Source organism: Mirounga angustirostris, unplaced genomic scaffold (genome assembly GCF_029215605.1).
Source record: "Mirounga angustirostris isolate CCGP_5_RB_7025 unplaced genomic scaffold, mMirAng1.0.hap1 SCAF_2, whole genome shotgun sequence".
Taxonomy (NCBI): Eukaryota; Metazoa; Chordata; class Mammalia; order Carnivora; family Phocidae; genus Mirounga; species Mirounga angustirostris.
The window spans coordinates 65,701,889-65,771,849 of record NW_026991710.1 but is presented as its reverse complement, the minus strand read 5'-3'; the positions used below and the strand labels follow the sequence as shown (position 1 = coordinate 65,771,849).

General features: G+C 42.1%; 2 protein-coding genes and 1 pseudogene across 6 annotated transcripts; 2 read left to right on the top strand and 1 right to left on the bottom strand.

Annotated features, from left to right (window-relative positions):
• Positions 1-11,552: 11,552 nt before the first annotated feature.
• Positions 11,553-51,587, bottom strand: ENOPH1 (enolase-phosphatase 1). 4 transcript variants are annotated; one of them, XM_045880900.3, is made up of 7 exons: positions 50,824-51,587; positions 37,458-37,525; positions 24,661-24,762; positions 22,870-23,072; positions 20,159-20,291; positions 18,247-18,370; positions 11,553-12,661 (listed from the first exon to the last, which is right to left on the bottom strand). In XM_045880900.3, exons 1-7 carry the CDS (start codon positions 50,876-50,878, stop codon positions 12,522-12,524), a joined length of 825 nt encoding a protein of 274 aa, XP_045736856.2. In that variant the 5' UTR covers positions 50,879-51,587; the 3' UTR covers positions 11,553-12,521. The 4 variants fall into 4 exon arrangements, with proteins under 4 accessions (XP_045736856.2, XP_054364848.1, XP_045736857.1 ...); XM_054508873.2 differs by having other exon boundaries at positions 50,795-51,582; XM_045880901.2 differs by lacking the exon at positions 37,458-37,525 and having other exon boundaries at positions 50,795-51,584.
• A 95-nt stretch (positions 51,588-51,682) lies between these two features.
• HNRNPDL (heterogeneous nuclear ribonucleoprotein D like) lies at positions 51,683-57,168 on the top strand. 2 transcript variants are annotated; one of them, XR_008506572.1, is made up of 9 exons: positions 51,683-52,505; positions 53,304-53,472; positions 53,572-53,733; positions 54,213-54,344; positions 54,476-54,590; positions 55,138-55,308; positions 55,662-55,754; positions 56,126-56,230; positions 56,912-57,168. XR_008506572.1 is itself a non-coding variant. In XM_045880898.2 (8 exons), exons 1-7 carry the CDS (start codon positions 52,063-52,065, stop codon positions 55,730-55,732), a joined length of 1,263 nt encoding a protein of 420 aa, XP_045736854.1. In that variant the 5' UTR covers positions 51,683-52,062; the 3' UTR covers positions 55,733-55,754; positions 56,912-57,168. The 2 variants fall into 2 exon arrangements, 1 of the variants encoding a protein (XP_045736854.1); XM_045880898.2 differs by lacking the exon at positions 56,126-56,230.
• A 6,396-nt stretch (positions 57,169-63,564) lies between these two features.
• LOC135362962 (mediator of RNA polymerase II transcription subunit 20-like) lies at positions 63,565-66,002 on the top strand (annotated as a pseudogene).
• Positions 66,003-69,961: the final 3,959 nt, after the last annotated feature.

Here is a 69,961-nt window from a genome sequence, read left to right as displayed (position 1 = left end):
TATCTGGGAGCCCCCTCCCTAAGTGACCTCATTAGCATAAAATTGGGCTTATTATGAATAACACAAGTCAATTCTACCACTAGGGAAATTTGAAGAGTTTTAGCAGCTCTGTGGCAGGAACCTAGGAGAAAGACCAAATATATTTTTGTTCTGGCCACATATATAAATCAAGATCAAGATTATAGTACTTCCTAGGAGTTAAGAACCACAGGATTCTTCTCAGAGGCCAAAACCAGGGACTCTGTGTTTGGAATGAGTATGCCTGGAGGATCTAATGCAGACGGCCCAGAGAACAAAGTTTGAAATGAACTAAACTTCGTTTTGGTAGTCCAACTAGGTCTCTTGAAGAAAAGTTCTCCTCCTAGTTAGGAGAGCAGTATCTCTAAAACAACGTTAACATTTTAAAGGTTCCATCGTTTTCTACTGAATGGAGAACTGACTGTGGGTGAAGTTTGACCACCTGTTACTGGGTCTTCTTTGCCCTGGTGTGGGAAAGTGAAACTTTCATATCCTAGACTTGGTCATCTGCTGGTTATACTGGAGACTGGAACATCAGTTCATTTTTGCTTAGGCATTGTGTCATTTGGGATACGTTGGGTTTTGCTGTCCCAAAATAAAAGGAATAAAACTTAAGTTCACTTCTCATACGAGAGGTCTATCCAGGGTTGGTAAGGGGACCGTGCTCGGTGCTATGACTCAGACCCTGGCTGACAGAGGCTTCATGCCCACATATGCTTCGCCGCCGTTGCCGACAGAGCACTGGTTCTCGACGATTCTACTAGAAGTGACAAACATCACGTAGCTTACATTTCATTGGTTAGGACACATTGCACAGTCTTATCTGAGAGCCACGCTCCTACCATGCAGCCAGATGGGAGGAACATTTTTGTGAACAGCCTATGACTGCCACAGGGTTCACATTAAGTTTTTAAGACTTCTTTGGTCACTGTCATTCCTTTGAAGCAGGAGTAATGAAGAATCAGTGAAGAACCATCATCCTAAAGAAACTGGGGAAAGGTGTGATCTATGGAGTTGAGATAGAGCACCAAATCACCATATGAAGAACCATGCAAATAATAAATGAGAGAAATGCAATTCCACGGAACATCTTGACCACATCTACATTGTTTCCCCAGAGCAATGGGGATCAACAGTTTGGGGGAAGAGAAGCATTCTGCATATGAAAGAAGCTGGATTTCACAATCCTCAGCTTCCCATCAGTTCAGATTCCCTATTATGAGGGCTCCAACAAACAGCAAATACCCAAATATGAAGTCCAAAGAAGGGAGCGTGCGTGACAAGGCTAGGTCCCTCACTGGAAAAGCAAAGGTCTTTTCATCAGCGTAAAATATGCTTTTATTTCTCCTATCTTAGAAAAAAAAGTCCCCAGGCACCTCGCTGGCTCAGTCAGTAGCATGAGACTCTTGATCTCAGGGTCATGAGTTCAAGCCCCATGGTGGATGTAGAGATTACTTTGAAAAGATTTTTTAAAAGTCCCTATTTGCTGTCTCCAGTCCCTCTCTAATTCTCTCTTGAACCCAGCCTAATCAATGGAGCTCTCACTTCTGCCACTTCGTGGAACTGCTTTACTCATTCTCCAGAGACATCGTGATAATATATACGATGGTTAGTTCTTTTACAACCTTATCTAGACCCATAAGCACTACTTAGCAATTTGATCAATCCCTCCCCCTTCTCTGCTTAAAACGTTTTCTTCACTTTCCAGAGATCATTCCCTCTTAATTCATTTCCTGCTTCACTGTCCATGCTTCTGCATCCTTTGCTGGGTCTTCTCCCTGACATCTTCACATTGGAGTGTCCCATGCCTTCGTCCTTGGAACTCTTCCTTTCCTATCTACATCCACTCTGCTGGTGACTTCATCCAGTCTTCTTCTTTTAAATGCTGCCACATGCAGACCTCTCCCAATTCACCAGCTCAGACTTTTCTCCTGGATATTCAACTAACTTGTGACCTCTCCACTTGTCATGTCAAGTACAGTAAGTCCTAATCTTTAGACTCAATCCTCCCAGAGTCTTCCCATCTAAGTTAAGGACAACTCATCTTTCAGTTGCTCAGACTGAAACCTTAAAGTAATCTTAAAGTATCTCCTCTTCCTCTCACACCCCACATCTGCCAGCAAATCCAGTCTGCCCTATCTTCAAATTATTCTAGAATCCATCCACTGCTACCCCCTGGTCCAGGTAACTTCCATCTCTCATGGACTTATGTAATAGCCTACAAAAACTGGTCTCTCGCTTCCATCATTCGCTCCCTTCAGACTGTCCTCAACACAGCAAAATGCTCTTGTTAAAAGCTAAATGAGATCATCAACACTCCCCTACTTAAAACCCTCCAATGGCTTCTCTTGTACTTAGGCTAAAAACCCCAAGCACTAAAATGCCCTGCAAAGGCCAAGAAGACCTGTCTCTCCACCTTTCATTCTCTTTATTCCATTGTCTCTGCCCCTTTAGGTTCCTCCAGTAGCCAGCATGCTCTGACCTCAGGACTTTTGCACTTGCTGAAACCTCCACCCTAGACGATCTTCCCCCAGACATTTACATCTCACCTTCTTTACCTCCTCCAAAGTTACCTTCTTACCGAGGCCTACCTGACCTCTAAAACTCAACCCCCTCAAGCGGAACGCAGCACGACTGCTCTTTCCAGCTTTATTTTGCTCAACAGCATTTTGTAAACATGGTCCTGTGATTAGTTAAAATTCTAACATGCATAACACTGTCTTACACGTTTTACTTAGTTCATTATCTCATTCTCTCTACCCCAAAAATGCAAGCTCCATGAGGGCAGGGATTTTTTTCTTTTTTTAGGGCAGAGATTTTTGCCTGCTCTGTACCTGAGGCAGAGGAAGGCTTGGACTGGGTTCCCATCAACCCTAACCACCCAAACCCAGCATTCCCACAGAGCTCTGCCCTTTGAGTAGTACATCTTCTACCATAGCTAAAACTCTCTGCCCCTTGAATAGTATTATCTTGCAGGAATGCGAAGGGAGGATGCTCACTGAAAGGAGGGACTACAAAGACTGATGAAGACTGGACCAAACCAGTCTGTGCCAAGATGGACCCCAGTGCTGAACTTCCTCCACCTACTTCCTCATTATAAATACTAAAAATCATGCCCAGAGTGGAGAGGTGACATGTTAAGAGAGACGGGCGATACATGTAGAAGCATGTTCTGTCCACTGTGCCCGCACGGCCAACCTCCTGTCTCTCCCTACCCCAACATGCTTAGATGTCCCCCCTCTCCCACCTCAACCCCCCTGAAAACTCTCCCTGGCCTTTGGTCTGAGAGTCAGCCTGCAGGACACTTCCCCATTATGCTGTATCCCTTGTGCATAAGCCCTCACAAAAGCCTTGCCTGGAATTCCCTTTTGGCCTCCTGTCAATTTCCATTGCTTAGAGAGCCCAAGGACCCACGTCTGTCACATACCTGGCAACTAAACAGTGCCCGGCACAGAGTTTAGTGGTTCATAAATACTTTCACAGTAAAGGACTGGTAGCTGCCCGCTTTTCCTTTTTTCTCTCTTTTTTAAAGATTTAATCTCTTATATATGAGCTGCTTGGGGCACCTGGGTGGCTCAGCTGGTTAAGCATCTAACTCTTGATTTCGAATCAGGTCATGATTGCAGGGCTGGGAGATGGAGCCCCGCATCGGCTCTGCACTGGGCATAGTGCCTGAGGATTCTCTCCCTCTCCCTCTGCCACCCCCTGCTCGCACAGTCTCTCTCTCTCTCTCAAAAAAAATGTGAGCTGCTCAACATTCAAGTTATTTAGGAAACAATGGTAATATAGTGAGATTTCAGAGGATGCAATCGTTCTCCTGCTTCCCATAGCAAACAGCTTTGTGTCTTGAAGTTCTACATTATAAAAAGGGTCATTTCTTATAATGTCTGCTGTAACTAGTACATGTTAAAGACCCACGTTCTAAATAGGGCCTGAAATAATCCTCTACAAACTCTGTCAGTACCAGACTTCCTCTCGTGTAGCTTCAAAAATAAAATAGTAGGGATGACTGGGACCTTACCTCATGAAAACTGCATTTTTTCATGTTTTTATGGTAAGAAGCTGAGCTGACCCTGTAGGCTATATTCAGATTTTTAAATTTAACTCATCAAAAACTCTCCCTACAAATGCTGTTTGGGTCAGGACAAAGAAAAAGCTGTAAGCTGTTGCATGAGTATTTCCAGAGAAAGCAGCACGAAGGGATTTATTTAACAGTCAGTATTAGAATAATATCTAATACCACTAGACTTCTGTAAGCCAAATTTAGCTTCGTAGCCAGGGACAGTTAAGAGGAGCTGGAGGAAAAGGGCTTGGACCCAACACAGGAACAAAGTCGGGTGAGGGAGTAACAGTACCCCAGAGACAGACTGGGTGACTCACCTTTTGCATTGCCCTGGTAGTAGACAGTGGTCTCAAATTACAGGGGACTTCCAGATCATATCTCTAATTCTGTTAGGGATGGGAAGGAAGGAACAAACTGGTGGAGGCACGAGGAAAAAGATAATGGGCATCACTTGTTGCTTCTGTCAGGAGGGTGAAGGGAAAGGAAAAATCAGACACTCTGTGGTTCCAGGCCTGGGCATTTGGGAAGATGGGGACACTTGCAACGTCGAGCAGAACAAGAGATGCCGCTGTCTGGAGGGAGGGAGGGAGGGGTGAAGAATGCCATAATCTTGACGCTCCTAACTGCTGCTTTGGCATAGCCCTTTCACAGCCCAGCTATACTGGAAGGGGGGAAGAAGTGTGTCCGCTGCTCAGCACCATTTAACCCACCAGTGACTGTTCCAATTACTGTGGCTGCCCAACCAATCACCGGAAAACGCAGCGGCATAAAATCACCATTACTATGCTCGCAGAGGCTGGGGGTCAGAAATTCAGACAAGGCATGGCAGAGACAGCCGTTTCTGCTCCTCGAGGTCTGGGTCTCAGCGGGCAGACTTGAGGGCTGGCTGTCAGTTGGGGGCCCTAGTTCCTCTCGTCCTGGTCTCTCCACCTGAGTGAATTTGGGCTCCTTCACAGCATGGAAGCTGGCTTCCCCAGAGCAAGTACCCCGACCCCAGCTCCTGCAGAAAGGATATGGATGCTGTAGCCTTTTTATAACCTAGCCTGGAGAGTCAAAGTCCTAGTGTGAAAAGAGCAGGTGGGAGGACAGCAGTGAAAACGGAGGAGTAAGGAACACCAAAGTCCTTCCCTCCAAAACACCAACATACACACTGGCAAAACCTGCCAAAATCAACTCTTTCAGCATTCTGGAAACTAAGTAAAAGCTCGCAGCAACCAGGGGGATGCTTAATCAAGAAAATCTAGCTGACTCTCAGTAAAAACAGAGAGCTTTGTGGTGTTTTAGCTCATACTGGTCCCACGCCAGGCCCCCAGCTCAGTGGTGGCCTTGAAAGTAACAGCCTGTATTTCTGGTGCAGGAAAGAGTATCAGAAGGACAACAATGGGCCTCTTTCACTAGGAATTATGCTTTTGAACTATGTATCAATCAGCCTGGGCTGCTATAACAAAATACCACAGACAAGGGGTTTTAAACAACAGAAGTTTGTTTTCTCACCCTTCTGGAAGGCTGAGAAGTCCAGGAGTTCTGGCTGATTTGATTTTTGGTGAGGGCTCCCTGGTGTGTCTCTTTTTCCTCTTATACAGGTATCAGTCTGATTGGATTAGGACCCCACCCTTATATAACCTCACTTAACTTTACCTCCTAAAAGCCCAAATCTCCAAATAGTTACACGGGAGGTGAGGGCTTCCCAACATACAAATTTGAGAGAGGTGGCAGTGGGGGGCACGAGAAACCCAATTCAGCCCATAGCAACCTGTTCGGTGGCTCCTTGGAGGACTGGCTCAAAGGGTTCACCTTTATCTTAGGTAACTAAGAATTCTGCCAGTGCCAAGGGAGCTACCGACGGGCATGTGTCGAAACCATTTAAAGGCAAACGTGTTAGTCACAGCTACCTAGAGCAATGGGTTACAGTTGGGGCAACAATCGAGGAACGGAAAAGCTTGAGAGGAAAGAGGAGAGAATGAGATCCTCTGGCAAGTAAGGGCTTTGGAAAGCTCTGACATTTCCCGGGTGTTATGCGTTGAACTGTCACCCCCCAAAAATATATTGAAGTCCTAATCCCCAATACTTCTGAATGTGACCTTAACTGGAAATAGGCTCACTGCAGATGTAATTAGTTAAGATGAGGTCGAGCTGGAGTAGGGTGGGCCCCTAATCCAACAGTACCCCAGTGCTTGTGAGCCAGCCACGTGAAGATGGAGAGGAAGAGGGCGAATGGCTCACGAAGACGGGAGGTGGAGCTACAGCAATGTGTCTATGAGCCAAGTAACGCTAAGGCTTGTCGGCTGTCATGAGGAGCTCAGAGGCAGGGCAGGCTCTCCTTCAGTGCTTCCAGAAGGAACCGACCCTGCCAACACCCTGATTTCAGACTTCCGGCATCCAGAACTGAGATAATAGATTTGTTTCTTTAAGCCACCCTATTAATTGTTCTTTGAAGCCCTAGGAAACTAATACAAATAGGTCAGTTTTAAAAGAAGGTATATTTGTTTGTAACTCCTTTTTTTCCTCCTGATTTAAAAGACACGACACAGGGCGCCTGGATGGCTCAGTTGGTTAAGCGACTGCCTTCGGCTCAGGTCACGATCCTGGAGTCCCAGAATGAAGTCCCGCATCCGGCTCCTGCTTCTCCCTCTGACCCTCGGCCCTCTCCTGTGCTCTCTCTCTCAAATAAATAAATCTTAAAAAAAAAAAAAAAAAAAGACACAACACAGAGCAGTAATTCTAAATCTGGTGATGGGCGCACAATGTACAAAGATGTCACTTGGACCACGACATAAGCAGGGGGAGAGGAAAGCTGGCTGGGAGTAAGCTGGATGTGTATCTTATTACCAGACAAAACTGAAGGGACAAATGGTTCAACAATAATAGATGGAGCACTCAGTATTCTGCACCTCAATAATGGACTAAACAACTAGAGAGAAGATGAATGAGGCAACAGAAGACTGAAGCAACACTATCCACCAACCAGACCTTAACAAACACCTCCAGACCTCTACCCGACAGCAGCCAAATATGCATTTTTCTTCAGTGCACAAAGAACATTCTCCAGTACAGACCATATGCCAGGCCACAAAACAAATCTTGATACATTTTAAAAGATCATACAAAGTATGTTCACGAAGTAAATGGCATGAAATGAGAAATCAATGAACAGAAGGAAATTTAGAAAGTTGACAAATATGTGGCACCTAAACAACACCCTCTTAAACAACCAATGGTCTAAAAAGAAATCACAAGGGAAATTAGAAAATACTTTGAGACGATGCAAACAAAACGCAACATACCAAACCTACAGGATGCCGTGAGAGCAGGGCTGGGAGGTAAATTTAAAGCTATGACTACATTGAAAAAGAAGAAAGATCTCAAGGCAATAACCTAACTTTCCCCCTGAAGGAACTAGATGAACAAACTAAATGCAAAACAAGCAGAAGGAAAGAGAGAAGAGAGTGGAGATAAATAAAAATACAGAATCCATGAAACTACAAGTTGGTTCTTTGAAAACAAAATGGATACAAACAAAACTGATAAACCTTTCGCCGCACCTTCCCTCCTCAACTTTTGTTCCTAGCACTGAAGACACTGCACTTGTCTCATCCAAGGGCCACGGCCATTCACAACTTACTTGAATTCCTGGCGGCATCAGACACACCCAAGCACCCCCTTCTTTACTGGGCTCTCCTGCCCACTCTCTTGGTTTTCGTCCCTTGGTGCCAAACCATTTCTAGCTCCTTTGCTGGCTCTCTCCTTCTGTTCTCTACTGTCGGAAACTAAGAGCTCTGTCCAGGTTCTCTATCAACAAACTTTTCTTATTTGGCCACAGCTCATGGCTTTGTTGTTGTTGTTCACTGTTTATTGACTGCCTCCCCCAAGAACGTATATGCACCTGGAGAGTAGGATAGGACTTTGACCCCTTACAGCAAATTCATTACAGATGCCCTTAAATAGAACAAATGTTAACAGTTTGTACATTTTGCCCCCAGGATTTCTCCCAGCTGCCCCGATTTCTTTTATGCATGTGCACACACAGACACACAAGACATGTTACATGGTTTGTTTGGTTTTTTTAAAAACACATACCTCAACATCGATATTTGAATGAATGACTTGGGCTAAATCTAAATGACTTGGGCAAAGAAGGTGAATTCTACTCCTGCTGGTTACTCCAATGTGTTAGCAAAAACTGAAAATGATTCTTAAATATTAGGTTAAAGATAATAACGTGCCATCTGGGGCTCAAGTAGTGGGATAATAAATTTGGCACATATTATATTCAACTCTGTACTCTGATGGGAATTTTTTTTTTTAAGATTTTATTTATTTATTTGACAGAGACACAGCGAGAGAGGGAACGCAAGCTGGGAGAGTGGGAGAGGGAGAAGCAGGCTTCCCGCTGAGCAGGGAGCCCGACGCGGGGCTTGATCCCAGGATCCTGGGATCATGATCTGAGCCGAAGGCAGATGCTTAACGACTGAGCCACCCAGGCGTCCCCTGATGGGAATTTTAAACCTGAAAACAAGTCCTTTTTCATACTGCAGTTGGAAAAACTGGCTATCCAAAAATGGGTTTTTGTTATTTTTATGTGACTTAGGGAATAAAGGGGAAGAGGAATATTAATGGGTGGATTTTATTCAGGATTATTGCCATTTTTTCCAAACCGCTCTGACTCTTGCAACATCATGCTACAGGCTTTTAAGGATAATGAACTTTACTCATTTTTCTCTCCTAAGGCCACCTCTTAGCTACATCTGCTGTATCTGGTGGCCTCACACTTGGTAAGGTCTCTGGAGAAACAGCACCATCTGCTGGGCAAAGACTGCTGTGCACCCATCTCAGCAAATCGCCAGCTGCTCTCAATCTTTACCTTTCCTTGTGCAACTCCAAACTGGACATCAGTTCAGGTTAGCAACTAAGGCTTGTCTTCCAGAAGGCCAAACAGGAAGCCCTCCTACTCCAGAAATGCTGATAAGATCAGAGAAACTCCTTTGTCTGAGGCTCCCCTTCTAAGAAATCAATTTGGGTTTTGGGGGCGCTTGGTTGGTTCAGTTGGTAGGGCTCACGACTCTTGATGTTGGGGGTTGTGAGTTTGAGCCCCATATTGACTGCAGAAATTACTTAAAAATAAAACCTTTAAGGCACCTGGGTGGCTCATTTGGTTAAGCATCTGCCTTCGCTCAGGTCATGATCCCAGGGTCAGGCTCCCTGCTCAGCGGGGAACCTGCTTGTCCTTCTCCCTCTCCCTCTGCCCCTCCCCACCCCCACCCCCCGTGTGTCTGTTGTGTGTTGCGTGTGTGTGTGTGCGCACGCAGCTCTCTCTCATAAAAAAAAAAAAAAAAAAAAAAAATCTTTCAAAAAAAAGAAAAACTTTAAGAAATCAACTTGGGTTTTGATCCAAGATTGGAAATCAGTGCCATTGTAAGAAAGCACAACTGAGGTAGATTAACAAACAGGAATAAAAAAGGCCACAGTTTTAAGAAGCCTTTCTTCCCTATATTCTCTGCAAACAAAATGCTGAGAAAATTTAATGCCTTTGATCTCTTTTTGGAAATTCCAGAGGGTGAGATTTTTTTCCTCCTTCCCTTACTAAGAACCATGCATTTTTCTCCATTTACCACCTAGCTCACTACTTGCTTTCTAGGCATTTTTCCTTCCTCTTGACCAATCTATACCTCAAGTTCTTCCTAAGATCCTTTTCTATAACATTTAATTGTGAATGAGTTTCTTAGGGTCTAAGAAATATTCAACTTCTTTTTCCCTTCCTTTCACCTCCCACTTTGACAAACTGAAATTTGATATTGGAACGTTTTCTTTATTCCTGAATCTATTCTCAATTACTTAAAATAAATTAGTCTTGGGATGCCCGGTCTGTCTCTTGATTTTGGCTCAGGTCTGATCTCAGGATCGTGAGATCGAGCCCCCATTGGGCTCGGAGCTCAGGGGATAGATTCTCTCTCTCCCTCTCCCCCTCCCCCCCTTCTCTCTCTTTCCCTCTCAATAAGTAAATAAATGTTTTTCTGTTACCCTTTTCATCATGGACAGGAAATGCCTCTTGCTGTAGACTGAATTTCTGTGTCCCCCTCGAAATCCATATGTCGAAATCTAACCCCCAAGGTGATGGTATTTGGAGGTGGGGCCTTTGGTGGAACCCTCATAAATGGGATTAGTGCTATATATATGTATATGTGTGTGTGTATACACACACACACACACACACATACATATATATTTTTTAAATGTGATCTCTATGCCCAACATGGGGCTCAAACCCAGGACCCCAAGATCAAGAGTCGCATGCTCTACCAACTGAGCCAGTCAAGCACCCCGGATTAGTGCCCTTATAAAAGTAGCCCAAAGAACGCTCCTTCGCCCCTTCCACTATGTGAGGTTATAGAAAGAAGACTTTGGTCTGTGAGGAAATGGGCTCTCACCAGACAGTGAATTTGCCAGCACCATGATCTCAGACTTCCCAGCCTCCAGAACCATGAGAAATAAAATTTTGTTGTTTATAAGCCACCCAGGTCTCTGGGATTTTGTGAGAGCGGCCCAAACAGACTATAACAACACCTCTACCTCAATTCTCTTTGGGCCACATACTGAGCACCCTCCTTTTTCTTTAATTCCTTCCTCCCTTTTCTTTTTTCTTTTTTTTTAGGTAGGCTCCAGCGTGGAGCCCAATGTGGGGCTCAATCTCACAACCTTGAGTGAGATCATGGCGTGAGCCGAAACCAAGAGTCGGAAGCTTAGTTGACTGAGCCACCCAGGCACCCCTAATTCCTTTCTAATCTAGGCTCTGGCGCATAATTTTCTCTCATTTATTCCTTACTTTTCCTATTACTCCTTTGTTGGCATTAAGAGACACCTTTCCTATCATCTTCTCATTAGCTTTTTCGAAAATCGTAAGAAGTTCATCACTTTATTGCCATTTATGGCTTTATCATTTACAAATCACCACCATTTCCAAGATTTACTTAAACTCATTTCCCTTTTACTATCCTTCTACATTTTCATAGTCCTCAGACTTCTTAATTAGTTACTAGGAGATAAGAATTATCAACATAAAGTCTTTTATATTCCTTGTCCTCTCAAATTTGCAAAACTTTTTTGTATTCAAGGCATCCCCGAAATTATTCCTCCAGGATTCATTACAGCTTTTCTTGATTAAGGAAACATGCCTCCTTCAAACGTTATTTTATGTATCTCAAATGTAAGATTCTCAAAAATCGAAGAAACCCCACTCATAACAGGAATGCTTACTATCCATATGAAATAATAACCAATGAGATCATATATGTATATATAACTCAAATAATAGTCAATAATTTTCCACTGGCATTGCATTAAAACACACACACACACACATACACAAGATTAAGGCAAAAACTAAAATTAAGTTCTTATCTCCTCAGTCTCTCTTCAGTTTGTCTTTTGCTTATGGCAATAGGTGGTATGGCTCAGGAACCTACATAAAACTGAGTGGAGAAGAAAATGTTTTTATTAATCACAACATGAAACTGACATGACATCCCATTAGGACTGAACCAGGATAAATAATGCTGTTATAAAATTTACACTCTTCACATCCATTTCAGAGGCAAATATTACATTATTGGGGCTCTTCTAGAAGGGTCTTATGGAATGATTTCAGTAAACCTTTTGTTTTTAGTAAATAGCAACCTATATTCTCAAACTGCTAAAAAGTAGTTAGAAAGGCAACTATAAAATCCATAATGATACCAACTGGCAGGATTAGGACTACTCTGTTAGACAGTAAGTTTTAGCTGTTGTATCAATGCACCGTTTTCACTGGTAAGGCAACCGCTTGCTGGGGGTGCCACAGTGATTAGCTCAAGTTTCTTCAGTAAGAGATGCTTGCTTCATCAAGATTCAAATGAGTTTCCTCTCCCCATTTTGCTCTTTTGGAGCAGAAACAAATGGCTCTGTCTTTTGTACGAGGGAGGCTAATATTTTGAAACTCAGCTGTCACAATCTTCTAACTCATAATTTAAAAGGGGAATGAATTATTATTGGGAATAAGTCTGTGAAATACTTCCAGTTTTTAAAATAACAAGGCTTCTGAATAACTTCTCGGACCTACCTTCCCATGTCGGTAACATGACTTGATGAACATAACACGTGTAATCTGCACTGTGGTAATTCTTCTATCAGCTACATTGCGCCCCCCGTAAGGGTTAGAGCTGTGGTTTCAAACAATTTCTACATCGAAAGCATCTTTAAATAAGTTTCCTTTTCACTGAACGGAGATTTTTTTTTTTTTCCACTTATGTGCCCGTGGAAGGCAATTTAAACATACACATATATACACCTGCATACCTATGTGTGTGTATATATGGCTTTTGAAGTCAGTTACTTTCACCATCAGAATAAAACTAGACTACAGGGAGAAGTCTGCGAGGCCAGGCTGGTGCTCCTTACACCTCCTGCTCTACGCTGAGGAGGGCAGGTACAGTTCGCTGAAGGACGTGATGAGGCTGTAGTAAGTCTTCTCATCGTCTGTCAGCCCCGCGTTGCCAGGTCTCACCACCACAGCGACGTGCACATCCGCTTCCTCGGCAGCGCTGGCCTCTATGAGAATCAAAGTACATGTCAGAACCATCAACAGGTGACATCTGAGATTTGCTTCAAAGTAATCAGGGGCATGTGGGGGAGGAAGAAACAAGTCGGGCTCCTATTTGATCATTGTTGAAACTAGAAGATGGGCATACTGGGGGGGGGGGGGGCGGTCTGAGCCCATTACTCTTTCTTTTATGTAACTGTAATACTTCCATAATAAAAAATATTTAAAAATACATGACTGTACCTGGCAGACTAGAATGGGCTAGACGTCCCTGTCCTGGTGTATAGTGAAGAACGTATCCTAGACGTCTGCACTTTTATTAAGTAGTTATGAATGCAGAAGCAAAGAGCCATGTTCTGGCCATGACTTTCCTCCATTCCCTCTCATCAGTCCCACAGAAAACTGAGTGTTTCCCAAAAGTCAGGCTGTCAGTAATAATACCAGTCAGGGAGAGATGGGACAAATGGAAGCCCAAGATCCAATCAGGCCAAAATTCTGGCTGTCACATCAGGAGCCCAAATATGTCCTACTCCCTGGCCAGCCTGCCCATCGTTTTTGCCTGGCAAATTTCTACTCTTCAAAATTCAGCTCAAATATCTTACCTTCCAGAATGACTGCCATGTGGATTAGAGCATCCCATGTGCTCCTTTAGCGCTTTGTGTTTAGCTCTATCACCACTCTATGAACGGACACGTTATTACCTGTTGTCTCTCTTCTCATTAGACTGTGAGTGCCTTAAGATCAGTGACTGCATGGGGCGCCTGGGTGGCTCAGTTGGTTAAGCGACTGCCTTCGGCTCAGGTCATGATCCTAGAGTCCCAGGATCAAGTCCCGCATCAGGCTCCCTGCTCAGCGGGGAGTCTGCTTCTCCCGTCACCCTCCCCCTTCTCATGCTCTCTCTCTATCTCATTCTCTCTCTCAAATAAATAAAATCTTTAAAAAAAATAAATAAATTAAAAAAAAAAAAAAAGATCAGTGACTGCATGGTGGGTAAAAGAAAAATAGGACTAGTACAGTAAAACTAGGTAAGCCAGGTAGAGCAGGGGATATCTCTACTATGCCTTGGGCTACATTCCTCTCTCCACTCTGCGTCCATGTGAAAGGTAACAGCTAATGCCTTATATTAGTTTAGCACATACAATGTACCAGGTACTCTTCTAGGAACAGACATATATGAACAAAACAAAGCTCCTGCCTTCGTGGAGCTCCCATTCTCATCTAAATCTTCACAACAAGGTACTACTGAGGTAGTTAGTATTACCATCCCCATTTTAGAGACATGGAAAGTGAGAGCTAGTGAGCGATAGAGCTAAAGTTTGGGAAAGTGTGAGCCCGACTCTCTGGTCTGTGCTCTAGAACAAGGGCGAGCAAATGATGACCTGACACGTGCTTTTGTAAATAAAGTTTTATGAGAACACAGTCATGCCCATTCATCTGTGTATTGTCTATGGCTGCTTTTCCACTACCAGGACAGAGTTTAAGAGTTGTGACAGAGACTGTAGGGCCTGCAGAGCCTAAAATACACTACCTGGCCCTCTGCAGAACGAGCTTGCCAACCCTGCTCTAGAGCAATACTATTCCAAATGTGACCTGTGGACCTGTAGCAGGGGAAGCACCTGCAAGCTTATTAGAAATGCAGAATCTCTGGGGCGCCTGGGTGGCTCAGTCCGTTAAGCATCCGACTCTTGATTTCGGCTCGGGTCATGATCTCAGGGTCGTAGGATCAAGCCCTGCATCAGGCTCCGCACTCAGCGGGGAGTCAGCTGGAGATTCTCTTTCTCCCTCTGCCCCTCCCCCGACTCGCTCACTCTCTAAATGAATAAAATCTTTTTAAAAAATAAAAAAAAAGAAAAGAAAAGAAAAGAAATGCAGAATCTCAACTCCCGAACATGGAACTACTGAATTAGGATCTGCAATTTAACACATGACTTCTCAGCACAGAAGGTAAGTTTTGATCAGAAGTTTCGAGGAAAAAAAACTGCCAAGAGAGGAGGCATCCTGGGCAGACATAAAATACACGTATAAATATCGGAAGAATGGAGCGAAGGTGTGGGAGACAGGACATGGGTCAGGTGGGGCATATTTGAACAGACGGAGCAAAACTGGCAAAGAATCTGAACCATGTTCCATGCAGTTTATATCTGGTGTAATAAGAAACCTCAGTGGTTTCCTAACCTTTGGAAAACAGTCACACCATCCGAACGGGTTAAAGGGCAGTAGTGCTGAAAGAGATGAGAAGTTCCCAGAGAGAGTAAGTGGGGCAGAGCTCTCTCTTCCGTCGACCCACCTCAAGTGTCTAGCTTCTCTTCCTGTGAAAGGGCTGTCAGCTTCCCAGAGCAAACAAAGTGCTAAACCATCCCCTCTTCATGTGGAAATCCCTTCCTCCAGGTAAACTCTGCAGGGGTCATTCTACTCATCCCTAGTCCTCAGCCTGACTGCCTCAAGCACAGCTCTCCTCTTGGCTAGCAACCCACGATCCCAACTGAGTTTAGCCATCATGATGCACGTGGGACCTGATACTAGCTAGTGGCTGTTGCACATTCACCCTCTTACCCAGACCACCACCAGGCAAGTGTTGTCCCTAAGCATCTATTTGCCTTGCTGGCATAAAACTGACTTAAAACCCTGGACCGCCCTCTTTTCCTCCAAGAGGAGAAGTCTTTTGGGTCTCTCTTTCATACTTGGATGTTATCTGGGATATCAACTTAGTCTTCCATTCTGCCTTGGCAATGGAGTCTGGGCATGTGGTACCAAAAACACAGGATCAGAAATAATAGAAAAGAACAAGGCAAGCAGCCAGCTGCCTGGCCCCATCCCAGCTACACATGAGCCCAGTTCTGGCCCCACTGCCTAAATGGGTGTGGAATTGGCAAATGATGAGGGACAAGAACAAAACCTCTGTGCAGAGACCTTGGAGAAAGCCAATTTTGTTTTGAGGCCAATTTGGGGATTATCTCTATTCGCTAAAGTTAAGAATAGTTTCTGGGACTGCAGCCCAAGGAAATGGCTTAAAAGAGAAAGACATAAAATTACAGATGTACTATGATAACAACTAGAAAAGAAAATGTGGCTAAAGACAAGAATATGAAGAACCTGTAGGTGATTTTACTAGAGCAGGGATTATAATTATTAATGGTAGCCAAAAAGTGAGGAATGGGGAGAAGATCTGGGGATCACAACACATTCAATCCCAGAATACTCGGGACAGGTTGACTACATGGGGAGCTCCAGCCACAAAGCAGTTCTCTAATTCTAAGCCTGCAGAAACTTACCATCCGAAGTGCTAGGAGATTAAACAGAGGGCAAACCATGGATCTGCCTCTCCAACAGCCCCTTTCATATGAATGATGACAGAAAAGCAATTCACAGATTAAAGCAGCTAACCTCAGGAGAGCAAGGCCTATCTCCTTTCCATAAGGAACAAAACAAAGTAAAAGGTCTTCAAATTATCCTTCCACACAGGGACTGCTGTGTTTCACACCCTAAACCTATGGAGACAGTAAAGCAACCTCCTCACCCCACTACTCTAAGCCCCCAAAAGCCATTCACAAGGGAGGGTATATCATAGCTTTGAATTGGCTAAAGTTTCTACAGAGAAATAAGATAGGCAAATATTTACAGTCCAGGGTAGAGGCCAGGTGAAATGGCTTTGTCAAGGCTGATGCTCACTGATGGTACATTTATGGCCTGGCTACCTAGTTACACAGGGAACCCTGAAGCAGTGTGTCTGTGCCGTCTGTCTGTCTGTTCCTCTCCTTCAGTGTGGTCCGAAAGTAAATGTAAAGTTCTCCAGGATGCAGAAAACCGAGACAACAGTTTTGTAGAAACCCTTGGACTCTGAAGCTGACCCAAGCCAGGACATCTAAGACATGCAATCTGCTGAGTTTTCAAAACTCAAGATAACAAATGGCTATGATCTGGTACCATGTACCTGGATCAAAGCTTTCAGTCTAAATTCACCAAAGCCTGAAATTTAACAATTACTGAATGTCTACTGTATGTCAGGTAAAATTAAGTCTTTCTTTCTCTAGAAAACATGGTAACTTTTTGAAGGCATTACATGATCTATGCTGCTTAAGATTTTTTTTTTTTAAACCACTTATCAAATCAGTACTTGCTTATATACCCCTAACTCTTGCCTGACACAATAGACCAAAAGCTCAAAGGTCAGCAGCAGAGAAAAAATACAGTTCATACACACTACCTCTGGTAAGATAGCTTTTGTCAGCAGCTTGGATTTGCCTGTGGGCCCTATCTCTAAGTCCCAGGGGGTAGGGGTGATTCTAGTTCCATGACAAGATAGGAAAGACCAGAGAGAGGGAGACGGCCTACAGACTCCAAGGGGCCCAGGAGTCACAAGGAGCCAACCAGGCAAGAGAGCACCCAGCCCTTGGCCTCTTTCCCTAAATGCTCTTCCCCATCCTGCTGACCCAGACAGAATGTCAGGGCGGCTGCACGGTACACAAAGTCCTGCCCTGGGGTAGATGGGAGGTGAAACTTACAATCCAAGGTGAGCAGAAGGAACACAAATATAAAGAACTGCCCTCAAATACAGGTGCAATTATAAACACACCAAAAGTAGGCACCCTGGGAGATGCACAAACTCTAAGGACAATGAGCACGCAATCCAAAGCTGGAGCCAGGTGGGGGAGTGTGGGAAAGCCTTACCCAGCAAAGGCTTCCAGAGGAGAACCAGAGCCCAACCTTCGGCCGGCACCCACTACCGCTTCACCTGCTGCTGCTTGTTTTCTCATTCACTACAGCTTCCTGCTGTAATTCTCTAGAGATTCTCCATTCTCACACAGGAGCTGGAGTGTGAGTTTTACATTTGGTCAGAAGTACTCTTGAACTCACTTAAATTACCAATACAGTACAGTATATACTGTTGCCTGCATTCACTCCTTAAAGTAATAACATACCATATATAATAAAGAGGGCCATGGTGGGTAAAAAAAGATGCCTGTCTTTAAACAGGTGAATCATGAGCAACAAGGTCAGAGGTTCAGAGCATGAGGGGACCTGAGATCACCTGAGGGAAGGTAGAGAGGAGGCTCCTACTCACTGTGGGGCAGTGCTCATCAACTGGAACAACAAAGAGGCAAAAGTGAGTTCTCCTTCCCTATAGCTTTTTGTTTCTTTTTTTGTTTTTAGCTCATGTCACTGCTGTTAAATTCACATGATCAGGTCCATTATGTGTACAACATACACTTTATGTCCCTAACTAACCATGTACCTACCCTCATACCCTTGCCTGCATGCTCCTTCCCACAATGACACCCCTTAAACTGTCCTTTGTTATTTACCATTTCGTGTGTGTGTGTGTGTGTGTGTGTGTACGTACAGAAGGATGGGTGGGGAACCATGGATAAAAGTTACAGTGAGAAGATCTAGTCTTTCCAGTGCCACTTGCCCACACACAACCCCCAAGGATGGGGAAATGGAGAGAAACATGGATCAGTTGGTTCATGGCTTCTTTTTATAAACCTGTTTCATTTATAAACCACACAAATTTTCTTTACAGAGGCCATGTGTTTACAAGGCCAGGCTCAGCACCTGCCCTGGAGTTTACAATGTAAGGAGTCACATTACTCACCTAGTGTAACGTCTGTTAGAAACAAGATGTTGTTGGTTGAGCACCCAATGCTGCTTGCAATCTTTCGGTAACTCTCACTCTCCACTTTGTGTCCAATCTTGGTATCAAAGTGCCCATCAACAAGCTGCACACAGGGAAAGAAAAGACTAATGTTATAAATACACTTGCAACCCGACCCTTTGTCTCTCCTCCATTTGCTCTGAAATACGTTAACAATCATAATGATTTCGTCCCCTCAATAAATAATCCCTGAAAGTCTACTTAATAGAGAACTTTATGCAGGCTACAGAAAATAAAGTAGATTTTATAGAAATAAACATTTGGAAGAAAACTACCAATTCAATGTATATAAAATCATGTTACAATTTACTTGGTTTTCTTTGATTAGCATTAATTTTATATCCAAAATTTTTTAAAATATACATGCCCATGTTCCTTTGAAGAACTATTTGATAGATATTTGGGAAAGTACTTGAATGAAATAATATCAAAACTGTTAAAAAAAAATATACATGCCCGACTTTCTATCCTTAAAGCCCTACTTGCACTCAAATTACTTATTGGACTGGGTTTCACTCGTGATGACAGGTCCTAAACATTGTCCTTTTGATCCCAGAATGAACAGATTTCTCTAGCCTGCCTCATTATTAAGCTGCTACTTAACTTTCTCTGCTGCTGACCTTTGAGCTTTTGGTCTATTGTGTTAGGCAAGAGTTAAGAGGTATATAAGCAAGTACATTTTTATCCTTGAATTCAGTAAGTAACTATTGTGTATTATCTACTATCACCTTACTGTCTGTTCCATCAGAGAGAATAAAAGAGTAGCTTACATCTGTATTCAGAGGAGATACACGTATTAAAGGGTTTTATTCCTGATTTAATATTTGATTTAAACTAAGATAAAACACATGGAAGTACTAAAATGAGAATACAACATCTCCAAAGCCAAAGTGTTCTCTGTGCACAGTAGAGGCTCAATAAATATTTATTTAAAAGATAGCTGGCTGAGTGACCTACTGCATATCACTAAGTTCAGCCTGTATTCGGTGAGTTGGCATTTCTTTTTAAAGTCCTAAATGCGGGGCGCCTGGGTGGCTCAGTCGTTGGGCGTCTGCCTTCCACTCAGGTCATGGTCCCAGGGTCCTGGGATCGAGCCCCGCATCGGGCTCCCTGCTCGGCGGGAAGCCTGCTTCTCCCTCTCCCCCTCCCCCTGCTTGTGTCGTCTCTCTGTCAAATAAATAAATAAAATCTTAAGGAATTTTCTCTTCTACAAGAAAGGTAACAGGTGGCCTTAACATATCACCATTTAATAACACACCCAGTTCTCTTACAGAAGAATGAGGTTTCTGCTAAAACAAAATCTGCTCTCTCTCCAAAGTGCCAGAAACAAATGAATGTACCTTGCACTCTGTTGCGCTAAAGAAGTGTACGTGTGCATGTGTTTGGAGGGGGCACGGGCCACTATTGTACTGTTGCTCACCAGCTACTCGAAACAACCAAAAGAAGTGGGCCATTGGTTTTGTCGGAGTGGACATGAGCATGACAGCATGAGCATGTACATATATGTATATACATACATATATATATTCCTGCCCCCCCCCCATCCCGGACCTGCCAATGCAGCTGTGCTAGGAAGCACGGCCCAGGGAACTACACTTTGAACAAACTCCCCTGGTGATCGTTACTCACAACAGCTTAAGAACCTCCGATGCCAAGACTGGTACGACAGAAACATTTCACCCTTCCCTCGAATGCATTCCCTAGTTTATCCACTTCTCTTTACCACCTGCTTAGCATATATACATGTGGTGCTCTGAATGTTGACTTAGCTTACACCTATAGGATATTCCTTTAAGATTCATTCTTTCATGCTTTCACAGCATCAGAAAAACAGAGTAATCGGGTAACCTACCTCAAGAATATCTCCCTCTGTAGAATGCCCAAATAATAGCTTCTGGGCCTCTACACTCCCTGAAGAATAGATATACACCTTCATTCCAGCCTCTCTCCATTTCCGGACTGCTGGAACTACATCTTCGAAGAACCTAGAGGAAAGACCATCAAGTTCAAATGCAGGAATATGGTATCTAGCCTGATGAAAACCAGTCAAAATAGCTGTAACAAGTTTCTTTTATTTGAGCCCAAAGGGTCACCATGAGAAACACCTCCAAGAGACTGCAAACTCCTGCTGACCTAACAAGCTTGTCACTGGGACTCCAGAACCACAGCAGATTAGAAGCAGCAATGTAGGTGGAGAGAGCAGTTTTGGACAGGCAGCCACACTAGCGACAGTAAAAAGTGATTACAAATAAGGGATGAAATAAAGTGCTTTTTTAAATTCCCAAGGAACTCAAAAAAAGTAACAATTATGTAATCTTCGATGTAATTATGACAAGAAGAGGTTACATGATGTCCAGTGTGCCTTCAGAAAGCATGGAAATGCCTTTAAAAAGATTTGCTCCCAAACAATTACAAGAAAAACATCTGAGGGTTCAAAGCCACTCATACGTGACTAGCTAGAAAATGGAACTCCATTTCTTAAGAACTAAGAAAACCTAAAGTTTTAAAATATAGAAAAAAATTACCTAATAAAACAGTTAAGAGACTCGTACCATCTCACATCAGCTAATCGGCCAACAGTGTCTAGCTTTTCTGATTCCTGACATGAAGTCCTGCTTCCCAGTTCTACACCGCCTTCCATATTCGGTGGTGGAATTATCGCAGAAATAGGTGAAAAGCGAAGCACAAGGAACTTGGAATGTGGAACCAGTCATCTTTAAAAGATTAACTGGAAAATGTCAGGGAAGTCTCCTACTGGATAAAACAGCTTAATGGATTACGCTAATTGAAGGAAAGAGATCAACTAATTTGAAACCAGCACACATAATTGTGGGTTACTTTGTGCGTTATTTGCAATCATAGAAACAGGATTTTTCCACATTGAATCTGCAGATTGTTACCGTTCCAATTCAGGGCTTAGAAGTCTAAGGTAACTTATTTCAAGTCCCTGGTTTTATAATTACGGAAACCAGTCCAAGACAAGGAAGGACTAACTATAACTAGTTTGAGCGTCCTCTCTCGGCTCCACTCTTTAGTGTTTTATATAGTGAACTAGCGGATATTCCCAGATGATTGGCCTATCCTGATATTCTAATGCATCCTTTAAAAAGTGGAAGCCCGGGCGCCTGGGTGGCTCAGTTGGTTAAACGACTGCCTTCGGCTCAGGTCATGATCCTGGAGTCCCGGGATCGAGTCCCGCGTCGGGCTCCCTGCTCGGCAGGGAGTCTGCTTCTCCCTCTGACCCTCCCCCCTCTCATGTGCTCTCTCTCTCAGTCTCTCTCTCTCAAATAAATAAATAAAATCTTTAAAAAAAAAAAAAAAAAAGTGGAACCCCCCTGGGGTGCCTGGGTGGCTCAGTCAGTTAAGCATCTGACTTCAGCTCAGGTGATGATCTTAGGGTCCTGGGATTGAGCCCAGCAGTCAGGCTCCTCGCTCAGCGGGGAGTCGGCTTCTCCTCCCCCTTTGCCCTGCACGCGCTCTCTCTCTCTCTAAGAAATAAATAAAATCTTAAAAAAATATATGAAAAAGTGGAAGCCCCTTGTAAAGTACAAAAATAAAGGAATGGCATTTCATTCGACAGAAGAACAAAAGAAATACAGCAACTAGAAGTAGTCTTGGATCTTAGGGTGTACGTCAGGCAATGACTCAAAATCCTTAGTGGCAGGGTCTTATTAAGAATTTCTTAGCAGGGCGCCTGGCTGGCTCAGTCAGTAGAGCATGCGACACTTGATCTCAGGGTTGTAAATTTGAGCCCCACATTGGGTGTAGATTACTTAAAAATAGAATCTTTAAAAAAAAAAAAAAAATTCCTCAGCAATGCAAGACTCACGAGTCTTCCTTCGGCAGGAAGGCTCTCAGGAACACCACAGCCCAGACTCAGATGGTCTGTGGAAGTTGTTGTATCAGCACAGGACAGAGCAGTACTGCTGACACTCTGAGTAACCCCAAAATATGTAACTAATCTCAAAGCATTCTTCCTTCTCTAGCAGAGCAGAAAGCAGGTAACCTAACAGCTCTGAGAAGCAGCCCAACAGGACTGTCTGCTAAAGATCAAGTATGACTGAGCTCAAAGAAGTCACCATTTTCTGGGAAGCTGTTTTAAACTGGGATAAAAGTCCTCAACCATCCCACAAAGCCAGGCATGCTGCTCTGGGGAACTTAGCTGGGTGGAATGCTTTATCCCGGCTTTGAAAAAACAAAACAAACACTTGCTCGTTAAGATAAAAAGAATTGGGGCACCTGAGTGGCTCAGTTGGTTTAAGTGTCTGCCTTCGGCTCAGGTCATGATTCTGGAGTCCTGGGATCGAGCCTCACATCGGGCTCCCTGCTCAGCGGGGAGCCTGCTTCTCCCTCTCCCCCTGCCTACCCCTCGTTCTCTCTCATGCTCTCTCTCAAATAGATAAATAAATTCTTTAAAAATATAAAATAAAATAAAAAGAATGTTGATTTTATCTATTTGACTAATCACACAACTAACACTAATCACACAGAGAGAGGACCAGTGGAAAATGTACTGGGTTTCGGGGCTGGTGAAATGTTTGAGCTCCTTGAGCAGCTACATACTCGGCTTTCATGCGCCCAGCTGCGAATGCCGCCCTCCACATGTGGCCCTGCAGCTGTTTCAGCGCCGTGGTCTTCCGGTCCAGAGACATCTGCCAGCACACGTTATCCACCACGGCCTGGATCATCTGCTGCAGGTCATCTCCTCCATTCCCAGATGAGGCAGGGATGGGAACAGCCCCATCCAGGTGGGCATCCTCTTCAGCCTTTAAGTCATAAACAACATGAAGTTTGTTTCTTATTTTAATTTTTAAAAAGATCACTTAAAATGAGACATAAAAACCCAGCGGACCAACTTTCTCCAACTATCATTGGCACCCAGCACTGTTACAAATTCAAGTATCTTACACTCTGGGGCTGATATGAATGATTCCTAAAGGAAAGTGGATTATAATTAATAAATTCGCATCACCTTTCCTATATTGCTAAAGCTGAAATTTAAATGGAGAGACACGGTGTACATGAGGAGAGAGACAGCATATAATGATAAAATGATATAGTGGGACCAGTGTGTCGATTCACTTACAGGGATCAACAAACCAGGACTTCAGTTAAATCTGATCATTTTCTCGGCACTATAATGAACCGAGGAAGAAACAAAGAAAATGTCAACAAAATCTGTTTATGCCTGGAATTCAACAAAAACAAGCTAGCAAAACAATGCCTGGGGTTGGTTCTTTTTCAGTATCTTGCAGTTTTCCTCATCTTGCCCCCAAAACCTAACAGCTACTTAAAACAATGACTCTGTGATGAAGCATATGTCCAATTTCTAAAGACCAATGATATACATACTATAGAGGGGGAATATATAATTTCAACAAGAGTTGAGACAACAGAAAGCTGAGGGAGGGGAGTGTTTCAGACTAACCCGGAGTTATCTAGAACATTTAACAAACCCAAATACCCCATGGCCCAAAGGCTTTATTTCCGATCCCAACTCCCAACCATTAAAACATTTCTAGAGCGTTCCACATCGTCCGATGTAGAAAACAAACTAGAAAATAACTGTCAGAGTTCGCCCTGCACAGTGTGAAAGATCTTTGCCACTGAAGCAATGTGAAGAAGAAAACGAATAGGAGTTCTACAGCACAGAATGCGGAAGGAAAAACGGACTGTAAACCAGGCAGAGAACAGAGTAGAATAGCACAGGAGACAAAGATGGGCCTAGTTGTGAGCGGGGTGCGAGGTCTACGGGGCTGTGTGGAGGTGAGGCCCCAGGAGCGCTGTGCAGGGGGCAGAAGAGATTAGAGAATCACTGGGAGACATTAATGAAAAATGTGGTAAGATGGCACCAAAATCTCTTGCACACTACCCAGAAAAAGCTTAGTTTTAAAAATACATGACGGGGCACCTGTGTAGCTCAGTCGTTAAGCGTCTGCCTTCGGCTCAGGTCATGACCCCAGTGTGCTGGGATCGAGCGGGCATCGGGCTCCCTGCTCAGTGGGGATCTGCTTCTCCCTCCCCAACTCCCCGTGTGTGTTCCCTCTCTCGCTGTCTCAATGTCAAATAAATAAATAAAATCTTAAAAAAATAATATAATAAACTTAAAAAAATACATGACATTTTTATGCGATAAAAACAACTCCAGTGAGAGGCAACTATAGAGACAATAAACTGCCATGATCTGGCCATTTAATTATGTTCTGTGAATTCCTAAGCAAGTCACTGCAAAGTCCAAGCACCGTGAATCCAGAGCGCTTATTTTGCAGTACGTTCAGAGCACATCTGTCTCTGGGCATCCTCAATTCTCAGATACTTGGGAATGTGGAAGCAATGGAAGAGCAATGTCCCAACCTGTTTCCTCAAAAGATTGACATCCTGCTGGCACTCCTCTTCTTCCCAATGTGTCTGAAGATACTCTTTAACATTTTCTCTGATGTAAGGAAATAAAATGTCCTGGATAAACAAGTTAAAAAACAAACAAGAATTAGCTTGTCATTGGCATGAGATCAAGTTCTTCAACAATCTCACCTCTGCTAACTGTAGCAAGTAAGCCACTGAAACCTACATGGAAAATATGAAAATTTCTATTGTGGCTATAGAAACAAAGACCAAGAAACAAATGAACTAGGTCAAGAGTCAGCCAACTATGGCCCACGGGCCAAAGCCAGACTGACATCTCCTGTTTTTGTAAATGAAGATTTTTTGTTTTTGTTTTTTAAGTAAGCTCTACACCCAATGTGGGGCTTGAACTCACAACCCAGAGATCAAGAATCACACGCTCTACCAACTGAGCCAGCCAGGTACTCCCTGTAAATGAAGTTTTACTGGAAATGGCCACACTCATTTGATTATAGCGTCAGAGGCTACTTCTGGGCCACAGTGGTAGAGTATTTGTAACCAAGATCATATGGTCCGCAAAGTCTAAACATTTACTGTTCAGCTCTTTACAGAGAGTCCGCTGACTCCTAAACTAGATTGCTAGACCACAGGTCCGTGAGGGCAGGGATCAAGTTTATGTTGCTCACGGCTATATCCCTGATACACACACAGTACTTGGGACTTGCACACAACTCAAATATCTGCTGAGAGAGTGGTGTCCATGCATGACAAATGCTTAAAAATTTTTTTTGATCACCGTGATTCTTGGTAATCAGACTCCCTATAGAACACCCTATATGAGAGTGATGGGCAAGACAATTCAAAGATAAATACCCTGTCAATAATCCATACATTGGCAAGGTGATTTCTCTTAGGTCAAAATTTGTATTTACTTACAATTGAGCATATGTATCTTTTCAAATCAAATGAGGCACATTCAATAATTTTTTTAGCGTCTACAAGTGGGGCATGCAAAAGGGAATTGAAAAGACAAAATATATCAGAGTCCCTTTTCTCAATAAGCTTAAGAATTTAGTGGGGAGACAGGAGGATGGCAGGCAAACCAAGACTTGCAACACGGTGCAATGGGTGAGACAAGCAGAGTAGGAGCAGAATGCTGTACAAATCCAGAGAATGACGACTCTGCAACAGTCTCAGCAATTACCTGTCTAAAAAAGCCAGAAAATGAATATATGCTAGGAGTGTAGACCCCAAGTATACAACTCAGAGGAGGTCTTCCATTTTAAGGAAAATTCTATAATCAAGTTGAACTCAAGAAGTCTGTTTATTTATAAACTCATTCACTCATTTAATTATTCAAATATTTACTGAACGCCCTTTATAATTTCCAGTTAGAAGATAAATAAGTCACGGGGACATAAAGTATAGCATAGGGCATACAGTCAAGAACACTGTAATAACTTCGTATAGTTATGGATGGTAATTAAGTTTATTGTGGTGATCATTTCCTAATGTATATAAATGTCCAATAACTATGCTGGCACACATGAAACTAATATAATACTGTGTGTCAACTATATTTCAACAAAAAAAGATAAATAAATAAATAGTAGGGCTGAAGCATTTACCTCTCTTCATAACACGTTATTCAAGTTTCACCTGCCCTAGTAAAAATAAAGAAGTCATTCAATTTTGCTTGTTCTCATGTGGCATTCCAGTAAGTAATGGATCATTCAGCAGACTCAAAAGCATACAGTGTAATCAAGCAAACTGTTCAGCGTACTTGACAGAACAGCCTTGTTCGAGCTCAATAAAAACTCATTCCTGATCTCAAAGAAGGAAAATGAAGAGCTGAGATTGACAGCTTGCTGTTTGTGCAAGATTCCTTTTACCATACTGCTATACTTCTGCTTTTCTTTAAAGACTGGGTTTTCCCATTGTGCCCTTCTTTATCCTTCATCTACTTCTCTCTCCCCCTCTCATGCACTGTGGTAGACTGCAAGCTGGCCTCCCCACTCAAGAATGCTCTTGGAGAAGATAGAGTAAACCTGAAGGTTTTGTGCACACACATCCAATCCTCTCCTAGACATGTACCATAGATAAACTCTAATAGATGTGCACAAAGAGGAAAGTAAAAAAATGTTTATTGCAATACTGCAATACTACTAAAATACTACATTTTACAACAAAATCAATGGAAGCAACCTAAATCTTCATCAGCTAGAAAATAAGCTCGGGTATATTCATTCATACTCTAAAACAATATATAGCAGTTAGGGGCGCTTGGGTGGCTCAGTCTTTAAGCATCTGCCTTCGGCTCAGGTCATGGTCCCAGGGTCCTGGGATGAAGCCCCGCATCGCATCGGGCTCCCTCCCTGCTCAGCAGGAAGCCTGCTTCACCCTCTCCCACTCCCCCTGCTTGTGTTCCTGCTCTCGCTATCTCTGCCAAATAAATAAAATCTTTAAAAAATATATATATACATATATATAGCAGTTAAAAATCAGAGCACTTAAATTATAAACATGAATATAAACTCTAACATATAAATAAAACTCTAACACAAAATGAGAGGTACTCAAGAGTCTCAGTTCTATCTGTAATGTTTTATTTCTTTAAGATCTGAAACAAAATAGTATAAAATCTAATAAGCTTTGTGGGAGGTGCATGGTAATTATATTAATCCTTATTCTTCCTTATTTAAAATGTTTCACAATTAAAAAACAAGTCAACTTTGATCCCTCATCCTCTACCTGCTTCTTTCGCACTTGATCATCCTCCTCTAATGTCCTGTCTCCATTATTCCCCAATTCTCAAACTGGAAATATTCCTGGGGGAAAACTGTTGGTTAGATTCAGGGCCTCCCAATAACTGAATAGCTGAAGTACTCAAAAGGTATAAAAACGGATGCAATGCTATACTACTTTGTGCTTCACAAAGCCCAATTTCCTAATCCAGCTTTACTGGTCTCAAGAACAATTTATGAAGGGCCTGTGATTCCCGGGAGCCCAAGTGCTTAACTTCTGTGGGAGAAGAAATGACTCTGGGCAGCATGCCAGGCCGGGGTCTTACCTCTCTGCCTTTTATTGCTATGTTCAACTTATCCTCTCTGAGCCTCAGTTTTCTCATCTGCTAAATGGGAATGATAATACCGAGCAAGGTCACTGTAGTAATTAGAGATACATAGATAAATAGATAGGTAGGTAGATAGATAGGACCTAGACCTTATCACTTACATTCTCCATCACAGAAAACATTTAAACTGGGCAAGGATCACCTTTGACCCAAATTTAGTGACAAATAATAGCAGAGAAGTTCCCAGAGGATAAATCAAAGCACAATGAACTCACATTCAACTTTTACTGAGGACACACTGAGTGCCAGATTCTTCTGATAACAGAGTTATGAACCACAGCCTCTCTCCTCAGAGGACTCACAGAAATAAAGGGTGCAAGGTTTCAAACAATTCTGAACTTTTAGGAAAAGCTTTAAAAGTTAGAGATTACTTCAGAATTCCTGATCATCTAATTTGCCCCTTTCCTCTAGATATAAAACTCCCCTGTGCACTGAGTAAACACACAAGCTAGGCCACGAAGGCAGAACTTAGTATATAACACATGGAATATCAAGACTACCTGGGGTAGACATATTAGCAGACTTCTATTTTAGTGCAGTGTTACTGCATCATATAAAGGTACATGGGCAAATAACTAAATTATGAAGATTTTATCCTATTCTTTCAACATACTTTTTGAGCAACCTATTTTATAAAATAAATGAAATGCCTTCAAGTTGCTTATTTTTTAAAAAGCCAGTAATTATATGAATTACATGTGTTACAATATCATATAAGAATGCTCTAAAAAAAAGAGTTGGTAAAGCTAGTGCTTATTGCCCAACACTGCCCACTGAACATTTTCAGGCTTTAAAAGTAATTCCAGAAATAAGTGTGATGACAAATGTTTTAACTTCAGTCATAATCCATTTATGGGTAATTTCAGAATACTACAGTATGAAAAAAATGCTGCAATAAACCCAGGGTTCTATAAACATGTGAAATATGTTTAGTCCACCAGGCACCTAAGGGGCTGTTGTGGTTTAGTAGTACACATAACAAAAGGCCACAGAACTAAATAAGAGTATTTGTCTCTCAGGGGACTATGATTAAGTTCCACTATAACTGCTGGAGGGGATACTATGCAAGCAGCAATTTATATTACTCCATGCAGCTCAACAGTAGCTTTCTGAAAGAGCTCCATTAAGGCTCCTTCAGGGCCACAACATTTCTGAACATCTAATTAAACAAGTTGCCTCATTAATGTTTAGAAGTCCAAATATGGATTTGCTTTATGGTCAAGTGGTTGTTTCAATAAAAAGGTCACAGAATCAATAAGAATTAGTCGCTATAATGTTTACTCAAGTCTCCTTTGAGGAAAATGGATAATAAAAAGGTAATGGGTAATACTTAAGAGTATAGCTATTTAAAGGAACTATTTTAAAAGCCTTCCAATGAACCACACAGTGCAACAAATGATTTAAAGTATTTGAGAACTTAAACTTTTTCAGCCAGGGGTGTCTGGCTGGCTCAGTCAGTAGAGCACGCAACTCTTAATCTCAGGGTTGTGAGTTCAAGCCCCACACTGGGCATGGAGCCTACTTAAAATAAAAATAAGGAGCGCCTGGGTGGCTCAGTTGGTTAAGCATCTGCCTTCGGCTCAGGTCATGATCCCGGGGTCCTGGGATTGAGCCCCACGTCAGGCTCCCTGCTCAGCAGGGAGTCTGCTTCTCTGTCTCTGCTGCTCCCCCTGCTTATGCTCTCACTCTCACTCTCTGGCAAATAAATAAAATCTTTAAAAATAAAATATTTTTTTAAAATAAAAATAAATCTTTTTCAGCCAGAAAATTAAACAACACAAAGGCAATACTGGTGGACTACTATTTTTCTATTCATCTCAGAAGATAAAAAGCAAAGGAAAATTAAGTGGGTTGATGGGTCTTAGAAACAAATCATTCTCGGGGTGCCTGGGTGGCTCAGTCAGTTAAGCAGCTGCCTTCGGCTCAGGTCATGATCCTAGGGTCCTGGGATCAAGCCCCACATCGGGCTCCCTGCTCAGCGGGGAACCTGCTTCTCCCTCTCCCTCTGCCTGCCACTCTGCCTACTTGTGCTCTCTCTCTCTCTCTGTCAAGTAAATAAAATCTTTAAAAAAAAAAAAAAAGAAAGAAATCACATTATCTAAATAAGAAATAAAACAGGTTTCAAATATACAGTATAATTCCATTCTGGGGAATATCTAATGCACAAAACAAAATCAAGGGGAACATGGCCATTTACACAGGTTTTTTGGTTTTTTGCTTATCTATTTTCTGCAATGACAGTGTATAATCTCTTTTTTAATTGAGATATAATTGACATATAGTAGTTTCAGATGTACAACATAGTGATTTGATAGATGCATATAATACTGTGGAATGAGGGGCGCCTGGGTGGCTCAGGCAGTTAAACGTCTACCTTTGGCTCAGGTCATAATCTTAGGGTCCTGGGATCAAGTCCAACATCGGGCTCCCTGCTTAGCAGGAGCCTGCTTCTCGCTCTCCTCCCTATTTGTGCTCTCTCTCGCTATCTCTGTCACTATCTGTCTCTCTCTCAAATAAATAAAATCTTTAAAAAAAAATATTGTGGAATGATCACCATTATAAGCATAGTTAACATCCATCACCACACAAATTTTTTCTTGTAATGAGAACTTTTAAGATCTACTTTCTTAGCAACTTTCAAATATTCAATAAAAATATCATTAACTATAGTCACCATGCTGTACATTACATCCCAGAACTTACTTATTTTATAACTGGAAGTTTGTCCCTGCTTGATCACTTCCAACGATGGGAACGTACCACTTCATGGAAGTGATCCCTGCCATCTGTTAGACAGCTTCAGCAGTTGTGGAATTAAAATTGCTCCTTAGATATCCTTCCTGAAGACCATACTAGGAATTACCAAAAGTTCGGTGCTCTCACTGCTACATGGGCCACAGAGGCTCAGAGATTATAATTTTGGTGTCACTATCTTCAATGGGTTAAGCAGGGACGTACCCATTCCCCTTTGAAAGCAGAAGCCTTTAGGAATGAACATACATTAGATTTCATCATCTATATTCAAAATGAATTAATAAATGCATTGCCAGATAGGAAAAAAGTGTCTTCTAAATCCCATTAAGGTGATTAAACTAATTAAAGAAAGATAAACAATAATCTAATTAATTGCAATGAATCATATCACACAAGGAAAGGTTATCGTTTCCTTGAAAGGAAACGTAAAGGGGCTAGTAGCTGTGATAAGGTTTTAGAAGAGGCACAGGGACAGAATACCAGTATCTCTGGAGTTTCAGAGAAGGAAACCTGATTGGCCTGAAGTCCTAGCCCCTAGCAGTGGAAGGGAAAGGGAAGGAATTGACAATTTTTTTTTTTTTAATTTTTTTAGAGAGCGGGGAAGGAGGGACAGAGAGAGGGGAAAAGAATATATATATACACATATATATATATTCTTTAAGATTTTATTTATTTATTTATTTGACAAAGAGACACAGTGAGAGAGGGAACACAAGCAGCAGGCAGAGGGAGAGGGAGAGGGAGAAGCAGGCCTCCCACCGAGCAGGGAGCCCGATGGAGGGCTCGATCCCAGGACCCTGGGATCATGACCTGAGCCAAAGGCAGACGCCCAACGACTGAGCCACCCAGGTGCCTCCGGGGAGGAAAGAATCTTAGGCAGGCTCCATGCCCAGCTTGGAGCCCAATGCGGGGCTCAACCTCATAACCCTGAAATCATGACCTGAGCTGAAATCAAGAATCAGAGGCTTAACCGACTAAGCCACCCAGGCACCCTGATAATTACCTTTTTGAATCCACCTGCCATCCCTGCAAGGTAATCCCTCTAAACACATGAAGAAGCTGAGGTTCTAAAAGGTTTCACTGCCGGTACAAAGTAAAGGCAGGACTCAAATCCAGGCCTATCAAATCCCAATGTCTAAGCCTATCCAGCTCTGCAGATGGATGACTTTGGGGAGCCCTACTCAATGGGATTACCCAAGTCCCTGGATCCTGATAGTCTCTACAGAAATTTCTAATAAAGCTTTGGTTTCTCAAATACATTTGCACTAAGAAAATGAGAGATTTCGGTTCACCTTGTAGTTCTGTAGCATTTCTAATAAATAGTAGTAATAATACAAGTAGTTGTAATAATAGTGGGAGTAACTGCCAACATTTACTGAGCCCTTACTATTCCAGGCACATCTCTATCTAGTCAATCTTTAGTGACTTCATCTAATCTCAAGATTTTAAATACCATCTATTGCTGATGATCCTCAAATCCATAGCTTTAGCATGGACCTTCTCCCTCAACTACCAAGCACTCCAAATTTATGCAACGAATTGATTAATGAATGGTCTTAATGATCTCATTTCAATTCTCATAATAACCTTATGAAACAAGTGCTATTATTCCATTTTACATAAGCACATAAAGGTTAAGTACAAATTAATAGACTATGGTACCAGTTTATCAATCAGATTTTTTTTTTTAGTTTGAAGAGCCAGATCCCAGAGCTTCATCATCCTGCTTCAGGGATCTAATGAGCTTAAATGAACCTACAATGACTTAGACCCACATAAGGCCCAGTCCAGGAGTCAGCCAGCCTCTTGGAGCATACCGGTGAACTGCCAAACACTGGCCTGACTGTGGCTCTTCTCCAAAGTCCCACCCAGGACCCACTGCCGTGATTACCATTAGTGTCCAAACTACGTGTCTTAGTCTCTCTTTACTCAGGGAAGGGTGTCAGCTCCACACTTTTTAGACTTAAGAAAAGGAACTTGTTAAAAGGCGCGTAAGGAATCATTGAAAACAAAATCAAGTTAATGAAGCCCTCATGTACACACCCAGAGGACAAAGAACCCTTTTTGGTATTAAAGACTTCTGTCTTTGGAAAGAAATCCGTGTTTCTGAAATGGAGTCCCCTGGGAAGAGGGCCCGGGAGGCCCCACGAGGGCCTCTGAGGACAGGGCGACTGACTATCCAAACATTCTTTAGAGCGGTGATGGAGAACCAGGTACAACAGGCTCACAGGGGGTTGGCTTCTTCGGACTCCTACCTCCACCAAAACCAATTTTGAAAATTAAAAGAGTTAATAAACACGAAAATCAAAAGCATTACATAAAAATATGCTTTTACTATAAAAAGAATGCCTTTTTTTCCTTTAGTGAAGGGGGAACATGAGGGTAAGCTGTAAGAATGGAAAATTTTAAGAATCATCAGACAAGGAAGGACTTCTCAGAGCTAAATACAGTATGTCCTTAAAAAGTTTATCTGAGCAAAAACAAAATAAAAACAACAACAAAAAACAAGCTTATCTGAGCAAGACAGAGGCCTACCTACATTTATTTAAAAAGTGAGGGTTACATATTATAATTGGTGCCTTTTGGGGAGTAGATTGGACTACATTTCTTTTAATAATCTCAATTACTGCATGCATAGGAAAAAATCAGAAGGAATATTCACCAAATTTTTAATGGTCATCTCTGGGTGGCAGGAGCAAAAGATGACATTTACTCTCTATATTATATTCTTCTGTAATGTTTGCAATTTATAACAAGCATGAATTATTTTGAGGAAAAATCTGGGGGGAAAAAACACTTCCCCTATCCACAAAATAACAGATACAAGTTTCCATAGCATGATATATTTAGCTTTTTAACTTAATTGTGAATAAAATTTCTATCTTTCATGATTTTTTTTTTTAAGTAAACTCCACCCCCAACATGGGGCTCTAACTCACAACCCCGAGATCAAGAGTTGCATGCTCTTCCAACCAAGCCAGCCAAGGTATCCCTCTTTCGTAGTTTTTAATGTCCATTTTTAGCTGATTTCTTCCTTTGGACCTCTAGGTTTTAGAAATGTTGGCTCAATGAAAATTCTAATGTCACTCTGGAAACACTTAAGCTAAGTTGCACTTCAAATAAGATAAAGCAGCACCTTGAGGAAATTTGAAATAGCAACGATAGCTGAGGCTAGGAGAAACTTAATCCCAGCCCTGCCCATGCCCATTCTGGAATGCATCATATCACCATCACCAAACATTGGCTGAATCCCTTATGTGCCTTATGTGGTTCTGAATTTCTATGTTTTAGGTTGTATTGGGTCCCAATCAATTCATATGTACAAAGTTAAGCTATATACTTGTAAATCATTACCCTAATAACCTACCAAGCTTTCCATCTTATAAGGAAATTAAACAGTTGCTACTAAAATTTTAAAAGGGGTGCCTGTGTGGTACAGTTGGTTAAGCATCTGCCTTCGGCTCAGGTCGTGATCTCAGAGTCCTGGGATCGAGTCCCGTGTCAGGCTCCCCGCTCAGTGGGGAGCCTGCTTCTCCCTCTCCTTCTCCCTCTGCCCGCCCCACCCCCACCCATGCACAGGCACACACATGCTCTCTCTCAAATAAATAAACAAAGCCTTAAAAAAATAAATAAATAGGGGCACCTGGGTGGCTCAGTCAGTTAAGCATCTGCCTTCGGCTCAGGTCACGATCCCAGGGTCTTGGGATCAAGTCCCATGTTAGGCTCCCTGCTCGGTGGGAGCCTGCTTCTCCCTCTCCCCGCTCGTGCTCTCTCTCGCAAATAAAGTCTTTGAAAAAAAAAAAAAAAAAAAAAAAAAAAAATATATATATATATATATATATATATATTTTAAAGGCTTCAGGCTCTGTCCACAAGGAGCTCTCAGCATTGTGGAAGGCAGGAAAAAAATGCAACCCCAAAGGCAGTAAGTGCTGCAGTGGCAAACACACGGCCCTGCAAAAAGGGGAGAGGACTCGAAAATTCCTGCTTAAACAAAGTCCTCTGAGAGCAGAAGCAAGTTTCACCTCTATATGCCCACAGCCTAGCCCAATCAATATTTTTTACGGTAATGAGTACATGGAACCAACCTGCACTTGGAGGGGAAAAAAAGTATTACATTCCAGGCTGGAGGAACAAGGAGGCATGAAAGAGCATGACCTGGACAGGCATGTTCAGCTCTAAGAAGTGCAACAGAATACAGGGATAGGGAATTGGAAAACCCTGTTCACTGAAGTTCAGGAGTTGAAACTTTCTCTCTTAGCCAACAGGAAACCACAAAGGAGTTCCACGGTGCAAAGACAACCTATTTATGTACCTGTCCTCCTTACCAGGTTCCAGGAGGGTGATGGCTGGGTCTTAAGTATTTGGGATCCCTAGCAGAGACCGGCACATGATAGGTATTCAAACAGATGTGACAGAAGGGAAGGAAAGATCATGCAAGTGCCATGACACAAAAGGTTCTAGAATAAGAGACCAGAAATATAGGCTGGCGGTGCTTTCCATCCACTTGATATACTCAGACCCAATATAATGATTCTCCAAAGGCTCTTCCCTTTGTTTCTGGCTGAATCAACAAAACTCTGCTCACATACCACCATGGGTCTATCTCCCTTTGGGAGACAGTATTAAGCAACGGGGAAGGTTTGGGGGAATGTGAAGCAAATCACCAATAGCAACTTATCAAGACAGTCCTGCCATTTCAATGCTTCCACAGATTCTTTGAGATTAGACATGTTCTGGGTCTCATTCTTACCATATTTTTGACTAGGGTCATAAGGAGCAGAGGTGGAGGTATCGTGGTGGGAAAAAATGTGGAGCAGGTGGGTTTCACTAAATGTTAGTTCCCCGTTTTCCTTACTGACCCTTCACAAGCACTTTCTGTATTAGTCTGGTACTTCTTGCATTATAATCAGTGTTTCCACAGAGCTTTATAATTTTCAGAGGCTTTTGCATTCACTTCATTCAATCTTCATCACCACTTCATAAGCACAACAGATCCTATAACCTCATCCTTGCAGGTGAAAAAGCCTAATAAGTTCATAGAGTGAATGAAGACCGGGAACATGACTCAATTGCAGGTGTCAATAATAAACAGCACAGGTAGAAGGAAGTTTTGCTGTCCCTTGAGGGTTGTCTTCTAGCAGTTTCCTATTGAGGGCAGAATGAGCATAATATACCTCTCAGTGCTGAAAACATTAGACGCAATACTTATCAAATGGATGTTTAACCGAGTTAGGATATACTATCAGACAGCACAAGCTCTCTTCCTAAAAGACCATAAAATTAACATAGCAGTTTTCATGAGAAAGAAATGTCAACTTCAACATTTCTCAATTATTATCCCCTAAAATATACTGAACTATAAAGGAATTATAATATTACAACCATCGTTAAACAATCAAGAATACATTATTCATTTCTAAAAGTGTTTTAAAATAAATTGTATCTCAAAAAATATTAAACCAACCCCAGGAAAAGTATATAAGCAGATATATATAAAAATATATAATATACATTCATATTTACATAATATATATAGAATTTATATACATATATATTAATAATATATTTAAAAATCTGTCAAATCTTGGGCGCCTGGGTGGCTCAGTTGGTTAAGCGACTGCCTTCGGCTCAGGTCATGATTCTGGAGTCCCGGGATCGAGTCCCGCATCGGGCTCCCTGCTCGGCAGGGAGTCTGCTTCTCCCTCTGACCCTCCTCCCTCTCATGCTCTCTGTATCTCATTCTCTCTGTCTCAAATAAATAAAATCTTTAAAAAATAAATAAATAAAAAATAAAAATAAAAATCTGTCAAATCTTAAAGAAAATATTATAAGTCTTAAAGAAAATATTATAGATTGCATCCAACACCATTACTGACAAATTTCAAAACAAAAGTGGAACCATTATAAATTCTAATTCCTATGTAGCCTAGAACCTATAAAGGCATCTATTAGAAATGTTTATGCTAATTAAACATGGTAGAAGGGAAAATTCCCCCACTCTCAGATAGCCATATCCTAAATCCCAAAGCCTGTGAATGTTACTTTATATGGCAAAAGTACTGTGGGCATGATTAAATTAAGAATCAAGATGGGAAGATTATCCTTGAATGATGTGGTTGGGCCTGATATAATTACAAGGATCCTTAAAGGTAAAGAGAAGTAGGAAACTCAGAGAGTGAGAGACTGGCCTGAAGATGCTATGCTGCTGGCTCTGAAGACAGAGGAAAGGCCCATGAACCAGGAAATGTGGGCAGCCTCTAGAAGTGGGAAAGGCAGGGAAATTTTTCTAGAATTTTCTAAAATTTTCAGAAGGGACACAACCCCCCCAACACCTTGATTTTAACTCAGAGAGATCCATTTCAGAGTTGACCCTCCAGAAGTGTAACACGGTAAGTCTGTATTGTCTTAAACCACTAAGTCTGTGGTAATTTTGTTACAGCAACCATGGGAAACTAATACAACAGGTTTAGCAAAGCACTATTTACCTGCCCATCTGCCAGGATACTATCCCAAAAGCTTATTACGCAGGTCCCTATCGTACATACACATTCAATTAAATAAACATTCAAGTGTACTATCTAGTTGGTCCTGTAAGTACACATAACTCCTTGCTAACATTCTTTTTGTCCCTGAAGAACGAACAGTGCTTCTGCTTTCTTTACACTTCAGTTCTGGAAGATGATTTGCTAAAGCTGGGAAGTGGCCACTCGTATAATGCTTTGTTGTCTACCAGGCTTACTGCATTACCTTGTTCTCTCCATAACCAACTAACTTAACCTCTAAGAGGTCGTGGTTCTGTTAATGTTGATGGAGATCTCCTCTAATTCATCCATACTCTCTTGCTTGGTCTACTTTATCATATGAAATGAACCGTTAGAAAAAAGCAGGGCTAACAGGCCTACATATAGGTATGACTTACAAATGTGTATGAAGCCTCAATACTTGAAGTGTGGTACGGGGAGCAGCAAGGCAGCAGCATCTGGGCACCTGTGAAAAGTTCATCAAGTCCCATTCCAGATCTCCTGAATCAGAAACTACATTTTAGCAAGATCCCTAAATGATTTGTATATACACTCAAGTCTGAGAAGCACAGCTATAAAGAGCCTTTGGCTAGGGGACCCACCATGCCCCCACTTAAAATATTTTAGGGGCAAAAATCCCAATCAGATTCATATTTTCAGTGAACGGGATCTTCTTAATTATTACCAAGATTTTATTCTCAAGCACAAAGTTTTCCTAAGGCATAGATGAAAAACATGTCCCCTGCCCACTATTCCCTAACAAGATTTATTGGAATGGTAGATGAAATATTGACGTAAACATATTCATTCATTTTACAAAGTTTTTTTTTTAAGGGCTAAGCACCCATTAAATGTCCATAATAGCCTTATGAGGTAGATATCCCCATAATACAGCTGAGGAAATATGTACCTACCCTCAGAGACATTAACTTGCCATAAAACACATAGAGAGGAGCCAGGATGCTAATCCAGACCGGTATAGCGTCCAAGCCCATACATGTAACTACTACTCTATACTGTCAGTCCTCATTATTGGTGGATTCCATACTTGCAAATTCTCCTACTCACTAAAACTTATTTGTAACCCCAAAATACTTGCTGCACTTTGCTCATCATTCAGAAATAAGTACATGTGCATGTGGCAAAAATCTGTAAACACTTCATTGTACACATTCCCAGCACAAAGTGACAATATGCCTTATTTCACCTCTTGTAGTTTAAACAAACATCCTTTTCAGAGTCTATGTAGTGCCATATTTTTTGCATTTTGTGCCTTCTGTTGATGATTTTGCACTTCAAAATGGCCCCCAAGCAAAATGCTGAAGTGCTGCCTAGTGGTCCTGAGCACAAGAAACTGTGCTAGGCCTTAGGGAGAAAATACATGTGTTTAGATAGGCTTCGTTAAAGCAGAGTTACAGTACCACTGGCTGTGAGCTCAATGTTAATCAATCAACAATATATATTAAATAAGGGAAACAGAAACACACATAAGACAAGGTTACATATTGATCAGTTCACAGAAATGTTGTGACCAGAGGCTCACAGGAACCAAGCCCTGTATTTTCTTTAGGGGCAAGGAGTCATTTCTTGCTAATATGGGGTTCTCAGTGACCCTGTAGAACAGAACCACCTCAACTGTTGTTGCATGTACATGTTACATGCACATGTCAACACATAACAACAGGAAAGCCACCAAATTAAAGAGTATTTTCAAAAAAAAGAGGATAATTTTCTCCAAACCCAGAAACAATAGTTGAAGGTTCCTGACAGGATAACCAGTGACGGTGTTATTTCATAGGCTAACAGACTAAACACACCGGAATAATACAAGGTACAAAGTTAGAAAATGAATATTACAACACCACGGACAAAATTCAAGTGGTGACTCCATGGGGCATGCAAGATGATTCAATGGGGTAAGGGAAGAGAGTATAACGTTTGTTCACATTTATTATTCTAATCTCATCTTCAAATTTCAATGTAACATAATAATAATAGTATGTATACACAATTTATAAATTCTTTTTAAGATTTTATTTATTTGAGGGGCGCCTGGGTGGCTCAGCCGTTAAGCGTCTGCCTTCAGCTCAGGTCATGATCCCAGGGTCCTGGGATCGAGCCCCGCATCAGGCTCCTGCTCGGCGGGAAGCCTGCTTCTCCCTCTCCCTCTGCCTGCCGCTCTGCCTACTTGTTCTCTCTCTCTGTCAAATAAATAAATAAAATCTTTAAAAAAAAAAACAACAGATTTTATTTGACAGAGAGATAGCGAGAGCAGGAACACAAGCAGAGGGAATGGGAGAGGGAGAAGCAGACTTCCTGCTGAGCAGGGAGCCCCATGTGGGCTCAATCCCAGGACCCTGGGATCATGACCTGAGTCGAAGGCAGATACTTAACGACTAAGTCACCCAGGCACCCTATAAATACTTTAAAAAAAATATTTATTTACGAGAGAGAGAGAGAGAGAGAAGAGGGGCAGAGGGAGAGAATCCCAACCGACTCCCTGCTGAGCTCAGAGCCTGATGTGGGGCTTGATCCCATGACTCTGAGATCATGACCTGAGCCGAAATCAGGAGTCAGACACTCAACTGACTTAACCACATTGAGGCAAACATATTTACATTTGGCGCCCCCACAATTTATAAATTCTATTGCCTGCTCCAATTCTGTTGATGGTGTACATGACCAAAAAGTGCTGGGAGATCAGCACTGTACAAGGATCAGAATTAGCACGTGAAAAGAAAACCAACTCCAGAAGCATATGTCCTGCAGTGAGGGGCAGGGCTGGAGGCTGAGGATTCAGATGCACAGGGAACACTGGGTGTTATATGCAACTGAAAGCGGGGCTCAAGAGCTGCTGTGCTCCCAACCAGTTAGGATGACCTCATATAGGACCTCCCTCCAGGCATCAATTCATGAGAAATTAATTAGCTGGTTGCAACATTCACTGCATGATCCTAGCTAGGAGCCCCTCCTGTTCCAGAAATTTGACAACTCTATGACTCAGAGAAAATAAGATATAACAGCTGGTAAATAAAACCATTGTTTTTTATTGTTGTCTGACACAGAAGGGCTGAGGCACGTCGCGAAAGAGTAGCAAGCTGTCCAGAGACCACTTCCCAGACTGAGAGGGTTCTAGGGGATCCCATGAGATATCCCAGACTGTTCGTGTTATATAGTTAAGGGGCATCATATACACATTTAACTGTAAGTGCTCAGACCAAAAAAAAAGGAGGAAAGGAAAAAATAACCATAGTCAGTGCTGGCAATCTGTGTTATTGCACTCAATGCGGTGTTCTGTTCCCCAGTGGAATAGTTTAAGTTCCCCAGTGTCTCTTACAGTGTGAGTGGCACAGTATGAGGCTAATGTTTGACACAACGTATTTTTTCATTTATATCACCAAATCCCAAACCAACTACTTCCTCTGATGTCCCAGGGAAGAAGCAGGGATATGTTTCCAACCTAAAGGAAAAATTAATGCATGGCTTACTGAAAAATGGAAATCAGTCTCCAAAGAGGAATACTTCCTAAGAGTCTTTCTAGGGCAATTTCTGACATATTCAATTTTCAAAGTATACACTGACTAGAGAACCAAATCTCCAAATAAAGACTCAACTATAGTTACTGTGGCTCAAGGCTTCACTACTAAACCTATCAGCAAGAGGTAGTATAAACTGAAATTTGGGAGCGCCTGGGTGACTCAGTCGGTTAAGCGCCTGGCTTCAGCTCAGGTCATGATCCCAGGGTCCTGGGACCGAGCCCCACACTGGGCTCCCTGCTCGACGGGAGGCCTGCTTCTCCCTCTCCCACTCCCCTGGTTGTGTTCCCTCTCTCGCTGTGTCTCTCTCTGTCAAATAAATAAATAAAATCTTTAAAAAAATATATATATATATAAACTGAAATTTGTTACCATATCCTTTTAAGGTACTTTAGGTTGATTCAAGTTTTCTCATATCAACTGGGTCATTTAACATATACAGAAGCCAAGCAAAGACAGAGAACAAGCACTGTGGTTTCCACTTTAGAGGTCAAGTGTAATAATGTAAAGAGTAAGAGCTTCTGAGGCAGGCAATTTGGGTTCAAATTCCAGTCATACTGTTCAATTTTTAAGAATCTTAGTTTCCTATGAGTAAAACGTGGACAATGCACACACACCTCACAGAGTTTGAGAATGAGTCAAGTATACAAGTCACATATATATATAGTACTCGATGCTTGTTTCCACAGGAAGTAGGGCTATATGTTCCACACACCTGATGTGACTTATAAGGTCCAAAGTAGAACAAACATCTCCCAATTCCCACCTCCATGCTCAGAGATTCAAGAAGGATATGATTTAGTATCTCTTTAAAGGTGTTTTTTAAAAAAGATTAATCCTTGACATACTCTGCTAAAAGTTTTTTGTTCAAGTAAATTTGTGAAATGTCACTCTCTTGAAGACTCATTAAGCATATGTGTGCATGTATGTGTATGATATAAAGGCTCTGAGAAGTTGTGCAATAAAGAAACCAGTTGAATATGTATATCCTAACATCTCCCAAAAGTGCACTTAATAATGGAATCCTTTTTTGCAAAATTACTATATATATCCACATAGACTTAACGTTCTTCTGAATATACTTGTGGAAACATCAGTTTTGAAAAACTAATCTGTAACAAATTAATAATAGCTTATTAGATTATAACAGATTAATAATTAATGTGAATAAAATAAAAATAGATTACAGGACAAAGCACAAGAAACCATCCTTTAAACAAAACCCCTGAAATGAACACTGGGTGTTATATGCAACTGATGAATCACTAAACTCTACCCTGAAACTAGTAATACCCTAACTTGAATTTAAATTAAAAAAAATAAATTTTAAAAAATAAACAAAACCGAATCTTGAGGAGCAAGATGGCGGAGGAGTAGGAGACCTAAATTTCGTCTGGTCCCAGGAATTCAGCTAGATAGGGATCAAACCATTCTAAACACCTACAAACTCAACAGGAGATTGAAGAAAAGAATAGTAGCAACTCTCTGAACAGAAAAGCGACCACTGTCTGGAAGGTAGGACATGCGGAGAAGTGAATCCGAGGCGATATTCGGAGGATAGACGGCGGGGGGAGGGGGCCTCTGTCAGCTGCTTCTGGCAAGTGATAGAGCCATGGAGCACAAAATTGGAAAGTTTAGAAGTCTGCTCCGCTGAGGGACGTCGCTCCAGTGGCTAAGCGGGGGGTGGAACCATCATGGGACAATGTGGTCTCAGGACCCTCGGGATCACAGAAAGACCGGGGGTGCCTCAGTGTGGAAGAGCTCCCACGTATCAGAGCGGGGAAGCCGGCTGCAGAGACTGAGCCGAGGTGCGGGCTCTCAGCTCGGGGTTGCCATAAACCGTGATCGGCGGCACAGTCCGGCCACTGTTTCTCCAGGAGGGACCCAACAAGTGGCAGATCCGGGGAGACTCCCTTTCCTCCTCCGGGAGGAGTGGCGCGGGAGCGCACCGCAGGGATCTGCTGGGTTTGGAGACTCCACACGGGGTCGTGTGCCAGAGATAGAAATGCTTGGTCACAGGCCGGGTGAGCACAGAGTGTGGCCGGAGACCGGGGAGACGGGAGTGACTGACTGCTTTTCTCTGGAGGCACACTGAGGAGTCGGGCCCCGAGTTCTAGGCTCCTCCGGGGCGGAGATTGGGAAGCCGCCATTTTCACTCTCGTCCTCCAAAGCTCTACGGACAGCTTGCAGGGAACAAAAGCTCAGGAGAGCAAACCAAGCAGATTACTTAGCCCAGACCGGGCAAGGGCGGGGCAATTCCGCCTCCGGCAAAGACATTTGGGAACCACAGCAACAGGCCCCTCCCCCAGAAGATCAGCAAGAACAGCGAGCCAAGACCAAGTTTACGGATCAATGAGAACGGCAGAACTCCAGTGCTAGGGGAATACTGCACATAGAATTCATGGTTTTTTCCCCCTGATTCTTTAGTCTTTCAAAGTTAATTTTTTTAATTATCTTTATTTTTTCTTTTTCTATTTTTTTTTGAATTTTTCTTTTTCCCGTTTTCAACCAACATCTTATCAATCCCTTTTTTAAAAATCTTTTTTGTTTTTCATTTTTAGAGTCATATTCTAACCCTTCATAGTACTTGACCTTTATTTTTGGTATGTATATATAAGTTGTTCTGTCTTTAAAATTTTGGGATACAGTTGCTTCTAACAGACCAAAATATACCCTAAGTCTCTAGTGTATGGCTTTGTTCTAGTCTCCTGCCTGATCACATTCTCTCCTTTTTCTTTTTTTTTAATTTCTCTTCTTTCTTTCTTCAACCAACCTCTTATATTATCAATTCCTTTTATAAGCTCTTATAATTTTCATCTTTACAATCATATTTCATCCCTTCATCGTATTTACCCTTATTTTTGAACATATATGTTTTTTTTTCTTTAAAATTTTGGGAGGCAGTTTCTTCTAACAGACCAAAATAAGCCCAAAATTTAATGTGTGGCACTGATCTATTCACCAGCCTGATCATATTTGATCATATTTTTTTTATCTTTTTCTTTTTTTTTTCTTTTTTCTTTCTTTCCCTTTCTTTCCCCCCGGTTTCAGGTCTCTTCTGATTTGTTTAGTGTATATTTTTCTGGGGTTATTGTTACCCTGTTAGCATTTTGTTCTCTCATTCATTTATTCTCCTCTGGGCAAAATGACAATACGGAAAAAATCACCTCAAAAAAAAAGAACAAGAGGCAGTACCGACTGCCAGGGACTTAATCAATACGGACATTAGTAAGATGTACAAACTAGAGTTTAGAATGACAATCATAAAGATACTAGCTGGGCTTGAAAAAAGCATGAAAGATACTAGAGAAACCCTTTCTGGAGAAATAAAAGAACTAAAATCTAACCAAGTCGAAATCAAAAAAGCTATTAATGAGGTGCACTCAAAAATGGAGGCTCTAACTGCTAGGATAAATGTGGCAGAAGAGAGAATTTGTGATATAGAAGACCAAACGATGGAGAATAAAGAAGCTGAAAAAAAGAGATAAACAACTACTGGATCACGAGGGCAGAATTTTGAGAGATAAGTGATACCATAAGATGAAACAATATTAGAATAATTGGGATCCCAGAAGAAGAAAGAGAGGGGCAGAAGGTATATTGGAACAAATTATAGCAGAGAACTTCCCTAATTTGGGAAAGGAAACAGGCATCAAAATCCAGGAGGCACAGAGAACCCCCCTCAAAATCAATAAAAATAGGTCAACACCCCGACATCTAATAGTAAAACCCACGAGTCTCAGAGACAAAGAGAAAATCCTGAAAGCAGCTCGGGACAAGAGATCTGTAACCTACAACGGTAGAAACATTAGACTAGAAACAGACCTATCCACAGAGACCTGGCCGGCCAGAAAGGACTGGCATGATATAGTCAGAGCACTAAATGAGAAAAATATGCAACCAAGAATACTATATCCAGCTAGGCTGTCACTGAAAATAGGAGAGATAAAAAGCTTCCAGGACAAACAAAAACTAAAGGACTTTGCAGACAAAAAACCAGGCCTACAAGAAATATTGAAAGGGGTCCTCTAAGCAAAGAGAGAGCCTAAAAGCAACACAGACCAGAAAGGAACACAGACAATATACAATAACAGTGATCTTACAGGCAATACAATGGCACTAAATTCATATCTTTCAATAGTTATCCTGAATGTAAATGGGCTAAATGCCCCAATCAAAAGACACAGGGTATCAGACTGGATAAAAAAAACAAGACCCATTGATATGCTGCCTGCAAGAGACTCATTTTAGACCCAAAGACACCCCCAGATTGAAGTGAAGGGGTGGAAAACCATTTACCATGCTAATGGACACCAAAAAAAAAGCTGGGGTGGCAATCTTTATATCAGACAAATTAGATTTTAAACGAAAGATTGTAATAAGAGATGAGGAAGGACACTATATCCTACTTAAAGGGTCTATCCAACAAGAAGATCTAACAATTGTAAATATCTATGCCCCTAACGTGGGAGCAGCCAACTATATAAGCCAATTAATAACAAAAAGAAACACATCGACAACAATACAATAATAGTAGGGGACTTTAACACCCCCCTCACTGAAATGGACAGATCATCTAAGCAAAAGATCAGCAAGGAAATAAAGACTTTAAATGACACATTGGACCAAACAGACTTCACAGATATGTTCAGAACATTCCATCCCAAAGCAACAGAATACACATTCTTCTCTAGTGCCCATAGAACATTCTCCAGAATAGATCACATCCTAGGTCACAAATCAGGTCTCAACCGGTACCAAAAGACTGGGATCATTCCCTGCATATTTTCAGACCACAATGCTTTGAAACTAGAACTCAATCACAAGAAGAAAGTCAGAAAGAACTCAAATACATAGAGGCTAAAGAGCATCCTACTAAAGAATGAATGGGTCAACCAGGAAATTAAAGAAGAATTAAAAAAATTCATGGAAACAAATGAAAATGAAAACACAACTGTTCAAAATCTTTGGGATGCAGCAAAGGCGGTCCTAAGAGGAAAGTATATAGCAATACAAGCCTTTCTCAAGAAACAAGAAAGGTCTCAAACACACAACCTAACCCTACACCTAAAGGAGCTAGAGAACGAACAACAAATAAAGCCTAACCCCAGCAGGAGAAGAGAAATAATAAAGATCAAAGCAGAAATCAATGAAATAGAAACCAAAAGAACAGCAGAACAGATCAATGAAACGAGGAGCTGGTTCTTTGAAAGAATTAACAAGACTGATAAACCCCCGGCCAGACATCAAAAAGAAAAGAGAAATGACCCAAATAAATAAAATCATGAATGAAAGAGGAGAGATCACAACCAACAGCAAAGAAATACAAACTATTATAAGAACATATGAGCAACAATATGCCAGCAAATTAGATAATCCGGAAGAAATGGATGCATTCCTAGAGATGTATCAACCACCAAAACTGAACCAGGAAGCAAGAGAAAACCTGAACAGACCTATAACCACTAAGGAAATTGAAGCAGTAATCTAAAATCTCCCAACAAACAAGAGCCCAGGGCCAGATGGCTTCCCAGGGGAATTCTACCAAACATTTAAAGAAGAATTAATCCCTATTCTTCTGAAACTGTTCCAAAAAATAGAAATGGAAGGAAAACTTCCGAACTCATTTTATGAGGCCACCATTACCTTGATTCCAAAATCAGACAAAGACCCCATCAAAAAGGAGAATTACAGACCAATATCCCTGATGAACATGGATGCAAAAATTCTCACCAAAATACTAGCCAACAGGATCCAACAGTACATTAAAAGGATTATTCACCACCACCAAGTGGGATTTATTCCTGAGCTGCAAGATTGGTTCAACATCTGCAAATCAATCAATGTGATACGTTAATAAAAGAAAGAAGAACCATATGATCCTCTCAATAGATGCAGAAAAAGCATTTGACAAAGTACAGCATCCTTTCTTGATTAAAACTCTTCAGAGTGTAGTAGGATAGAGGGGACATACCTCAATATCATAAAAGCCATCTATGAAAAACCCACAGCTGATATCACTCTCAATGGGGAAAAACTGAGAGCTTTCCCCCTAAGGTCAGGAACATAGCAGGGTTGTCCACTATCATCACTACTATTCAACATAGTACTAGAAGTCCTAGCCACAGCAATCAGACAACAAAAAGAAATGAAAGGCATCTGAATCGGCAAAGAAGAAGTCAAACTCTTACTCTTTGCAGATGATATGATACTTTATGTGGAAAACCCAAAAGACTCCACCCCAAAACTGCTAGAACTCATACAGGAATTCAGTAAAGTGGCAGGATATAAAATCAATGCACAGAAATGAGTGGCATTTCTATACACCACCAACAAGACAGAAGAAAGAAAATTAAGGAGTCGATCCCATTTACAGTTGCACCAAAACCATAAGATACTTAGGAATCAATCTAACCAGAGGCAAAGAATCTGTACTCAGAAAACTGTAAAATACTCATGAAAGAAATTGAGGAACACACAAAGAAATGGAAAAACGTTCCATGCTCATCAGCAATCTACACATTTAATGCAATCCCTATCAAAATACCATCAACTTTTTTCAAAGAAATGGAACAAATAATCCTAAAATTTGTATGGAACCAGAAAAGACCTTGAATAACAGGGGAATGTTGAAAAAGCAAAGCAAAGCTGGTGACATCACAATTCCGGACTTCAAGCTCTAATACAAAGCCATAATCATCAAGACAGTATGGTACTGACACAAAAACAGACACATAGATCAATGGAACAGAATAGAGAACCCAGAAATGGACCCTCAACTCTATGGTCAACTAATCTTCAACAAAGCAGGAAAGAATGTCCAATGGAAAAAAGACAGTCTCTTCAACAAATGGAAAATTTGGAAAATTGGGACAGCCACATGCAGAAGAATGAAACGACCATTTTCTTACACCACACACAAAGACAGACTCAAAACGGATGAAAGCCCTATATATGAGACAGGAGTCCATCAAAATCCTAGAGGAGAACACAGGCAGCAACCTCTTCGAACTCAGCCACAGCAACTTCTTCCTAGAAACATGGCTGAAGGCAAGGGAAGAGCAAAAATGAACTATTGGGACTTCATCAAGATAAAAAGCTTTTGCACAGCAAAGGAAACAGTCAACAAAACCAAAAGACAACTGACAGAATGGGAGAAGATATTTGCAAATGACTATCAGATAAAGGGCTAGTATCCAAAATCTATAAAGAACTTATTAAACTCAACACCCAAAGAACAAAGAATCCAATCAAGAAATGGGCAGAAGACATGAACAGACATTTTTCCAAAGACATCCAAATGGCCAACAGACACATGAAAAAGTGCTCAACATTGCTCGTCATCAGGAAAATCCAAATCAAAACCTCAATGAGATACCACCTCACACCAGTAAGAATGGCTAAAATTAACAAGTCAGGAAATGACAGATGTTGGCGGGGATACGGAGAAAGGGGAACCCGCCTACACTATTGGTGGGAATGCAAGTTGGTGCAGCCACTCTGGAAAACAGTATGGAGGTTCCTCAAAAAGTTGAAAATAGTTATCGTACGACCCAGGAATTGCACTACTGGGTATTTACCCCAAAGATACAAATGTAGGATCCGAAGGGGTACATGCACCCCAGTTTATAGCAGCAATGTCCACAATAGCCAAACTATGGAAAGAGCCAAGATGTCCATCAACAGATGAATGGATAAAGAAGATGTGGTATATATATACAATGGAATATTATGCAGCCATCAAAAAAAAAAATAAAATCTTGCCATTTGCAATGATGTGGATGGAACTAGAGGGTATTATGCTAAGCAAAATAAGTCAATCAGAGAAAGACATGTATCATATGATCTCACTGATATGAGGAATTCTTAATCTCAGGAAACAAACTGAGGGTTGCTGGAGTGGTGGGGGGTGGGAGGGATGGGGTGGCTGGGTGATAGACACTGGGGAGGGTTATGTGCTATGGTGAGCGATGTGAACTGTGTAGGACTGTTGAATCACAGACCTGTACCTCTGAAACAAATAATACATTACATGTTAAAAAAAAAAAAAAAGATAGTAGGAAGGGAAAAATGAAGGCGGTGAAATCAGAGGGGGAGACGAACCATGAGAGACTATGGACTCTGAGAAACAAACTGAGGGTTCTAAAGGGGAGGGGTTGGGGGGATGGGTGAGCCTGGTGAGGGGTATTAAAGAGGGCACGTACTGAATGGAGCACTGGGTGTTATACACAAACAATGAATCATGGAACACTACATCAAAAACTAAGGATGTAATGTATGGTGATTAACATAATTAAATTTGAAAAATAAATGGGGGCGCCTGGGTGGCTCAGTCATTAAGCGTCTGCCTTCGGCTCAGGTCATGATCCCAGGGTCCTGGGATCGAGCCCCGCATCGGGCTCCCTGCTCCGCGGGAAGCGTGCTTCTCCTTCTCCCACTCCCCCTGCTTGTGTTCCCTCTCTCGCTCTCTCTCTCTCTGTCAAATAAATAAATAAAATCTTTAAAAAAAAAAAAGAAAAAGAAAAAGAAATGAACAAAACCCCCCAAAATCATTTTTTGCAGGCTGCCTTGACTTTACCTATAGATCAGTGTCAAACTCAAAAAAAAAAATCTATTTAGGCCATGAAGACATTTTAACTCTCAGAAAGATGTCAGGATAAATCTACCATAACGAAGATTTCAAGAAGTGGCTAATGTCATCTGGCAAAAGAAAGGATTGGCTGGGGAGTGGAGAGGTGGGAGAGGGACCTATGTTTTGTTACAAAACTGATTTGCATGAGGTATCCTAGTCCCTAATCAACTTTCCAAAATGGTACATGATCTTATGCCGCATCACTACCTCTCCTGTCATTATTCCTGGTGGAGTAAATAAGCTGTGAACTATAACCCACAAAGATGAGGAATCCTTTTCTCTCTGAAAACTCTGAGAAAGCGGTTATTCTGTCAGTCATTAAGAAAAAATAAGTCAACTCCATTACCAGCATTTGGTCAATCCTGACTATTTCTGCAGAGGCCTCTGGTGTGATTAAAAACAGAAAAAAATGTCAAACTAGATTTCTTAAGAACTTGTGCTAAGATGGTACTGTGATTCTTTTAAAAAATTTGTAAGTGGTTGTTATATTGGAGTCCTAAAAGTGTACACTGATTTTACATTATAAGCCACATCAAAAAAATCATTCTTCACAGGCAATTTTTAAAATAAAACTAAAAAAAATTTTAAACTCAGACTGCTCAATTTGTTGGAAGATGGGTTTTCCCTACATTGTAAACAATATCTATTATTTGCAATATCTATTGTTTGCAAACAATATCTATTGTTTGCAAACCCTCCTAGTTAATGCTTTCATCTTAAAACTCTGTAAGTCGAGTAAAGCGTAGACTAGGCCCGAGGAATTCTTTTTAAAGTTATATTAATATTTAATATCTACTGATAGAATACAGGTATTTTTTTAAAAGCCCTGCTATAATGCAGAGCTATAAGTTTACGAATTAGGTGTAGACAATTGTTTGGTTAATAGTGACAGAGGCTAGGATAGAGGCTATGGGTAAGAGGTTCAAGTTTCCATGGTTTTCAGAGGAAAATGAACGGAATCTAGACATGTTTGTTCTATAGCTTAATAAATCAGCACAGCGTTCCGCAGTGTCTAGCCCAATAACATGAAGAGTGCAGTTCGGCACACTAATAGCAGGAGTGGAAGGGGGCGAAAAGTAACCACCACGGCCCAAGATACCAGGGCTAACTGAAAAGTCATCTTGACACTTCAGTCTACGTTTTGCGGGACTAGAAGCCTCCAGGACCACTCCATCGCGGCTGCCGCCTAGATGGGCCCAACCCAGAGCCAAACAGGCGCTCACCTGCGGGGCGACGGGGCGCATACCTGGCCGGCGGGGGGCGCCCATGTCCCCTCTCCCCACCCGGGCGGATCTGCCCTCCTCCGCCCTTTTTCGCCACCATCTCCACCCCTTTCCCATCCATCTGCATTGAACCAAGGGCAGGGACTGGGGAGGACGAACAGAGTACGGTGAGGAAAACCATTCCCGCAACCCGCCGCACTACTTCCCCCCACCCCACAGCGGGTGCAAAGCCACACCGCCTCTCCTACGCCTCATGTCTCTGGTACAAGGTATGCAACACTTAAAAAAATGTTTTTAATTGCTTTTAAGCACAAGTCACTTCCCCGCTCCCTTCCGCCCCTCACCTTCACGAAAGCAATCGGGGTTGTGGTACCTTCGATATCTAACAGGATCACAGTGACTTCGGCGGGCACGGAAAGCACGACCATTTCCCTACCGGATGCAACTACCGGAATCGGCCTACTGGAAGGAAGGGCGGAGGGCGGCGCACACTGCGCCCCCAGCACAGTCCTGGGCTTCCGACAGCCCCGCAAGAATCTCCCACCCGGCAGCCGCGTGCGTCCCGCAGCACGAGGAACAGGGCCACCTCCGCGCCCCTGAAGGTGGATAAGACGGCCGCACAGGCGCCCTGAACTACCTAGCTGCCTAGGGCCGGAGGCCGAGACCACGTGGGCAGGGAAAAGGGGCGGCCTTCGCGGAGTTCCGAGGGGGTGGGGGGAGGTAAAGGCGTCGACGCCGATTGGCCACCAGAGAGCCTCGAACCCGATCCGTCAAAATGGGCCTCGCGTGGGCGGGAACAAAGAAGCGAACGCGGGAGCCGGGTGCGCGGGCGCGCGCGCCCTCTCCGCAGACTGGTTGAGCGAGCGGGAGAGGCCCGGGGCACGTGCAGACGGGAGCCCCGCGAGTGGCGCGCCGGGGATGTGAGTGCCCCTTGCCCTCTACGGCACCTAGCCCCCTCCCCGCCCACTGCCTCCGCTTTTGCATATTTACAGTAACCTGATCGGGCTCGCGCCCCTCCTCCCGTCCTCAGCCAGCAAAAGAGGCCGTGCCGGGACTGGTTTGCCTGACTGCGTTGGCCCGGGCTCCGGCCGATCGGTTAGGGAGGCCCGCCGCGCCTCCTCGGCCCGCGCGCCTGCCGCGGTAGCGGAAGAGGCACCCGCGCCGCGCCGCTGCCCGGAGGGGCCGCCGCGCGCCCGCTTCCTGTTCGGCTGGTTCCAGCCAGCTCGAGGACAAAACACGCGTGCGCGCGGCAGACGGGCGGGCGGGTGCGCTCGCTGTCTCAGCCGCCGGCGCCGGGCGCAGTCCACCTTTTTCCGGAGCACCCCGGCCACGGTGCTAATCGATAGCAGCAGCCGCCACCGCAGCAGTCCGCACTGGGGGACCGAGGGCTTTGGAAAAAGGCGGGGTTGACGGCTCTTTGCTAGGAGTGGGCTGGACCGGACGCCAGAGACAAAGGCTCTCAAGACAAGAGGGACTGTGGCCCTGCGACGGCGCTGCTCGGGATTTTTGACCCCAGGACTTTTCGCCCCTTCGTTTTTCTCTTCTGACGCTTCTCTCATCTTAAGCCCGCGTCCCCTCACCCACGACCTCGCTCCTCACCGGGAGGGCCGCGATGGAGGTCCCGCCCCGGCTTTCCCATGTGCCGCCGCCATTGTTCCCCTCCGCTCCCGCTACTTTAGCCTCCCGCAGCCTTTCCCATTGGCGGCCGCGGCCGCCACGGCAGCTCGCCCCGCTCCTCCCTTCGCTCGCTCCCAGCTCCGCCCGGCAGGGGGCGCGCCGGGCCCAGCGCCACGTCACCGCCCAGCAGCCCTCCCGATTGGCGGGCGGGGCGGCTATAAAGGGAGGGCGCAGGCGGCGCCCGGATCTCTTCCGCCGCCATTTTAAATCCAGCTCCATACAACGCTCCGCCGCCGCTGCTGCCGCGACCCGGACTGCGCGCCAGCACCACACGGCCGACAACTCCGCCACCATGGAGGATATGAACGAGTACAGCAACATAGAGGAATTCGCAGAGGGATCCAAGATCAACGCGAGCAAGAATCAGCAGGATGACGGGTACCGCACGCTTCTCCTCTCTTCCCCCTCCCCCAGCGCGCCGCACGCGCCCTTCATCCCTCGGGAGCCGCGTGCTGCCCCGGTTCTTGCCCCGGGTCGATTCCCCGCGTGCCCGCTGGGCCGCACTAGCTTGGAGGGAAGAGGAAAGTAGGAGACGGAGGGGGTGCCTCGAGAGGCCCGCGGAAGGTGGGGGAAGGGCGGAGGAGTTGGAGGAGGAGGGCGGCGGCGTCTATGTCCCGAGTGCGCAGGCGCCGCGTGGGGCCCGAGGGGGAGGGGCCGGCCTCGCTGCGCCACATGCTGCAGCTGCCGCCGCCTTTTTATTGTGTCTGTGTTAGGGCCCCCCGCACAGTTTTACTGGGGAGAGTTTAGGGAATTCTTAGTTTGGGAATCAGTGTGTGACTGGTACCCGGATCCCCAGAACGCGTTATGAGTTTTTTAGGTGTAACATAGCCTTGACAGCTGTGGAAGGGGGTGGACCGAAGTTGTGAGGGATCGGGTTAGGAAGTTGGATTTCTAATACTAAATCAATGTAGAACTAACTTGGTTGGCCTCGCTTAAATTTCGTATTATGCAGTATGGTGAGCAAAATGTCCACTGTTTCGAATAAGTGACCTCGATGGAATTTGGGGGGATTTGTGGTCTTTTGTTTATATGTGATGTGTATACACGGATTGAATTACTTGCATATACGGCTAAACGCCCCCCCCCCCAGTTATTTCGTAGTTAAACATAATTCCAGAACTGAAGTAATCCTTGAGGTGCTGCTAATCTTTTTTTAAAAAATAACTTTATTTCTAGTAAAATGTTTATTGGAGGCTTGAGCTGGGATACAAGCAAGAAAGATCTGACTGAATATTTGTCTCGATTTGGGGAAGTTGTAGACTGTACAATTAAAACAGATCCAGTGACTGGAAGATCAAGAGGATTTGGATTTGTGCTTTTCAAAGATGCTGCTAGTGTTGATAAGGTAGGAGCAGGTACTTTGCATTGTGCTGCTTCTGTGTGCTTTTTTTGCAAGTTGGGGGTTTGATTGTATGTTGTCAAATTAAATACATTTGTCTTCTAGGTTTTGGAACTGAAAGAACACAAATTGGATGGCAAATTGATAGACCCCAAAAGGGCCAAAGCTTTAAAAGGGAAAGAACCTCCCAAAAAGGTTTTTGTGGGTGGATTGAGCCCAGATACTTCTGAAGAACAAATTAAAGAATATTTTGGAGCCTTTGGAGAGGTGCGCTGTGTGATTACGTTTATATGTGTTTCATACTTGGTGTGTTTATGTAATGTTAATCCCCAGCTTTTTACAGAACAAATTGATTTGTCAGGTGAGGAAGAAGTTAAATTAACTGTTCAGGTCCCTTCTAGTCACTGTACCTTAATTGCTGTTTTTTCTGCCCTGTGATGGAAATAAACATCTTAATTTGCTTTGGCCAAAACACAGGTGCTTTGGGGTGGTCAGTGTTTGGACTTGACTAGTGGCATCTGTTAGGTACAAAATAATACTAAGTTTTGTTCTCTGCTTCACAGATGAACCTTTGTGGTGCGATGTTGATAATAAAATATGAGTTTTTATACAGAAGCAATCTGACTATAGTAATGTGCAGCATGTTATATTGACGCTTGAACGGGACCGGGGACCTTTGGTGTTGTAATACCTTCTGGTAGTTTTTATCATTGCTGGATGATCTCGAGTGTGCTTCTTGGTTTCAGATTGAAAATATTGAACTTCCCATGGATACAAAAACAAATGAAAGAAGAGGATTTTGTTTTATCACATATACAGACGAAGAGCCAGTAAAGAAATTGTTAGAAAGCCGATACCATCAAATTGGTTCTGGGAAGGTAAAGCCATTTTGCTCTTATTAAATGAAAATTTTAAGGTGGTTTTCTTCAGACGAGATTTCTCAGTTTGTTTTGAGAAGAATAAAATGGCTTGACATTTCAGTAAAAAAGGTGTTTTAATGTGTTTATAGTGTGAAATCAAAGTTGCACAACCCAAAGAGGTATACAGGCAGCAACAGCAACAACAAAAGGGAGGACGAGGTGCTGCAGCTGGTGGACGAGGTGGTACTAGGGGTCGTGGACGAGGTGAGGCTTCATTCTTTGGAACTTAATCCTTTGAAAATGACCCCTTGGTTTAAGCTATAAACTGCTAAATAGGAATAAGCCCATGAGAAAGTAAAGCCAGATTTTCAACATAAAAAATGCTCAAGTTAGTGGATGGGTTTTGGTTACTTAGTTTACTGGTTTCACCTCTTCGAAGAATGGTCCCTCTGACAGTGTCCTTTTTTAATGGGAAAATAATGCCAATTTAATGTAGTTATGATTACATGAAAACACCATGGCATGCTGGGTTTTGGGGGACAGGAGTTCTTGTTTTAAAACTAAACAGCCTACTTGTCTTCACCTTTGTTCTGATTTTTCCATTAAATTTAGGAAACTTGATAATTGGCAAACAAATTGGACTTTCTGCCCCTTTTTGACAACTGGAAAAATAACTTTCTCAAATGACTATATAGATGTTTATTCCACTTGTTTAAGATTTTCAGAGTGAGAGACAGGAACACAACATTTTGTGTTAGGATTGGGGACCGACCAGAAGTTGTTATCTAACAATCATTGTGCATTGTTTCAGGTCAGGGTCAAAACTGGAACCAAGGATTTAATAACTATTATGATCAAGGATATGGAAATTACAATAGTGCCTATGGTGGTGATCAAAACTATAGTGGCTATGGCGGCTATGATTATACTGGGTATAACTATGGGAACTATGGATATGGACAGGGATATGCAGACTACAGTGGTAAGAATATTTAACTTAATTTCATAAACCAATGGTATTAAAATTCCATGTTAAAAGTACAATCCCATTCTGAAATTGTTTGTGTGTGGGTTTTCCGTTCTTGAAGTGTTGGAGTTAAGCTTTTAGGCATTTGATCGTTACCGGGTGATTATACTAATGTAAAAATTTGGGTGGTTAGAAATGTTCTAGAATATGTGATACATGACTAGTTTATAATGCCTATTTAAGATATCTGATAATTTTAACATTTGGCATGCAGAGTTGTACATGTTTAATGGCTTTATAAAGTACTTATAATGAAACCATTTTGTAGAAAACTATCTTAATATAATTTTTGTGTGTTTCCAAACTAGGCCAACAGAGCACTTACGGCAAGGCGTCTCGAGGGGGTGGCAATCACCAAAACAATTACCAGCCATACTAAAGGAGGACGTTGGAGAAAACAGGTGTGTGTACGAGTACAAGAAACCAGTGGAAATGTCTAATTTAATTTAAAGATCAATAGACAAATGAAAAATAAGTAAAAACAATATTACGTAGTCTGTTTTTACTAAATTGTTAACTTTTTAATTGCTTTATGAGCCTGTTTTGCCTAAAGTGTCTATAGATCTTTAACTTTAAAGTCTTATCTCACTTTCTTTAGTACTACAGAAAAACTTAAGAGTTTTTCTGTTTGCTTTGTGTACCAGGTGGTCTAGAGGAATAATTAAACTTTTTTAGAACTATTAACAGGTAAAGTACTGAAATGGGTACAACTTAAGGAAAACAAGAATGTTGTCTTCTAACTCTGACATTATACCTTGTTTGTACCCGCCAGCGGGAACTTCATTGCAGGCCGTGTGTCACCCTGACCACGTCTATCTCTGGGGGTCGCACGTTGCGGGCAGAGCGCAAGGCATACACCAGAAAACGCTGTCCTGTGGTATGGTCTCTTCCAACTTCATGTACCAGCGTAAAGATTAAAGTGGAAAACTTCAGACTTTGGCTTCTTTTTTAATCTTTTTGAAGATTAAGTGTCTAAACTTAACTTAAATGGTTTTTTACAGGAGTTAAAGTACATAAATGCCTTTTTACAGCTTAATCATTTTGGTCTTCTGTTTAGTGTTGTATTTCAATTGTGGAGCCTCATTTTAAGTGTTCATTCTTTAAGATTTAATGCTTGCTTTTTCTTTTTATAGCTAATAGTGAAATCTACAAACCAAAACAAGAACTTTAAAATCTGGGATATAAATTAAAGATCATATGCACACAGAAATTTGTTGTCTTACAATATAATAAGCCTATTAGAAATCCATTTTTGTAAGAGCGTTTTTTTGGCTTACTAGAGGTATTTCTAGTAGACCTTAATCTAGCACAGTTCAACCTGTGAATATGGGAAGATTGCATTCCCCAATTCCTTAACTAAATTTAAATTTAGTATCATTTGGGAACTCCAGGGTGAATTTATTAATGACCCAAATTACATTTTGCCATTGAACATGCATGTGATCTTTAATTATTGAAGAAAAGAATAAATTGAGGACTTAAAACAATTCATGAAAATGGACCTTTGAAAGCTTTCAGAGTTGCACAAATCTAATTGCTATTTTGTTTTTGTTTTTAGGAGGAGATTGCTAAAGTTAACCCATCTTGCAGGACGACATTGAAGATTGGTCTTCTGTTGATCTAAGATTATTTTGTAAAAGACTTTCTAGTGTACAAGACACAACTGTGTCCAACTGTATATAGCTGCCAATTAGTTTTCTTTGTTTTTACTTTGTCTTTTGCTATCTGTGTTATGACTCGATGTGGATTTGTGTTTATACAAATTTTATTTGTATGATTCCATGTTAAACCTCAAATAAATGCTTCCTTATGTGATTGTTTTTCTGCGTCAGGTACTAAATAGCTCTGTAAAAGTGTAATTTAAAATAAGCAATAATTAAGGCACAGTTTATTTTGTAGGGAGTATTGGTCCATAGGGAGAAACTGTGGTCCTTTATGAATAGCCAGCTACAGTGTCCCCCTGTTCCCCATTTTTGTTAGATGTATACTATCTAAGGCTTCGTTTCCCTGCTAAATGAGGTTTCTATCACACCTTTAACGTTTCTTTTCTGTATATCTGGAGACCTTGTCCTAGGGTTGTCATTAGTGGAAGCTTTCTAGCAGACCATGAATCTTCTGGACTATGTCTTGGAAAAGTGCACCTTTCTGGCACAAAGCATGTTGGTAGCTCCTTTGATGAATAGAAAAGATTGTGCTTTGTTCCTGTCTCTGGGAAGCCATTTATTAAAGATAGACTAAATCAGAATCAGCGGTCTGCTAGAAAGAGCTTTGGCTAATCATAATACCATGACTTTGTTTTCTTGATTAAAATGTCCAGATATACCCAGGGAAAAGGCCCTGTTAAACTGTGTATAGGAGCTACAGTTTAAAACAGTTAAATTTTAACAAGCATTTTGGCAGATAGGTATGAGGTTAAAATTTGAGCAAAAGTTAGATTGAGGTATTTGAAGTAGTGGCTGAGGGAATTAGTTGTCTTCTGTTGGTATTGTCACAGCAAGCACCAAACTGAACAAAATGTTTTCTATTGGGGCATTTTTAGGAAGCTATATTGGGTGTTAACTGTTAATGTGATGTGAGTTCTTAGAAAAAGTCATGGTAGTAGATTTCATCATTTTTAATGCATTAGTGCATGAGCTGGGTAGTTAAGCATACCCAGATTCGGACATAGGAAGGAGTAGTAGGGAAAAGAATACTTTAAATTTTATGTATGTCAGTGCAAATCTAAGTGACCAAGTCATTAAAATATCTTCCTGGTGCATCAGAAAGCAGTTTTAGCCCTAGATTTGGGAGAATTTCCTGGGTAAACTCAAGTTTTGAATTTTACATTCAGTGTAATTGGATTTAAGGTTTTGAAGTTTTGTGTTCTGTGGTTCCACATTACCCTCTAGGATTGGCATAGGTGTTCACATGCAGAGTAGTTCACTTCACCTTCAACCAAATGTAAATTTTTTTATGCTGTTGAACCTGCCTTTTGTTTATTTGGTGCCTGCAACTTTCTTTGTTGAATGATGTTTGTACTTGCTGGCTATCAAGTTACAATGCACTTGGCCTCCTTTTGCTCCTGTTTTGCTATTTGACCTTAAACCTAGGCCAAGTACCAATGTTGGTTATTGCAAGGGACTGTTTATTATTTCAACATGCAACCTTAGGGAACAAGGGAGATTTTCATTTTAAGTTGTCAAAATCTGTAGGCGCAGTGTCTTCTAAGGCAGTGAATCCTGTTCAAATTTATGATTAGGTGAGAAGTTGACATTGAGATTGTCCTTTCCCTGATCAAAAATGAATAAAGGCTTTTTAAACAAAATCCAAACTTTTCAATCAAGTCTTGATATATATGACTTTGAAGAAATACACTACATCTAGAGATTATTGTCTGAGATGTATGAAGAACTGAAAGTAAGAATGCATTTTTTTTTTCCCAAAGGGCTTTGGACTTTAAATTCAGATTTTAGGCTCTATGAGTGCCAACTGATGTAAATTTTAAATACAGCAAGGCTAAGCTGTAGGACTTCATTTGGATGAACGATAGTTACCAAGGTGTCATCCTGAAGTATTCCATTTAGAACTAAGTAATTTGACAAATTAATTGGAGGCGAGAGGGTGGAGATTCTGAGGTCCTGTGTATCTGAGCCTGTGTATCTTGTTAAATGTGCTTCCTGAATGGTTTTGACTGAGTTCTGTGTGGTGTTACTCATAATAGAAACGTTTATTCTGCAGTCTCATAGTTATGTTTGTAAGATTAAGACTAAGATGTCTGTTGGGATACTAACGTGGATAAGCAGAGCTTTTATTCCATTCCCTGATGGTGACAGGGACTGGATTTTTGCTAATTGTAAATTTTAATACTTAATTTTTAATATCTGAAAATTTAATCACTACCCATTACCAGGACTTTTTGCTAGGATGTCAACCACAGGATGCTAAGTTTCACTGATTAAAAGTGATTCAAGGACACTGCAGGTGTACTGCAATTTTTTTGTTAACCTTTTCTATGAAGTCATTTGAAAATACTGTCATAAAAATATGGGTTGTTTTAGGGTTAGTTGGGGTTTTGTATTTTTGTCTCGAAATAGTTTAATTGGATGTGGAATTTTAACGAATTTTGGTGGAATGGCAAAAAATAAAAATTCACCTTTGACTTCTCAACCACTGCTTTTTATAAACTAGGGTAGAGCATAGTGCATTCCTGGGGTTACAGGGTGATATACATTCTGAAGACTTGATTTATGTTTAAGTGGCAGCTTAATCTGGTTTTATTCTTTCAGTACTCATTTAAGAGGTGTACCCCTTGGGCACCTGGTTGGCTTAGTGGAGCATGTGCCTTGATCTTGGAGTTTTAAGTTTGAGCCCAATGTTGGGTATAAAGATTACTTTTGGACAATCTTCAAAAAAAAAGATGTACCTCCATTTGGGGGGAGGTATATCTCCATCTCAGAGGGTGTTGGGACTGACTTGTAGTTTGAAAAAGGGTATTCAGTGTACTCCCGATTTGTTACTCTAAATGTAGAAATTTCAAATAACAATGTTTTAAGGTTTGGGTTTGTCAAAGGCCAACACAAATGAGAAGTATGCGAGAAACACTATCTTGCAGACAAGTTTCCTTATGCTACTGTAGTGGTTATCTCTTGATAATCTAACCAAAAAGGAATTCTGACCAAAAAAAAGAAAAGATGCATGTCTATACATAAATATTTTAAGTGTAGTTTCAGAGAAATTACATCTTTGAAAGCCACCTAGTTTAAAAGGCTCTTGAGGTTGTTGGCTTTTATGGTAACTGACTAAAATTTACTGAATTTGCTATCTTTCATGAAATTGCAGGTAGAGGTTTCTTCAGATGTCCTCTACTTGGGTGTTTGTGTGTTGGCTGGTCAACACTCATAGTGATTGCTTTAGAAGACAGGAGTGACCAACCCCACAAAAGGCCCTAGGGCAAAAATTTGATTAATCCCCTGGTTTTTCCAATTGGAGAAATTAGTTAATTGGAAATACCAACTCAACAGCATTTTGAAATCTTCAATATCTGGCACCTTAAGCATCTCTTGAGTCTTAGATTTTGAACAGAAGCTTTTGTCACTTCCAGGAAGATTGGTCCGCAGTCTTTAATACAATTAATTTGTAAGTGCTGAGATCTTTGTTGGCAAGTAAGATTTTTGTTACAATTGACTTTTTCCTCTAATGAAACTGGAGTCTTGATAGTCTGCAGCAAACCATTCTCATGAGAGATCTGTCCTATGGGATTATTTAATTGTCTTAAACCATGAGACAGTTGGAACAGGACATAAGTTTTCCATAGGTGTTGCAAGTAGAGGGATGAAAGAACAGTGATAGTGGGGGCTAAATGGCATTTTAGGGTAGTTCCAACATTTTTCATTACCAGGACACCCTTTAAATACATTGTCTCACAGACTCGTGGCGGGGGGGGGGGGGGGGGCGGTTGCGTTGCTTTTTTTTTTTTATTTCTTACTGATTTTTTTTTTTTTTTTTTTTTTTGAGAGCAGGGGAAGGGCAGAGGGAGAGAGCAAGAATCTCAAGCAAGCTTCACGCCCTGCCCAGAGCCTGATGGGGGGCTCGATCTCACAACTCTGAGATCATGACCTGAGCCAAAATCAAGAGTCGGATGCCTAAGTGACTTGAGCCACCCACGTGCCCCTGAACTGTGTTTTGAATGGCTATATACTTACCAAATATATTGCTCATTATGTGATGACGTTTCTATTAAGGTACATAGGGCATCTGGCTGGCTCAGTCGGTAGCGCATGCAACTCTTGATCTTAGGATTCTAAGTTCGAGCCCCATGTTGGGTGTAGAGATTACTTTAAAAAAAAAAAAGCATATAGCTGTCAGAATTCTCCACAGTGATAATTGGCATCATACCATCAACTACAATACCAGCTAAAAGCAAAGAAACAATACTTTCATTAGCTTGTGCAGATTTTTAAAAACACATGATTTCTATCAGACTTCTAAAATACTGAAAATAAGTCTTAAGAATTTTCATTACTGCTTTCTAGGACTTTAGCACTACACTGACCACATCATTGGGAATAAGGAAAAAGAAAATACATTTTTGAGTATGTATTTCATATTCCGGGGAAAGTGATTTTAAAGTACCTGCAGTATGAATACAATTGAAATTCCTTTTTTAATTTTTTTAAGATTTTATTTGACAGAGCGAGAGAGCACAAGCAGGGAGAGTGGTAGAGGGAGAGGGAGAAGCAGGCTCCCCCACTGAGCAGGGAGCCCGATGCAGCTCAATTTGGGGCTCAATCCCAGGCCCCTGAACTGAAGGCAGATGCTTGATCGACTGAGCCCCCAGGTGCCCCAATTTAAATTTGTTTAAATCCTGCTTTTGAACGACTTAATCAGAAACAGACCTCCAAATTATACCTTTGATGTCATTTGAAATATATACTCCTATGTTTTTCATGTATGTATTCTTTAGTTACATTCCATGTAAACTAGGATTTAGAGCCTGTCAAAACTAAGAAAAACTTCACCCTGGTCTAGGTCTTCCCTTATTCTTTTAATTAAAGTTATTTTAATTGCTATTATCATGATGTTTTAGAACACTAAGATACAGACATCAAAAGGATTTTTATTTTTCTTCTATTCCCCATCCAACACAGTGACAAATTCGGGGACATCATCTCACTTCCCGTTCTCTGCTGACAGTGGGATTCTTTATTTATTTTATTATCTTGACTCCCAAGAGAGGAGGGTCTTGGTGTTAGTGGCAGGTGCAGAGATTTGCCACTGACCCATAGCTAAGAGCCACAGTACTACAGGCGAGTGTTGTTTAATCTGAATCTTTTTAAATTCTCCTGGGTATAAATATTTGCCCCTTGATGAAATCATCCTCTTACTTATTAAGGCCACCAGGGGGCAAATTTCACTCCTCTGCTTTTAACAGAAACAGGCAGACACTCAGCCAGGAAATACACAGGCATTAATTACTGTTCTCTTGGCAATTCTGGAAAAGGTATGCAAATTTTTAGTATAACTTGGTTAAGAACAATGGTCAGAGTTTATTAACTCCAGTTGTTGCCATGAGAAAAGAAAATGTCTTACATGAAGATGTCAGTTCTTAAATTATTCCATAAAATGCTCCTAAGATCATTACTGTTTTTTAATTTAGCAGTACATATTCATATTTCCATGCATTAGCATGTTCCTCACAATAGGGTAAGAATATGTACTCAGGTATACACCTATATTAGATAAAATTTTCATTAGACATTTTTTCAAAAAGTATTTAATACTTGATTCTGTTTTCACCAACTATGGCCTAAGTAATTCAAATTAATCCTTCTGAACACAAACAGGATGAAATATCTTTTTAAGTCTTCTTAAAAGAACTAAAAGCTAAAAATATAATGAAAAGCTCACCTGGCTAAAATTTAGAGAAGGTCAAAACCTAGAGAGTAAGCCTGGCATTCAAAGTTGGGTTTGATGGCCTTACCAGACAAAGGGCACAGAAGTCAAAAGCCTAGGCCACGCCCAGGTGGAGACTCTGATACCCCAATCACCCCCATTAAACTAAGGGCTTCCAAAAGACCTGAGAACCCAGTTTCCTCACCTGGGTAGTTAAGGGAACCTTAATCTCAGAATTTAGATTAAGATAGTTCTAGTCATGTAAGGGGCCTCAAGTGCCTGGAAAAAGCAAATGAAAATCATTTCTTCACCCTAGATTTCTGATGATTTCCATGAATGTTTTTCAAACATAATGACCGATTCATAATAAATTAAAATCCACCATGAGTGAGAATCAACACAATGAACAAACCCAGAAGATACCAGGTCTCCTTGCTTACTACACTGAAATAAAATATAAGCTTGAAAATACCTCAGGGAAGAGGAAACTATTAAAGCAACACAGTAGATCTGATAAAGAATCAAACAGAACTGATACAAATAAAACAATAAATGAAATTACAAACTAAAGATGGATGGGTCTAAAAAGACTAGATACAAGTTAAGAATTAGTCAACTGAAGGATAGATGAACAGAAGCTACCCAAAATGTAGCATGGAAAGACAAAAACATGAAAATTGCCATGGAGAACCAATGACATAAAGGTTATAGTAGGAGGCATAACATGTTTAATTGGGGTTTTAGAAGAAGAGACAGAGGCTCCCACAGGAGCCCACTGAGAAGGTGAGCACGGGGCAGGGATGGCAGAGGAGCCTTAGACTCTTCCTGTGGGGTGGGGGTACCCCCCCAAAAAGTAAAAGACAGAATGAGGCCGTATATGAAGAGAAAATGGCTGACATTTTCCCAGAAGTGATGAAATACAATCCACAGATTGAATATACCAACAAATTGCAAGTAGGAAAAATATAGAGAAATCTATGCAGAGATGCATCTTGGTGAAACTAAAATGTTTAACAACAAAGAGAAAACCTTCTCGACAGAACCTTGCATTCGGGGGCTTCACTTACTGTGGGCAGCCGGACAATACTGTGATTCAACTGTTTGAACCTCCACCCTACTGGCTCAACACCGTGGGTGTGACTTGTGTGTCCCAGATGCCTGTGGCTAAGGGCATGAGTGTCCCGCAGACCCTGGAGCTCCTCACCGGAAACTGGAGATGCTTGAGGCGGCAAAGCAAGGAATATTTTGTGTGGATTGTGAGACCTACCGCACAGCTGCCTCTACTCTTGGCAGCCAAGGTCAGGCTGGGAAGCTGATGTACGTGATGCACAACTCAGAGTACCCTTTGAGAATGGCCCTTGCCTTATTTCTGACAACACCTTCGATGAGCTCATGGTGAAGCTCAACGGCTTCTTCCAGAGTGCCAAGGCCAGCAAGATTGAGACCCGGAGTTAGCTGTTACCAGCACTGTGACTTCCTAGTGAAGGTGGACACAGTCCACCCACCTAGGGGCCCAGTGCCCGAGGCATCTCCATGGCTAGAGTATGGCCCCTGCGTGGTAGCCAGCGGCAGCTGGAGCTTGCTGCTCAAGTTCCTACAGAGTTTTCTAGGCAGACACGCACCAGGGAACAGAGTCTGGGAACAGCAATGCCATGTACAGCCCAGCAAAGACCGTGGTCCAGCACGTGGAACTCTTCAGTAAGATCCGCAAGCAGCAGCAGGTGCCAGTGGCTGGGATTCGTTAGTGACTGGCAGCTGCCCGGCTGAGCTCTGTCACCAGGGGAGCCATGCAGGAGGAGAGGTGCTGCACCCTGAGACCCCTGGACCCCACAAACCCAGGGCAGACGTGGAGGCTTCTCTCCTTCTTCCCAGCTGCGACTTTTGTTCTGGGGATCTAGACTCCCCTCCCCTGACCCTCACACACAGCCCCCCAGCAGCAGCATCACCCTATGCCTTACTGGACGTGGCCTGTTTGCAAGAATGGTAATTACGCAGAGTGGAGAAGTGTGGAGGGGGAAAGGGAGGACAGGGCTGTGCCTGCCTAGGGTTGGTGGGAACAGCAGTCTGTATCTCCAGCTACTGAGGATTTGGCCGAAGTCCGCCGTGGACAGGCTGGGCTGGGCTGTACTAAAGGCCTCTTCCTCTACTCCAGGGATGCAGGTGGGCTTCTCCGGGAGAAGGAGTAGGAGGCATCCCTTGGTGTGATGGCTATCATTTCCTGACCTGTTTGCTGAAGTGAGCTGTGAGTTGACTTTTCTAGGGTGTTGCTGGAGTCCTTCGGAGTCTCCCTCTGGCATCTTTCCATTCTGTTGTGAATGAGGTTAAGCCACAGGCTAAGCCGCTATAACAAAGAGAACCTAAAGTACAGTGGCTCTTAGTAGGAGTTCATTCTTCTCTCTTCTAATAGTACAGGTGTAATCAGATGGTCTGGGGCAGATTTAACTGTACAAGGTCACCGAGACCTCGGTTTCCTTCTATTTTGTTGTTCAGCCAACCTTGGGGTGTTGACCTTGCCCAGAAGTTCAGCTCCGTGTCTACAATACACTGGGGAAAGAGAACAAAGCAGTTTCTTTTTAAAGGATATGACCTGGATTCACTCAAATCGGTGTGGCCACACTTTGCTGAAAGGGACGCTGGGACATAGAGCCTCTTATTTGGGTGACCATGTGTCCATTTAAAACTCAGGGGCTTCTAGAACTAAAAGATGAAGGAGAAAATGGATGTGGGGGCCCAGTCAGGAGCCTCTGCTACATGGAGCTCAATGGATGAGCCCAGGAGTGCCCTTGGTTGTTATTTTGCAGAGTACCCTTGTAAGGAAGCCATTTGTTTGTGAATTGCATTGTAATAGGGCAGGTGCCAAAGCCACTTGTGAGTTTCGCTGGCTTAGTCACACTGGGCAGTCAGTTTTGCACCCCTTGCCTAAGGGTTCACAGCTTCCTGAGCTCTTGGTCCTCCTCTCATTTGAGCCTCCAAGCTGCTCATTTGACTTAACATTGCCTGCCCACCCAACTCCTGCTGCAGAAATGTTTAGTAGGGCTAACATTGGTGTATGCAGTCAGGGATGGTCTTAGGAAACATATTAATATACATACTACCGAGCTGTCCTCAAGGATACTGTCCCTCATTGAAGGTACCTAAGAGAAATTATTTTGAGATCTAAAGCCTGTGCAACAGAATCAGGTAGTAGTCGTGTTTCTCTTTTAGCTTTCACTGGCAGAAAGCTCAATTTAATTTTCTAACTATAGGATGTGCCATCTGCATTTTTTTGTTCTCCTTTTCCCCTGGCTTTTTTGTTTCTTTGTTTTGTTTTTGTTTTTTTAAATTGACGTGTGTTTTAGATGTCATTTACACACAATAAAATGCATCGATCTTAAAAAAGAGAGAGAAAAACCTTCAAAGTAGCTAAATCTAGATCCAACTACCGGTAAGCAGGAAATACAAGAAATAGAGGCACATGAGAATGCAACCATCCAGGGACGCCTGGGTGGCTCAGTCAGTTGAGCGTCTGACTCTTGATTTTGGCTCAGGTCATGATCTCAGGGTCATGGGATCAAGCCCCATGTCAGGCTCCACACTCAGTGAGGAGTCTGCTTGAGATTCTCCCCCTCTCCCTCTCCCTGTGTCCCTCCCCTCACTCATGCTCTCTCTCTCTCAAATAAATAAATAAATCTTTAAAAAAAGAATGCAACCATCCAAATCTAGAATATGGAGAACTCAACAATTAGAATGTTCCATTTCTTCAATGAATAGATTACGTGAAAAAAAGTGTGGAGGGAAGTGGTTCTAAGATTAAAGAAGACTTATGGAAAGCAAGATTTATTATGGCAAGCAAGCATTTAAATGCAAATAATTTTGCCTTAATTATGACATTGTGTGAGTTATATGGAAAATGGGGACAGCCTTCCCATGTCTGGAGAATTTTCATACGAGTCTTGGTGAGAAGCGAGGAGTAACACTGAAAATCGAAATTTAATAATCACGTTCCCAGGCTCCCTTAGAGCCAGAGCATAGCATAGATATGTGGTCTATCGATCGGAATTCTCCTACATTAGACCATGGAGACAGGAACTAGTGAGTCAAGATGATTTAGTGGAGTCAGTGCTAGGAGAGGTGGCAGCCATGGTGGCAACCACTCAGCGGAGCTACTTTCCAAATTTCCTAAGGCTCTAGCATGGCTCAGGTCGATGTTGAAACAGCGGTGTCTGTGTGCAGCAGGAGCAACAGCAGTAGAAACAGAAACATCTCGATGGAGCCAGTTTTGTGGTGTGATTTGGAAATCCTTGCTGGAGGAGAGTTCCCAAATGTGGCTTTCCAACTCTCCTAGAGGGTGTAAGGTACTAAAATAGACATTATTAAATTCATTTTTAGCTAAATATATACATGAGTAGATATTCAACAGACGTATTAATCAGAAGCACTTCCAGAACAGCAGAATGAGGGCATCCAAAATTTCACTCCCTGTAAAAGCAATGAGAACAGTGGCAAAAAACTGCCAAAGTCCACTGTTTTAGAACTCTGGAAATAAAGTCTTGCAACAATCCAAGGTGCACTTTTTTAAATGACTGAATCTCAGAAAAGAGAGCTTTATGATGTTGTAACTTCCCTTAAAGGGAATGCAATGAGCAATTATATACCAACAAATTAGATACCTACGTGAAATGAACAAATTCCTAGAAAGATAAGAACTACTGAAACTACATAAGAAGAAACAGACAAATTGAACAAGAGATTGAATTAATAATTTTTTAAAACTTTCTATGAAGAGGGGTGCTTGGCTGGCTCAGTTGGTGGAGCATGCAACTCTTGATCTTGGGGTCATGAGGTCAAGCCCCACATTGCGGGGGTAGAGATTACTTTAAAGTAAAAATTCTAAATTAAAAAAAAAAGCTTTCTATGAAGAAAAACCCATGACCAGATACTTCACTGGTGAATTTTATCAAAATGTTTAAAGAATAAACACTCCCCCCCAAAAAATGAATTAACACCGATCCTTCATAAACTCTTCCAAGAAACAAAAGAAGAGAGAACACTTCCTGACTTATTCTATGAGGCCAGTATTACTCTGATATCAAAACCTGATAAAGATATAACAAAAACACTACAGATCTATATCCCTTATGGATATGCACACACAAACTCTCAAAAAATCCTAGGAAAGAGAATCTAGCAACATATAAAAAGAATTACACACTATGACCAAGTGGAATTTATCCCAGGAATGCAAGGTTGGTTTAACATCTAAAAATCAATGCCTGGGGCGCCTGGGTGGCTCAGTGAGTTAAGCATCTGCCTTCAGCTCAGGTCATGATCTCAGGGTCCTGGGATCGAGTCCCGCATCAGGTTCCCTGCTCGCGGGGAGCTTGCTTCTCCCTCTCCTCCCTGCTCATGCTCGCTCTCACTGTCTCTCTCTCTCAAATAAATAAATAAAATCTTTAAAAATAAATAAAAATCAATGCCAATGTAACATACCATATTTTAATATACTAAAGAACAAAAACTACATAACTTCAATAGTTGCAGAAAAGCACCTGACAAAATCCAATGCCCTTCCATGATCTAAAAAAAAACAAAACACAACAACAACAAAAAACTCAATAAACTAGGAATGCAAGGTGTTATGGACTAAATTGTGGTCCCTCACCAAAATTCATATGTTGAGGCCCTAACCCCTAACTGTATTTGGAAATAAGACCTTTAAGGAGATAATTAAGGTTAAATGAAGTCATAAGGATAGGGCCCTAATCTGATAGACCTGGTATCCTTATAAGAAAAGGAAGAGATGGAGTGCCTAGGTGGCTCAGTTGGTTAAGCATCTGCCTTCAGCTCAAGTCATGATCCCTGGGTCCTGGGTTTGAGTCCCGCATTGGGCTCCCCGCTCAGCGGGGAGTCTGCTCCTCTTTCTCCCTCTGCCCATCCCCCCCTGCTTGTGCGCTCTCTCTCTCCCCCTCTCTCAAATAAATAAATAAAATCTTAAAAAAAAAAAAAAAAGAAAATGAAGAGACACCTGAGATCAATCTCTTCCTATACACACACACAGACACAGAAAAGGCCATGCCAGGACACAGCAAGATGAAACACATCTGTAAGCCAGGAAAAAAATGCCTCACCATGGGGCACCTGGGTGGCTCAGTCGGTAGGGAGGCTGGCTCTTGATTTCAGCTCAGGTCATGATCTCAGGGCCCTGGGATCAGGCCTGCATTGGGCTCTACACTCAACAGGGAGTCTGCTTGAGGATTCTTTCTCTCTCCCTCTGCCCCTCTCCCCACTCGCATGCTCTCTCTCTCTCTTTCTTTCTCTCTCTCTAATAAATAAATAAATCTCTAGAAAAATGCCTCGCCAGAATCCAACCCTGCTGACACCTTGATCTTGGACTTCTAGCCCCTGGAATTATGAGAAAATAAATGCGTATAGTTTAAACCATCCAGTTTGTAGTATTTTGTTATGACAACCTGAGCAGACATATAGAAGGGAACTTCCTCAACCTGATAAAGACTGTCTAGAAAACCCCACAGCTAACATCACACTTAAGACTGAATGCTTTCTCCCTAAAATGAGGAACTATGCAAGGACGTCAACTCTGTCGCTTCCATTCAACATTGTACTGAAGGTTCTAGCCAAGCCAGTTAGGCAAGATCGAAAGACAAAAGCTATCCAGATTGAAAGGAAGTAAAACTCTCTCTATTTGCAGATGACATAATCTTGTATATGACAAAATCTGAAAGACTCCACAAAATATTAGGTAGTAAATGAGCTCAGCAAGATTAAAGGGTACAAGATTAATATAAAGCTTGCATTCCTAGAATAAATTCCACTTAGTCATAGTGTATGATTCGTTTTGTATTATATTAAAAACTTCTGTGCTTCAAAGGACAACACCAAGTAAGTGAAAAGGCAACACATAGGATATGCTGCAGAACATAGAGGTGATAAAACCCTCGTATCTAGAATATACACGGAACACTTACAACTCAGAAATAAGACAAATAGCCCAATTTTTAAATGTGCAAAAAATCCAAACATAGGGGGTGGGGTGGGAGGGATGGGGGGACTGGGTGATAGACACTGGGGAGGGTATGTGCTCTGGTAAGCACTGTGAATTGTGCAGGACTGTTGAATCTCAGATCTGTACCTCTGAAACAAATAATGCAATATATGTTAAGAAAAAAAAAAGAAGAAGAAGAAGGTAGCGGGAGGGGAAGAATGAAGCGGGGCAAATCGGAAGGGTAGACGAACCATG

Excerpts from the sequence above, each read along its gene's own strand:
- HNRNPDL (XM_045880898.2), top strand. The coding sequence starts at position 52,063 with ATGGAGGTCCCGCCCCGGCTTTCCCATGTGCCGCCGCCATTGTTCCCC. Across the intron at positions 53,473-53,571 it reads ATGCTGCTAGTGTTGATAAG|GTTTTGGAACTGAAAGAACA; the intron begins GTAGGAGCAGGT and ends TTTGTCTTCTAG. Across the intron at positions 53,734-54,212 it reads ATTTTGGAGCCTTTGGAGAG|ATTGAAAATATTGAACTTCC; the intron begins GTGCGCTGTGTG and ends TCTTGGTTTCAG.
- ENOPH1 (XM_045880900.3), bottom strand. The coding sequence starts at position 50,878 with ATGGTCGTGCTTTCCGTGCCCGCCGAAGTCACTGTGATCCTGTTAGAT. Across the intron at positions 24,763-37,457 it reads TTGAGGCTTCATACACATTT|GACATTTTATTTCCTTACAT; the intron begins GTAAGTCATACC and ends TTGTTTATCCAG. Across the intron at positions 18,371-20,158 it reads CAGAGGGAGATATTCTTGAG|CTTGTTGATGGGCACTTTGA; the intron begins GTAGGTTACCCG and ends CCCTGTGTGCAG.